General features: G+C 44.8%; 3 protein-coding genes across 9 annotated transcripts; all 3 read right to left on the bottom strand.

Moving 5' to 3' along the window:
• Window positions 1-6319: 6319 nt before the first annotated feature.
• Rax (retina and anterior neural fold homeobox) lies at window positions 6320-10144 on the bottom strand. The gene is made up of 3 exons (XM_050157811.1): window positions 9856-10144; window positions 9378-9631; window positions 6320-6805 (listed from the first exon to the last, which is right to left on the bottom strand). The coding sequence occupies exons 1-3, from the start codon at window positions 10142-10144 to the stop codon at window positions 6320-6322; spliced, it is 1029 nt and encodes a 342-aa protein (XP_050013768.1).
• Window positions 10145-26280: 16136 nt separating this feature from the next.
• On the bottom strand, window positions 26281-41312 carry Cplx4 (complexin 4). The gene is made up of 3 exons (XM_050158020.1): window positions 40994-41312; window positions 38219-38306; window positions 26281-27886 (listed from the first exon to the last, which is right to left on the bottom strand). The coding sequence occupies exons 1-3, from the start codon at window positions 41158-41160 to the stop codon at window positions 27659-27661; spliced, it is 483 nt and encodes a 160-aa protein (XP_050013977.1). The 5' UTR covers window positions 41161-41312; the 3' UTR covers window positions 26281-27658.
• Window positions 41313-46302: 4990 nt separating this feature from the next.
• Lman1 (lectin, mannose binding 1) lies at window positions 46303-64469 on the bottom strand. 7 transcript variants are annotated; one of them, XM_050157885.1, is made up of 14 exons: window positions 64202-64469; window positions 60366-60520; window positions 60178-60285; window positions 59455-59516; window positions 58536-58635; window positions 56744-56867; window positions 55547-55605; window positions 55042-55174; window positions 53691-53884; window positions 53524-53594; window positions 51802-51952; window positions 49655-49776; window positions 49328-49390; window positions 46303-48228 (listed from the first exon to the last, which is right to left on the bottom strand). In XM_050157885.1, exons 1-13 carry the CDS (start codon window positions 64437-64439, stop codon window positions 49354-49356), a joined length of 1554 nt encoding a protein of 517 aa, XP_050013842.1. In that variant the 5' UTR covers window positions 64440-64469; the 3' UTR covers window positions 46303-48228; window positions 49328-49353. The 7 variants fall into 7 exon arrangements, with proteins under 7 accessions (XP_050013842.1, XP_050013844.1, XP_050013846.1 ...); XM_050157887.1 differs by having other exon boundaries at window positions 46303-47203; XM_050157889.1 differs by having other exon boundaries at window positions 46303-46877.
• Between the last annotated feature and the right edge of the window lie 6349 nt (window positions 64470-70818).

The following is a 70818-nucleotide window of genomic DNA, read 5'->3' as shown; positions in this document are numbered from 1 at the left end:
GAAGTCTGGGCAGCCAGAACAAACAAGAGTTTTCCTTAGTTATGATAAAAGATAAATTAGATATAAAACTTTCCAGATACAAATAGACTAAATATTTTAAGTGTAATTCTTGTTTAATACCTGTTTTGTTACATGTAATTTTACTGTGTTAAAGTTAAAACCTTACTTTTTATTTACATAGAAAAGGGGAGATGATATGGGAGGTCCTTCTGTATATGTGTTGTTCTTATTGGTGAATGAATAAAGCTGCTTTGGCCTATGGCAGGGCAGAACGTAACTAGGCTGGAAGAGAGATATAGAGAGAGTAGGCAGAGTCTAAGAGACACTATGTAGCTGCCAAAGGAGAAAGATGCTAGAACACTAGAACCTTACTGGCAGGCCACAGCCTTGTTATGATACATAGAAATGGGTTGATTTAAGATGTAAGAGTTAGTTAAGAAGAAGCCTGAACCATTGGTCAAGCAGTGTTGTAATTAATATAGTTTCTGTGTGATTATTCAGGTTTGGGCAGCCAGGAATGAAAGATCACTCTCTGCTTATACCACAAAATCAAATATGCAGGGCTCATAGGGGCTCACAAGACTGAAGAGGCAAGCACAGAGCTTGCATGGGTCTGTGATAGGTACTCTGCATACATGCTGTGCTTGTTTAGCTTGGTGTATTTGTGAGACTCCTAAAAGTGTGAGTTGGGATTGTCTCTGACTCTTTTGCCTGGTCCTAGGACCCTTTTCCTCCTACTGAGTTGCCTTGTCCAGCATTGATATGAGGATTTAAACCTAGTCTTATTGCATCTTGTTATGCCTTGTGCAGTTGATATCACTGGGGGGCCTGCTCTTTTCTGAAGGAAAACAGAGGAGCAGTAGATCTTGGGGAGAGGGGACTGGGAGAAGGAGATGGAGGAAATGCTGTGGGTAGAATGTATTATATGAGAGAAGAATAAAGAAAAAGAGAAAAAGCTGCCCAACTCAAGGTAGCAGAAACTAGCAGTTTCCATAGCCAAGTATCTACGTGATTTAATCCAGTTTTAGGAAACGGTCTTCACAATGAGCAATTAAAGCTTGGTTAAGGAATTAACCACTAATGAGCCATTAATTCTAAACCATTATTGTACAGTTAACAAGCTGAGCCCAGATTTTTAAGAACCGGTCCCCAGTGAAGGGGACAACGTTAGCTGCAAAGCATACCATGGCTCTGCCTTTCCCAGGCCGGCTAGAACAGTAGCTAAGCACACAGACACTGTGAGCTGTTAATTAATAGCATCCCCAATGGAACTCTTTCTCTGCACACCTCTGGAGAGGTGGGGGTTCCATGCATAGCCTAGGAATCTGCTGTGGCTGGAGAGTGCTCAGAACAGAGACAGAGAAGTGGGTGGGGGTGGGGCTAGAAGAGAGGTTAGGCTCTGGGGTGGGGAAGATGGGTTCATCACCACCAAATGCAGGGGCCCCAGAGCTCCAGGGTCTGCAGTCTAGAGGTTGTCCTTGTGCACCGCGCACAATGAGGGGTGTGCTCATTGGCAGCTGAGCTCTGGCAGTTTCTGTACTGCAATGTCAGATCTAGGAACGGAGACTGGGATTGCCTCCCTCCCTAGCCAGATCCTAGATGGAGGGCGGGACTTACGTACAGTATGACGTTTTCCATTCCTGCAACTATTAAATATATACTTAAAAGAAATAGAAGATGCTCCCAGTTTGGTTGCCAATCTCTAGCTGTTGCCCTGTCCCTTCAGTTCATCCCACTTACCCCAAATGTGGCCCCTCCCCATCCCAGATTCAGATCTACCTGAATAAGTTTCAATGCCAAGAGCCAGAAACTGAGGAGAGTATGGGCTGGGGACACAGGTCAGAAATGCAGGGCTCCAAGCAAGGGGGACCCTGCTCTGCCACTGCTCTCTGGACCCTGGGATCTGAAGACCTTTGATTGGAAGAGACTTCCCCTGGGAGAGAAATTGGGCAGAGGGCACCACCATCATATCCCTAAAGCCTTGATATGGTGATAAACCAAATCCCTGCTTGTAGAAACTGTACCTCCTACACTGCTGCAGGGCTGTAGGGGAGAGATGGGAAAGGGTGTGGCCATCTTGACTCCACCCTCTTCTTTGCTGTCTATTCTGATGCTCCCTTCTCTACTCTCTTGGGCTCTGCACAGCGGCCAAACACATTCTCAAAAGTAGAAAAGAAACTGCAGACCTGCTGCCCTGCAACTTCTGGCCAGGGCAGACCTGGAGTTCATCTTCGGGGTGTGTGGGGGGCTCTCCAAAGTCTTCCTCTTACAAGGACCAGCCCCAGCCCCAGTTAAAGCCTCCTTCCATCTGGGTTTTATCTCAGTACTCAGAACAGCTTCTCCCCTTGAAGTCTGTAAAACTATTCCCAACTGGTTCTTGCTTTCATTTTTATACTAACTGCTTCGCTTGAACCAAACCTTCACTAGGTGGCATCTTTTCTTTTTTCTTTTTTTTTCTTTTTTTTTTTTTTGAGGCAGGGATGGAGGACGACTGGGGAAACCTTTTATTCTGGGTCATCGAGACCTTCCTGTATCCCAAACCAGAGCCCTGAATCTGATTTAGAGAGCCTGCACTCCGCCCTGGCCAGAGCCTCTTTAACCTGCTGAGTTCTGTAAACCCTGAACTTGAGCACTGGTCCAGCTGTCCGAGGTCACTGGGGTTCTGGTCATTTTTGTGGCAAACTGCCCTGTCTCAAGACCCTGCTGTGCACTGGATCCCTCCCTCCACACACCAGCATGGGTGGTGGCCAGTGAATCTTCCACTGTTAGAGCTGAGGACCAAAGAGAGATGGGGACCTCTAAATCTGCTAGGGGGACCACAGAGCACTCAGCCAGCATCCACCCGTCAGTATCTCAGTTTCTAATATGGCCAAAGAGCTCTCCTTAGGAACGGAAACAAGGAGAGCCCAGGGCATCCAGTTGTTTGTTTCCATTCTTCTCCTCATGTTTGTTTTTGTACAGCCCCCCCCCCCAGCCTGCTAGAATGGTGTCCTCCTAACTCATCTTCTGGGACTAACAGAGTCGACCATACCCATATTTCTGAGAGAAACCATACCAGTAGCTGGGCTTCAGACACTGCTCAATAGCAGAACTCTTGTTTGCACGTTTAATCCCCATAACACACACACATGCACACACACTTACATGCACACACGCATATGCACACATATACGCACACACACACACATGCACGCACACACACACAGACGACCTCTGTGCACAAGCATTCTTCTAAGATATTTGCCTGTCCTCACGCATCACAATAACCCTGTCAGAAACACACAGTTGACCCCATTTCATAAACGGGGAGACACAAAGACATTGTCCCAGTTTACACCGTGCTGTGTGTGAGCTGTCGGCTAGGTATGACATGCATGTCAGATGCCCTCTTGAAGCAGCTGTGATCACCTGCAGGACACCTGCACAAAGTGACTGTTTGCCCTGGAGGGACAGGGGCTCAACAGGCAGGTCCCTTTCCAAGGATTTATACAACTGAGAGTTGCTGAGTGGGAGAGGCCACATGAGGGGGAACATTCACTGGCAGTTAGCAAGTTGTTGGGAGAAAGAGGAGAGAGAGAGGGAGGGAGAGAGAGAGAGAGAGAGAGAGAGAGGGAGAATGTGGGTCTATATAATAACTTTCAGGACAACAGGGATTAAACAGAGAAACTCTGTCTTAGGAAAAAGAATTATTTTGTGTGAGTGTCTTGGCCTCTGTGTGTGTCTGTGCACCAGGCATGCCTGGTGCCAGAAGAGGACATGGGATCCCCCTGGAACTGTAATTACAATGGTCGTGAGCTGCCATGTAGGTGCTGGGAGCTGGACCCAGGTCCTCCAGAAGAGCAGTCAGTTCTGCTAACCTCTAAGCCATCTCGCCAACCCCTGCATTTTTTAAAAAGGGCACAGCTTTGTGAATGTTGGCCCAGTCCTCTAAGTAACCCCAGGTAAATTCGTCGTTTAGCAAGTCACACAATGTCTGCCAGTGTTGGAGCTGGAGTCAGCAGACGGGCCAGGCCCCCCACGGTCACAGTGCACTGTCAAGAGACCCTACAAGCCGGGCGGTGGTGGCGCATGCCTTTAATCCCAGCACTCGGGAGGCAGAGGCAGGCGGATCTCTGTAAGTTTGAGACCAGCCTGGTCTACAAGAGCTAGTTCCAGGACAGGCTCCAAAACCACAGAGAAACCCTGTCTCGAAAAACCAAAAAGAGAGAGAGAGAGAGAGAGAGAGAGAGAGAGAGAGAGAGAGAGAGAGAGAGAGACCCTACAGAAAAAGTCCTCCTTGTTTCACTGAGTCTGGGCTGGAAGGCTGTGGAAACAACAGACCGGGGACAGCAGGTGCTCATGGAGACGTCTCAGGAAAGTGAAGATGCTGGTGTTTGTGGGGCAAGGTCCCAGTTCCGGGAGTGGGGTAAGCAGGGAGAGGGTTAAGCAAGTGCACTCAGCTTGCACAAGTGAAGCTGAATGTCCTGGGGATAAGTTGTTCCTATTAAAATTAGGCCTGTGAGATGTGCCAGTGGGTAGAGGTGCCAGCGGGAAGATCTAATGATCTGAGTTCTGTGCCTGGATTCACAAGGGTTTCCTTTGTCCTCCACACACATTGTAGCAGGAGTGTGCCTGAGCTCACACACACAGTAGCGTGAGTGTACCTGAGCTCACATACACATGCACCCCCACAAAAACAATAAAATTTAAAGCCTGTCTATTAAAGGATGGAATAGAAGATGGGTTAAGCTGACAGAGCCCGACACTCAATCCATTTATAAGTTTATTTTTTTCTGGTTTAGAGATGATCACGTGTCAGGCTCCATTTCCCCAGACATCCTAGTAAGGAAAAAAGTGCCGTGTCACTCCCTGCATCGTGAAAAGGTAACTCAGTTTCTTGCCAGCACACTCTGGAGGTTGGGGGTTGGGTCCTGGCTGTGTTTGTCAGAGCTCTCATATCCTGCAGGGCGACGACTGGATCGCGGGTTACACCTGTGCCAGCCTCCAGGTAGTTAACGTGGAGCAGGTTTCTGTAATCAAGAGCATTCCGGGAGCAGAGCTAAGACAGAGGAGAGGCCATTGCCACAGGTGCGGCCTTCTGCCTTGCTCTTGGTAAGGCAGAATCTTAATCACAGCAGAACCCAGTTGCCTTGCAAGTGTGCGATGAGGTAGGGTCCATTTCAGGGAGGAAAAAAACTGGAGAGCTGCAAGATACGCTAAGGACCCAGGGGCGGCAGCTGCTGGGTGCTAAGGGTCTCAGCCACAGGGGTGATATAGTGGCTGTCCAGAAGGGATTCCCAGACTCTATTTGCTGCTGGACATAGACTCGGAGCAGCTGCATTTGGCTGAGATAGCAGCATGCCTTCCCTGCTCCACAGTCCAAATGTTTTGGCTCCACCAAACCAAATGTTGAAAACATTCCAGTCAAGGAGGGCCTACCAGCCCAGCACCCATGGGGAGCTCCCTGACTCCTGCTACCCTGCACCCTGTTCTCTTAGCAGATCTCCGACTTGGGGGATGCAGAGCTAACTGGGGAGAAGAGAGGGTCCACGGTCAGGAGAAAAAGTCTTTGCTCCAATCTTTGAACTAATATCACTTTGGGTGAGGGCTTGCACCAGGCCGGTGACTAGCAGTGATAGTATTAGCTCCCCAAAAAGGGAGTAGGGTGGTGGTGCTCTGATTCCACCTTAGAAGGTGGTGGACCTGCTTCCGCTTCCCACTGGGTCTGAGTAGCAAGGGCCGCTGGATATTAGCAAATAAGTGGGAACACTGGAGCAGTTAAACTGTAGGCTGCTGACCTCACACAGCCTGGGAGGGGGATTCGTTCTTGGAGCAGTGTTCTCAGAATTTGCACACACTCCCTTGTGTTGCACTCCTACCGTCCAGGCCCACCAGATCCAAGACAGCATTGACCCCTAGATTCCTACCTAAACCCTCAAGCTGTAATCGGTGAGCACGCTTAGCCGGGCAACAAACAAATTTTTAATTTTTTCTCCAAAATACTTTCAACTAAGTTTACAAACAGTTTCTTCAACTCTATTCTTCTGACTCCCCTTTCTTTCCAGCGGGAACCTTCAAAGTCAAGATCCTTGGTCCCTCCCGCAGGTGGGCACTGATGCTTACGGGAGTAGCTAGGAGCAGCGGCGTGGCCAGCGGGACCTGCAGCTCGTCACTCGTCCCTCCGGCCTCCCGGCTGGGGTTCCATTGGTCTTTCTTGGAGCGTCAGAAGGTAGGCGCGAGTGTCTGTCCCAAGGCTGGCCGGGGCTTGCCCCAGGACTAGCAAAGAGAGCGTGGCCACAAGGCGGGGAGCAGAGGGCTCGCAACACGCTCTGCAGCGCCTCTAGAGGGCTTGCCAGGGCTTCCCGATGGCCTGGATATGCTCCTTGGCCTTCAGGCGCAGAGCGGCTATGCTGCTGTTGCGCGGATAGGCCTCTTCCAGCGAGAATTTGTCCCCGAATCCCGGTGCGCACGCGTAGGCGGGCGGTGGCCCGAGCTGCTGCAGACCCGGGCCCAGGGGCGCGGAGTTCAGGAAGGGCGGCGGTGGCGTGTAGCTGGCGGGGAGACCCTGCGCCGGTGGCCCGAAGCCAGGCAGGCTCTGCAGTGCTGTGGCACCTCCACCCGGCAGCGGCGGCCCGAGCCACGGCTCCAGGGGCAGGGCGCTCCCGGGTGGTCCGCTACCGCTGCCCGGGCCGGTCCCCAACGGGGCCAGAGCAGAGGAAGGCGGGGAGCGGCTGAAGGAGAGGAGGGGCGAGTCCTGCAGCTTCATGGACGACACTTCCAGTTTCTCCTGCCGCCTCCACTTAGCTCGTCGGTTCTGGAACCAAACCTGCCAGCAAAAGTGCAGAGCCATTCAGGCTAGGGCGAAGGGCAGCAGAGTGAAGCGCCCACCCTGGGCAGGCCTGCCAGCCTGATCCTACCCCTATCCCCCCCAAATAATCCTGGCACTGGAGTAGACCTCTGCTCGAAGGGCGCACACTTTCTTCTCTTTACCTCCTTGATCTCTTCTCGCTTGTACACCAGGGCTTTCTTTTACATGTGCTCTTCTTTTTGACGCTATCCTCTCCGACCCCACCCCATTCCTCCAAGCACCCCCTATCTTCCGCATCTCTCAAGGTTGTTATTGTTTTTTGGTATCTGTTAGAGAACAGTGAATTTAACTAGGCAGCCAGACCTTAGGACTTTAAAACCAGTTTCTGGGACCCTTTGGCTCTTGATGCTTCAGTTTGGGATCTTGCTTCTGCTCTGTATGCGGTAGCTCTTGCTTGCTGCTTCAGTCTCTGTTTTATCTGCCCACTTTTTCTGTTACAAACACAGGCACCGGCAACTCCCATGTTAAAAATGCAACTGTTGGTCTGGAGGGATGGCTCAGCCATTAAAGGCTAGGCTCACAACCAAAAATATAAAAATGCAACTGTTTCCCCTAGGTTTCTTTGACCTCGTGTGTATTCCAATCCCTGTTCTCTCGGCTTTATTTAATTGGTGCCTGTTTAGTATTTCTGAGGCTTCTATAAATTACTCCCCAAGATTACAATTGTTCAAGTGTATTATATCTACATTCATAGTACGGCATTTTGCCATTTCTCTTCATATGTGGGTTTATTGTTGTGTAAAAGGGATGCGGCTTTCTTTTTTTCCACATACGGAAAAGTCCCTGCCAAGGACGCTATGGTTTCTTGCACTGGGTCCTCCACTACTGATTTGATTTGATACCCGCATGAGGAAGGATGCCACGGTAGTGTTTTAACACCACATTCCACTCACCGACGAAACAGAATCGGCTTCTTTTAGAGAAGGTTAGGAAAGAACTTTGGACAAGGTGTGCTTAGGGCTGAGTTTATGTAGAGAACGTAGCGCCCTGGACCAATGGTGAAAGTGGTATAAACAGGAGAGCAGAGAAGATGGAAAACCCAGCCTGGAGTGGAGGAGGAACATGCATGCGTGACTATGGAATTAGGGAGAAAAGGAGAACTAAATGTAAGTTTCTCCACATAAGGCACCAGCCACCAGGAAATACAGAAGAGAGAGAGAGAGAGAGAGAGAGAGAGAGAGAGAGAGAGAGAGAGAGGTTCTGGGGGAGGAGGAGGTGGTTCCGTGACTCTTGAACTTCTCTGCGCCATCCCTACAAAATTAGTTGCAGTACTGGATCTAAGGCTGTGTGTCTGAAGCTTGGGATAGCTGGGTACCTACTGCTCTCCTGCCGCCCTTCATCCTGGAGGAGACCCTCCTAGTCCTGTCACACCCTCTGATGATCTACTTATATGGGGAGAAGTTACGTGCTGGTCCCAGGAAAGCTACAGACCCTTCTCTCCAGAATCCCATACGTTGGTGGAGAAGGTAAAACCACTGAACAAGAGGGGTATAGGTAAACTTGGAGCAGAGGGAGCCCCAGACAAGAGCTGCAGTCTGTGGGACACTGGGATGAAGTGTTTCCTCTCTGTCTTCATTCTCTCTCTCTCTCTCTCTCTCTCTCTCTCTCTCTCTCTCTCTCTCTCTCTCTCTCTCTCCCTTCCCTGGACAGCAAGTGCTGAAATGTTCAACTTTTAATGAAAACTATAGACTCGCAGTGCAGAACTAGGAGAAACTGAACTGTCTTTGGTAGTTAATCCTAAATCACAGTTAGGGAGCTCTCTCTGCCTTAGACACTCCTGGGCCTTGGGCTGCCTAACCACAGAAGTCCATGGAATCCCCATTGCTGGGAAATCGTACGGACAAAAAGCCCATCTTGGTTCCACTCTCAGACACATTGAATCTGTTCTCACTGTCTCCCTTTCAGGTCCCTTGTAAACTCTCTCAATTTGGAAGCCCTCCCAGATTTTTCACAGATGACTAGCAAATATTTAAAGCGTCCAAAATACTTTAATGATGGGGATTAAAAAAAAAGTTCATCTTTAATTAAAGCGAAAACTCTCGTACGATAAAAATGGAAGAGGCAGTGTAAAATGAAGGAAAAGTCAGTTTCTTAAATCCGTCTAAAGTTTTAACTGGTGGCTGAAAAGGGAAGGGAGTTTTCGTTTTGAACAAACGTGCGCAGTTGGTGACGGGGTGGGGGCAGTTGGGGGCCCTCAGTCTAGTGACCCCCTGGCCGGCGCTTTCATGCTTCCATTCCCTTCGCCTTTCGCACATCCGCAACTCCTTTTCGACTGCTTCTAATGAGCTGTCAAGCTCTTCATCCCCCAAGCGACTGCCAAGTCCTTTTAGTTTAAAGCCGGGAGCTCCCTCCCCCCAAAGGGGACATCTCACAGAACCAGACAGCTCAAAGTGTGGTGCATGGGGGAAATGTCGACGATCTTAGATACTCCTTGGGCTCGGGGGCTGCCTAACCACGGAAGGAACACACTAAGTAATTGCAGTTTAGCCTTGACCCTCCCAGGTTCCGGTCCGTCAGTCCTAGAACTTACCTGGACCCGAACCTCGGGTAGGTTAACCTTGCCGGCCAGCTCTTCGCGACTGTACACGTCCGGATAGTGGGATTTCTCAAAGGCGCGCTCCAGTTCGTGCAGTTGGTACGTGGTGAACGTTGTGCGGTTACGTCGGTGCTTCTTCTTGGGAGGTTCCTCCTCTGGTAGCTTCGGGTCGCCTGCTGCTGGCCCAACGGGCAGTCCTGGGCTCGGCCGTGTCTCTCCCTGCTCCTTAGGGTAGCAGGGGCGAGAAGCTAGGGCAACAAGGCCCCAGGGGGGTCAGTGACACAGGAGGCGCAGTCGTCTCCCCGCGGCCCTAGGGCTCCCAGTGGTGCCGGAGCTGTTCTCGAAGGAAGCTATGTGGGGTCCCTAAGACTTCTCTAATCTCGGGTCGGGCAGACCTGCTGACCTAAGATCAAAGAGACACTCTCATCTTGCAGAGCGCTTCAGGGGATTCGCAGCGGGGCCGTGCACTCACCTTCGTACTCCGGGACCAGCCCGGGGGCTGGCGGTGGGGAAGACTCAGTGCCTCCCGCTGGCGCCTTGGGGCAGGTGGGCCGAACGCCCAGCCTGGGATCTCGTTCCTTTGCGCCCCTGGAATCCCTCTCTGCAGGAAAGGGGTCTAGGATCCCGTCGTCCTTGGTAAAGCCCAGGATGGCCTCGATGCTGTGCAAGCGCGAAGTGCTCCCGCCCGGGCTGCGGAGCAGGTGGCCAGCGAGCGAGAAGCTCCCGTCGGCCATGGCTGGCGAGCAGCCGGGCAGGTGCATGGGGAGGCGGGCGTGCACTTTGCAGACTGATGAAGCTCGATGCCTGTGTTTTCCAAGTGCGCACTTCTAGAACATGCAAAACTGGACCAAAGCCAAGCTCGGCGGCACCCGGCTTGGGCTCTGGAGATGGGCAAGCGCTGGGTCAGCAGTCAATCGGAGTGCTCTAGCAGCTGGAAGTTTGGCCTGGCCTGGGGCAACTGGAGCTCTAGAGCAAGAGACCAGCGTTGCTGGTCAGGGACTCCTCCTCCTCTTCAGACCCAGCCCTTTCCCTCAGCCCCTCCCTCTACAGAGGGCGGGTCTTTCCCCTGGTGAGCCTAGGGTCCTAGGCGTGCCACCCAGGCCTGCACCCGGAATGTCCCTCCATCTGATATTTTGATCTAGTTCAATTCCACAAACATTTTCCAGGTACCAGGACTACGAAGTTTGACAGGAGGGGCATCTCTCTACCCCAGTAATAGCATCACTGGGGCAGACTTCCCGGAGTTCCCTCTCCGCTTTCTGGGTTCATCTGTCCCTCCTGCCTACCTCCTCCCAGAGCTTTCCACTCTGGACCTCCGCCTCTGTGTGGTCCTTGGGAGCTCCAGGCTCTACTGAAGGTTTTCCGGCTATACCTGGGCCATGGAAGACAGTTCATAGGTCTCCCGATTTGAATCTTGCCCCTTCTTCCCCTCGTTTTTACGTCTATGCTCCTGGGCTTTGAAGACCCAGACTGCAGGCTTCTTTTGTCTGTGTCTGTTTTAACTTCTTTCTGTCCCCTCGGAGCAGTTTCTTCATTCCAGCGCGAACCGCAAACGGTGTTGGGACACTCTGGGCCACAGAAGCAATGACTTCAACGATGAGAAGTCCCAGGACCCTCAGAAGACACACTAACGTTCCTCTCATAAGCTATCCTGAAAGGGCAGGGTCCTTTACTGAGTTCCAGTGATGTGCAACCCTGGCCTTCTCCTGCTTCCGCAGGTTAAGCGGTTGACGCAAAGCTGGTGGGTGGGGACCTTTGCTGGGGAGGAGAAGGTCCTAGCGCTTCCCTGAGGGTTAGCGCCCTAATCCGCTTGAGTTCCTTCCCCTTGGGGGCCCCTTGAGGCTTGTGTGACCCAGAACGACTCAAAGGCTCAGCACAAAGTTGATTCCTAGGGTCCTCATTGCTGAGGGGCAACTGTGAACATTGCATCCCTCAAAGTCGAGGGTTAGACCCCGGCTGGTGCCTGACTTTGCTTAAGTGTTAGTCTGAACGTGGTGAAAGCCTTCTGCAGAAGATCCCCACCCCCAAGAGCAGGGGACCGGCATCTCCCAATTCTACCTTGCTAGGCTCTTCGGTCTCCATCAAGGCAGACTTCTTTATCCCTACTTTTCTGGTTCCTTCTGCAGGGACAACACTATCCTGAATGAGGTCACACACGTCCCACACAGTCGCACAGCCAGCTTCGAGGAGTTTAATTTCCAGGCTATGAGGCAAGACAAACGAATAAGCAAGGGGGAAATCCCAGCCCCTCTGAGGCTTTGCATATGAGTTACTAATTTCCCTAACAGTACTCTTTCTAGTAAAGTTTTTAAAAAGGAAAGAAAAGTAAAGTTTTTAAAAAGAAAGAAATACAGCTCACAAATTAGTTGTGAGTGGATTGAAACTGAAGTTCTGGCTCGGCTCAGAAAGTCTGAATTTTAAGAAAAACCTCTTAGGGCTGAAGATGTCACTCAGGGTAGAGCACTTGCCCAATAATGTTCAAACCCTCGCACCTGTTAAATTACAATGCACACCTCGGCTAAATTAATGAAAATAAATAGCACTTTGGCGTTTTTCAAACCCTGTGCGTTTTTCCTGCGATGGGATCCTAGACATCGGTGAGTGAAAGGGGCAGGTCTTCCTGAAGAGGAAATGATGCTCAAAATGAGACATCCAATTGAGGGGCAGGACCAGAATGCCAAGCAGCTGATTCCTCAACCTGAAGTTTCTGGCTGTATCTAGCTTGTGTGAAGTTTTTAATTAAATCAAAGTGCCTCCTGACTCGCAGCCCATCTTTGGTCCCTTGCCAACATTGGCTCCAGAATCCTGTATCTCTGAGACTGAGGTGGAGGTGGGGTCATTCAGCTTAGAAAGAAACGAGATCCGAGTCCTAAAGGGTGGCCCTTGAGTCGCCAGTTCTGTGAGACTGGAGCCTTGGGGAAGCCTCTGAAGCGGGGCACTGATCCTAGCGGTACCCTAGAGGGATTTCCTAGCTGGTTAGGCAAAGTGGCTGAGGTACTGAGGCAGAGGGCAGCGAGCTGCCAGAATAATTCATTGGTATATGTTCTTTCCCTTTGGACAGAATGCATTTTTCTGTACCCCTCCCCCCGAATAGTAAACCTATCTCTGTAATAACAGCTGAGTGAAGTTAAAGCGTTCCTTAACCTGCCCCTCTCCCCCCCAAGCTGCCCAGTGGTTTCTTTACTCTCTTTCTAAAGTTAATTCCTGCTGGAACTAGCCAGCTCTACGGGTAGCTCCAGGTGAGGTGAGCTTTTATTTACTGTTTACGCTGTTTACAGAGTTTCTGGAGAAAGGCAGGAGGGTCTTTACAAGTCCTGTTGAGGCTTGAGGGCTGGGATCCGCCTTTGTGTGGGACATAAAGAGCCAGTCAGGACCATTGTGGGCACAGTGGAGGGTACTCCAAGCAATCAGCTGGGGGTCATTGTTAGGAGCTAATCTACATGTGTATTTCCCAAGAACTCGATTAGAGAAAAAGAATAGACAGACATGTCCCTAATTCTCCTAGCTGGAGCGGTGTTTCCCAGCAGTTAAGCTAGTTCTGCTTCAGCAAAAGTGGGGAGTCTGGCTTCTGAACTACCCCTTTGTTTAATTCATTGATTCATTAGAAGGATCAGTGAAAGCTCCCTCTTCCCTGCCCCCATCTGTGGCTGACTTAGCCACAGTGTTCTGTTCATCTTGATGGTTTTCAGAAATAGCATTGGTAGATGTGTGTGTGTGTGTGTGTGTGTGTGTTGGGGGTGGCATGTGTGGTCTGGTGCCAAGTCGATGCTACTATCCTGGGCATATGTATAGGGTCCATTTTCTGGAAGTATCCAACATGCACTGTGAAGAGACACCACGACCACAGCAACTCGTATAAAGGAAAATATATAATTGGGGTGGCTCACAGTTCAGAGGTGTAGTCCCTTATCATCATGGCAGGAGCACACGACAGACATGGTGCTGGAAAGGGATCTGAGAATTCTACATCTTGAAACAAAAGCAACAGGAAATGAACTGGACACTGGGAGGACAGTGGGCATGGCTTGAGCCTGGGAGAGCTCAAAGTCCACCCCCACAGTGACGCACTTCCTCCAACAAGTCCAAGTATGTTAAAGTGACACACACTGTCTCCACTCTGTACTCTGGAGAGATGGGTGTGGTAGGGGGGGGCCTTCTCTAGCCTGGAGCAGGGAATCAAGGCCCTTCTGCCCCACCTCCAGAACTTTTTCTCTCAGCACTGTTAAGTGTTTGGGTTAAAAAAAAAAGTCACAGAAGGTGTAAAGTCAACTCAATCACCTACATGTAGATCAGCTCTTCAGTAGATACATTTAATTCTAGAACATTCCAACCTCTGTCATACGACACCCAGTAAACACCTTTCCCCACTACGTAATATATGTCTAGGGAAAGTAACTTCACTTTAACATTAGCCAAAGCAAAGGCACAACTTAGGATGTCATTACACACACACACACACACACACACTGAAGTTTAACAAATTCAATTAACAAGCTAAACTATATATGATAAGAGCTATTAGTTACTGAATACTGTTCAGTCCAGTAGTTATATGTCATATTTTTTGAGTGCTTTACATGGATTAGTTTAGTCCTGACAATAACCCTATGGTTTAGTCACTTTTTTTTGTATTTGCTTTTATAGAGAAGGAAGCAAAAAGTTACAGTCACCTGTTCAATGCCACAGAATTTATTCCAGGTGGAGCAAAAACCTGACCTCAGGTGTCTTATCCAGTTGTGAGTCTAGCCACCCATGTGCACAGACTTCCAGTGGGTGTGTGCACACTTGGGGTGGCTAAGAGGACTAGTCCTGGGGTAGTTTGAGTGGGAATGGCTTCCTATAGGCTTATATAAATATGTGAATACTCGGTCTCCAGTTGGTGGAATTGTTTTTAAAGGGTTAGGAGGTGTGGCTTTGTTGGAGGAGGTGTGTCACTAGAACTGGGTTTTGAGGCGTCAAAAGACCCAGACCATTCTGTGTGTGTGTGTGTGTGTGTGTGTGTGTGTGCGTGCCTCCTGCTTATAGATCAAGATGTGAGCTCTCAGCTGTTCTTTTTTTTTTTTTTTTGCTCCTCTTTCATGGACTCTAAAGCCCTGATACAGTAAGTAAAGCTAAATACTTTCTTTTAAAAGTTGCTTTGAAGGACTATGTTTTATCACATTAATAGAAAACGAGCTAAGACAGAAGTTGGTGTCAGGAGTGGGCTATTGCTGTGGCAGACATGACCATGTGATATTTTGGAGGAATATGGAAGACTTTGGGACTTCGGACTAGCAAATCAATAGAATGCTCTAAACACGTCCATCTTGGTAGGATCTTAGAAGACAGTAGTGCTGAGAGTTATGTGGATCATGGAGGCCCAGACTGGGAGAATTCAGATTCAGTATCAGCAACTGGGCTAGAGACCATTCTTGTGGTATTTTGGCAAAGAATGCAATTGTGTTTCTGCCTTTGTTCTAAGAATTTGCCTAAATTGAAAAGGAGTGTAATAGTTTATCCAGTGAAGATTTCAAAAAAATTTAAAAAAGCTCGATATTGATCCTGTTGTGTGGTTACTAGTGATCAATCAAAAACCAAATACAAAATACATAGTTAAAAGAGAAAAAGAGTGCCTGACATTTAATCTTGGAGTGAAGACTCATGCTAAAAGAGACAAGAAAATTGATGAAAGGCCTGTTCCAAACTGGAATAAAAGGAGGAATTCCCATTGGCAAGGAATTCCACTTAGATAAGCTTCTAACTTGTAGAAGGGGGAACCTGAGGCGTTTTCTGCTCCTAGAAAACAATGACAAAGAAAGGCCTCTGCAAATGTGATGGAAGGGGCAAAACTTCAACCCTATTGGGCAGCCAAACTTGGCAACATCACCCACAACAATCTTGCCTTTGGAGTCATGAAGGATGCATGGGAACAGGGGTTGTGAAATCTTCATCTGTGGTTAATCAGGGACACTGAGGCCAGGAAATACATGGCAGGGCCAGCTTTGAATGAAGGGGGGATCTGAGAGGACATGAGGCCCTGAGAAGCATTGTGTGGAGCTATTGAAAGTGGGGTTGTGCTGGAGAAACCCCAAAATGTCTGACATGAGATGCATACAGAGAGTGGAACCAGTCTGAGAGAGATGTATCTCACAAGCAGCAGAACCGAAGGGCAGAGCCATCTAAGACCTTTGACATGAGATGTGGAGCTACAGGCTTTACAATCTGTTCTGCTGGGTTTCAGTCTTGGTTTGATCCAGTATTTCCTCACTCTGCCCCTATTCCTCTCTTTTAGAATAGTAATCCATATTCTGTGCTATTCTGTGTTGGAAGTTATGTACTTTGTTTGCTTTTTGCATTTACAATTATGGGACTGTCTTCACTCTCAGAAAAGACTTTGGACAATCTCAAGTCTGCAAAAGACTCTGGGTACATTTGAAGTGGAAGTAACTGTATTTTGCATTGCGATATGGACATAAACGTATGGGACCAAGCTATGAAACTAGTGGTTTGGATGAGAATGTCCCACACAGGCTCCTATATTTGAAGACTTGGTCTCCACTTGGCGGAACTGTTTCGGATGGATTAGGCTGTGTGGCCTTGTTGGAGGAGGTGTGCCACTGGTTGTGAGCTTTGAGGATTCAAAGGGCTCATTTGATTCTCAGGGCTCTTCTTTTGTCTCCCACTCTTGGATCAAGATGTAATGTACCAGCTGTTCCTTTGTTCCACCATCATGGACTCTGACGCCCTCAAAACATAAGCTAAATAAATGCCTTTTTGATAAATTGCTGTGGACATGGGGGTTTTATCATAATAATAGAAAAGTAATAAAGATGAGGTGTTACAGTAAGAAAATTAGGAGTCAGGGAAAATAGGAATAATATACCTTAGAGAAATATGGGCGTGAGGAAGATATGGTGGGTAATTTATAATTTATAGGCATTTTAAATGATGGCAGATCCGATTTGAAATAACAAAATATTTTATTCAACTATCCAAGACTCTGTCTCAAGAAGTTTAGTGAATTCTCCCTATGCCAAGGGCTCAATATCACTCTCAGTGGGTTATGACAACATATTTTTAAACATCAAAATATTTCTAAATAATTGCCTTCAATGGCATGATTGACAGGGACTGAACAACCCCAACAAAATGCTTAAAGCAAGAATATTTTAAATTTTGGATTCTTTTTTTTTCCAATTTAAGAACGTAGCATATACATTATGAGATACCTTGGGACAAGACCCAAGTCTAATCAGGAAATTCATGTATATTTTATATAATGTTAGACACACAATCCTGAAGGAAATATAATAGTTTTAGTGTGATGTGTCTTGACTGCAATTTGCCATTGTGACCTCATATTGGCAGTCAGAAAGTTTCAGGTTTTGCAGCATTTTCATAGTTCAGATTAAGTTAGGGATATGCAACCTGAACTCTAGTATGTAGTTTTGACAATATGCTACATGTAATAGCATATTTATGATATTTAATGGTGATGAGCTGCAATAGCTGTGTGCTTCTCATTTCAGATTACTGAGTTAAGTATATAGTAAGCAGAAAAATAAATATTGAGTAGTAGATAGAAAGAAGCAGCAGCCAGCAAAACATCATCAAATCAAAAGGCTCCCTGTAATGGTCTGTCTGGTCCCTTCAAGAGACAAGACCTGCCCACTCCACTCCCATTTCTCCTAAGCAAGTGGATCTTCCTTCTGCTTCTAGCCTGTGAACTTTCTCCCCAAAGAGGTAGCTTTTCTCCCCTCCTCCATCCTCTCTCTCTCTGTCCCTCTCTCTCTCTCTCTGTCTCTCTCTCTCTGTCTCTCTCTCTCTGTCTCTCTCTCTCTGTCTCTCTCTCTGCCTCTCTCTCCTTGTCCCCCTTCTTCTTCCTCCTTCTCCCCTTTCCCCTTCCTTTCCTATTTTTTTTATTTTTTTTTTATTTTCGAGACAGGGTTTCTCTGGAGTTTTTGGTGCATGTTCTGGAACTAGCTCTTGTAGACCAGGCTGGCCTTGAACTCATGGAGATCTGCCTGCCTCTGCCTCCCAAGTGCTGGGATTAAAGTCTTGTGCCACCACTGCCTGGTTCCCCTTCCTTTCCATAACCCACTAAATAAATATCCAACCTCACTCTGCATGGTATACCTATCCATCTCTGTCTCTCAGAAGCTGCTGCTCCTTGTGGGACCGGCTGACTTGCTGAGGTCTCTCACCTGCCATGTGGCTCCCTGCCTGGGACCCACTGCCCCTTGTGGCCTTCTGCCCACTGCTGCCCCTTGGGAACCTGCAGCATTTTATTTTTACCGTTACACTCCCAACATTCAATAGTATCTTAGGGTTTCTATTGCTGTGAAGAGACACCATGACCACAGCAACTCTTATAAAAGAAAACATTTAATTGATGCTGCTTACGGTTCGGAGGTGGTGCATGGTGGGGAAGCATGGCCGCACACAGGCAAACTTGGTGCTGGAGAGGTAGCTGAGAGTTCTACATCTGGATCCATAGAGAGCAGGAAGAGCAAGAGATACTGGGCCTGGCTTGAGCTTCTGAAACCTCAAAGCTCACCCCCCCAGTGGCACATTTCCTCCAACAAGTCAACACCTACTAACAGTGCCACTCCCTATGGACTCTCTATGGAAATGGGATCCATTTCCACTGAAACCACCACACAACAGATGCTGAAGTAGCCCAAGTGATTCCTCAGACAAGGTGAAGTAATCAAATCAGGGCTTACAGTCAGTCAGTGGAAATCAACTAATAGTGACTCTTCTTGGCCGTTTTCAGGAATGAATTACCTTAGTATGAGGGATAAACATGCTTCTTATATCTCTATTAACATTTTTAAACTACATTGAACTGAATGTTGGCATAAGGACATTGAAATAAATAATAATCCCTTCACATAATTGTGCCCAAATCATTCTGAATCAACCAGAGAAGCACTCCATGGAGGTGTTTCTGGCTCACACAGAGCAGAACGTAAGGGAGCAGCATCAGCGGAGCAAAAGGCGATTGGTAGCTGCAGTGCTGCCCAGGGGAGGTAACACCCTGCCTCAAACATTTTCCTTAAGCAAAAACAAAGACCATAGGTTTTTGCAGAGCACTTGGCAAGAGGCAAGAAACTTGTCCTGCTCAGCCGCTTCCCATGGCTTCCCAGATGCAATCATTTCAGAGCCAGGATCAAATAGAGCTAATTTCTCATCTAAACACCTGTATTTTAGACCACACTATGTGGATGCCATGCTAGGTAGAAGGGACACCCTGGTGATTCTCTTGCTCTGTTCTCTCCCATCTGGCACCTTCCTGTTTAGATGTGAAAATGAAACGATTTACCAAGGTGATTTCGAACTTGGTAGTCAGGGTTAGAGTAGGAGGCTTGAGACCCAAGATCTCCAGGAATTCCTATGGACTTGGCTCTCCCTGAGATAGCTGATGCTTACGTCAAGGGCACATCTGTATTGAGTCCTCCAGGTATAGATCTGTTGTGCAAACACAATTACATAGTCATTCACACTACACCTTAATTATTTACAAACTCAATTGTTTTAGTTCTGAGCTGGCTTTTGTAACTCATGCAAGACCAAGGAGCTTCTGTGGAATAAAAATTCTCCTGGCAATAGTTTTACATGGCATTAGTGTGTTGGAACCAGTGCCCCCTGTCCTGTGAGAGGTGGAGGCAAGTTTTTCTGAGTTCTGATGTCACATTAGTAGTTCAAGATAAGCATTTTTTTTTACCTCAGAAATGGGCAAACATCCAAAATCAGGGTGCCCCACCACCTGCTAGCACATCACAGTTCCTGTCCCTCTAAATAATGAAGAAATCAGAGATGCCTATTAATATGTTTTAAAAGTAGAAGAAAAGCATGATCTGATACATAAGAATGGTCTTTGAAAATGTAAATTTATATTCTCTCAGAACATGTGAATAAAAGGGAGGAATTCAAATATCTACCAAAGAAATGGACCTTTCGGGGCTGCGGGAGCAAGGCCACATTAAGATAATGCCTCTTTGCTTGTTTTCTAATTAAACTAATTGAATTCAGAGTGTCTGGGGGAAGCACTAGAGACATTTATCTTGAGGGGATGATGATCCCGGAGCTCAGCAATCCTCTTAGAGCACTAAGAAGGCAAATCTGAGGACATCGGGCTGGTTTGCAGCAGCCCTGACCACACCTACGGCTGGGTTTTTGTCCTCCCTTCTTGGTTTGGGAAGCCTGTTCCACTCACTGCCAGCCTCTGATCGGACACTCGGGAATGTACTCAGACTTTATTCCTCCAAGGTCCCTTTTCAGACAAGAGGCGAACACGTTCAATTTTATTTGTTTAACTTGAAGCGTGAAGACAGACTCAGGACACAGCTAGTGTATGGGCCCATCACAAATGCAAACAAAACATTCAAACATCAAGGCTGTCTTGTTTTTTTTTTTTGAAGCACAAGTGAAAGCAATTTTATTTCCACATGCAGTTTGTGACTTTGAAATTTTGTGAGAACTGCAAGTATTTTTGGCTTCTTTTAATGGAAGCAGTAGAGTTCAAAATGCTTTAACACTAGACATTGTTCATTAAGCATGTAACATATTACTACAGTATGTTATGATACGTTCTTATGGACTCATATATTTATTTATTTATTTATTTATTTAAGATTTCTGTCTCTTCCCTGCCACCGCCTCCCATTTCCCTCTTCCTCACCCAATCAAGTCCCCCTCCCTCATCAGCCCAAAGAGCAATCAGGGTTCCCTGCCCTGTGGGAAGTCCAAGGACCACCCACCTCCATCCAGGTCTAGTAAGGTGAGCATCCAAACTGCCTAGGCTCCCACAAATCTCAAGGTCCAAATCAGGAGCAGAAGGAGAGAGAACACGACGAGCAAGGAACTCAGGACCGCGAGGGGTGCACCCACACACTGAGACAATGGAGATGCTCTATCGGGAGCTCACCAAGGCCAGCTGGCCTGGGTCTGAAAAAGCCTGGGATAAAACCGGACTCGCTGAACATAGCGGACAATGAGGACTACTGAGAACTCAAGAACAATGGCAGTGGGTTTTTGATCCTACTGCACATACTGGCTTTGTGGGAGCCTAGGCAGTTTAGATGCTCACCTTACTAGATCAAGGCTGTCTTTTACCTCTTTCTTTGTAAACATGTAATGACATCAACTGCACCATCTCAACCATTTTAAGTCTGTAGTTCGTTGGTGTTAAGTACACCCACACACTTTTGGGCGACCATCTCCACTTTCCAGCTCCTCAGCCTTTTCATTTTCCCCAATTCTGGGCCCACTAAATAATAACACCCCACTGTCCTCTCAGCCCAGTGCCTAGCAACCACCATCCTACCTTCTGCTTCTATAATTTGACTCTAAATAAATCATGGGAGAGGAATTATATTGTATTTGTCTTTCCATGATTGATTTATGTCAGGTAGCATAATGTCTTCGAGGTTTCGCTATATTGTAGCACATATCAGAATTTACCTATTTTGGAAAGGCAAAGTAGTATCATCTCCCATTGTTTATTATTACCCCCTCTTGTCTCTCTGTTCATGCACTGAAGGACTCTTGTGTTGCTTCCATCTTTTACCTATTGTGAATAATGCTGCTGCGAGCATTAATTGCTATGAGTGTTTAAATCTCTACTTTGAAGCAGAGTGTGGTGGCACACACCTTTAATCCCAGCACTCAGGAGGCAGAGGAAGGCAGATCTCTATGAGTTCAAGGCCAGCCTGGGCTACAGAGTGAGTTCCAGGACAGAAAAACCCTGTCTGGGAAAAACAAAAGACAAAAAACAACAACAACAAAACAAAACAAAAAAAACTTCTACTTTGAATTCTTCTGAGGCTCTACCCCAAAGCAGAATTACTAGACCACATAATGACTGTCTAAGTTTTTGAGGAGCAACCAAATTGTTTCCTTCAGCACAGTCTTACATTCTCATGAAAAAGAGTGCCAACTTCTCCACATTCCTTTCTTCAAAAAGAGACATCCTAATAAGTGTGAAGTGGTGTCTTATTGTGACTGATATGTATTCCCCTAATGACGAGTGATTCTAGACACTTTTAACATCCCCATTGGGCATTTTAATGTCCTCTTTGGAAAAAAATATTTCTTTAGATCCTTTGCTTACTATACAAATCTGTTTATACTTTAAAAAATGATCTAGTTGTATGTTTCTTTATATTTGTTATATAGTAATCCTTTATCTGAAAAACATGTTTTGCAAATGTTTTCCTGTTACTGTAAAAATTACCACTAGGCTTTTGGTTTGGACTGAATTGAAATACAATGTATCCTAAGAGACTACTACAAATAATTATAGACCAACAATTGGGAAGCCTAGAAAACATAGACACATTCATAGAAATATATAATCTATCAAGCCAACACTGAATTATAAAAACTAAACTATCTGAACAGACCAATATTACTAAAGGAGATGTAACCAGTGATTGAAAACATTCTCCCAACAATGGAAAGCCCAAGACCAGATGGCTTCTTGGGTGAATTCTGTCAATTGATTAAAGCAGAATAAAAGCCAATGCATCCGAAACTCTGTCAAAGAAATGGAGCCAAACGAAAGGGAAGGCACCTTATAGAGCCAACATTTACTCTTAGATCAATCCAGAGAAACAAAGTGAAAGATGTTCATCAAAGATATTATCCGCTGATATTCTTGAGAAATATGGGTGAAAAAAATTGTAACATCCTGGCAAACCCTATATAGCATAACACTACAAGTATCATCACCATGATCTAGAGGAGTTTATCTCTTGGATGCAAGGATGGTTGACCCTAGTCAAGCATAAGATGTGATATAGCACATCTATACACTGAAAGATAAAAATGCAAGATCCTCTCAATATACATAGAAAAGACAGCTAACAAAATCCAACACCCCATTATTCTTTCTCTAATTTAGTGTGGAAATGCCCTGTTTTCTAGATTAGGTCAATTTTCACCACCTTATGGTCAGGTCAAAAAATCCTGACCACTCTGTCTTTGGTCTTAAAGAATGGACCAGCCACAGCCCCTTCCTCCTGCTCGTGGCTTTAGTCCTTGTCAACGTCATGGACACCTTGACAACACCGTTGACCCAGTGCATGTGTCACCTCCCATGTCCTGTCTTATTCCGTTCCCACAGCACCCCCATCAAGTCAGCATTATTGCAGTCTCTTCTTCCCCACGGCCCTAGCTCCAGTGTCTCTGTGAGCCCATCTGCCTCTTCTTCTCTAACACAGTGCAGAGCACTGTCCTTCTGAGGCCTCCTTCCTCTTGCTGTTCTTTCCTCCTTTCCACTCAGCCAACTATTCAGAAACATAGCTGTGTGTGGTGGCATACACTTGTAATCCCAGCACTCGGGAGTCTGGGGCAGAAAGATCACGGTTTCAAGGTCGACCTCAGACACAAGTTCCAGATCAGTCAGAGCCACATAGTAAGACCATATCTCAAGACAAAAACAAATTTAAAAAAATAAGACAGGTGAATACATTCCTTGACTAAAACGCAAATCAACTGTTATACTTAGCATCAAAGCAAAACCCCTTGCACTGCTCTGTGAGACCAGCCCTTTCCCAGATCCGGAATCCTCTCCTTTGGTACTTAGGGCCTCTCACATCCTCCCTGCCGCAGGATTTTTGCATTAACCATTCTCTTTCCCAGAGGAGTCCTCTCTCTAATTTTCTTATGTTCTTTATTGTCATTCTATTTTTTCTATAGCGTCAACCACCCTTCAAACCTGTGCTCCATGTCGTGTATATACCAGTTTGATGCCCGACTCTCATTGGAATCTACGCTATATGAAAATGTTGCCTATGTGACAGATGATTTAATGCGGTTATGAGGAACTCTATATGTGAGGAAATTATTAAGCAATGTGTCTATTTCACACAGCTGCTAATGACGCAGGCATACATTTTTTTACATTCTTATACTCAGTTATCTGGAGTTTTCTAAAATATTGTTTCCTGTGTGTTTGAAAATGTCAGACTTCTTTGCTTTCTCTCTCAAAGAGCCCACAGGATCCATCTGATCACTTTCAAAGGGCACCAATTCAGTCTACTCCTGTCTTGTTAGCACTAGTGCTGACTGAGTTTCCCTCACAGCATTTGATGTGAACCTTTGCTAACAGAGGAGACAGGGCTTCCCTTGCAGGGCCACTGCCACCTTGCTGTAAGACCATGCCATCTCAGGGGATGCCATTCTTTGTCCTCGGTGACTCTGACAACTCTACGGGGCTCTACTTGGGTTGTTAACTTATTTGGTTTACTGCAATTTTGTGGATGATTTTTTTTTGTCCATTTTCTTGTGCTTTTTCCTTTGACCCCTTAAGCCCTAAAAGTGCTAATCCTATATGTCCTGATGAAGCTAATTAGGCCCAGATGCTTTCAATAGCGTCTCAGAGAGTGCCCAGGAGTTTCTTCATTCATGTGCAGGAGTTCAGGCACTCACCGAAGGCCTTGTAAGTTAAATGAAGGATCTTCAGTGAAATGCAGCTTGGGAGTCTCACAGGCTTCTGAAATGACTTACAAAAGCAAGCAAACATCAGTTGGCATACATACTCCATCTTTCCATAGCTTGGAAATCACACAGCCTAAGAATGATCCTCTTTAGATTTAAATGGAGCTGTGTAAATACAGTTTTCCAAAGCCAACAGCACTTTAGAGCTAAGTAAAGATGCAAGAGTTCAGAATCTGTGGCTTTGTTACACTGTACTATTTTGGATTAGGTTTGAATTTTTCATAACCAAGTTTCTTTTAAAGATAATTTTAGAAAGTTTCTGAATCTGAATTTAATCTGTGATTCCACATTTTTATAGCACTTCTCTTTCTAATGTTAAAAACCTGTCAATTATTCTGTTTGTGCAGATGTACTCAAAACAGAAATGAGTGGTTTGGAAAATAGCCAGTTGGTAAAATATTTGTCATGCAAGTATAAGGATCAGGATTTAGTCCCCAAAATCCATATAAAAAAGCAGGAATTTTGGTAGACATTTGTCATTCCAGCACTGGGGACGGACTCTGAGGCCTTGCTGGCAAGGCACTCAAGTCAATCAGAGAGTTTCAAGTGATGAATGACATCACCTCAAAGCAAATCAAAATAAAACAAAACATTGAACCAGATGGAGTTCTGAGGGATGATACCCAAGTTTTATCTGTGGCTACATATGCAAGCACACACATGCAACATACACAAACACACAGGGAGGCACTGACAGCAGGCATTCAAGAAGACACATGGACACCCACATTCTTAGGACACTATTTTCAAAAGTCACAATTTAGAGGGGCATGAAGTGTTCCCCAGCACAAAACGCCACACAGGAACATAGTAGAATATTACTCAGTCTTTAAGAGTGAGGTAAATCTCAGCTCAACTCTTCCAATCCATGTCATAAAAGGGAGAACAGACTCCTGCAGGTTGTCCACACACACAAAGCTATTGAGTGAGGATGAGACAGCAAAATCTAGGTAGACACCCCTCCAGCTAGAGGGAAGGCTTGTCTGTTTCTCATTGGCTGGAGGTACCCCCCATACCATACAATGTCACTTAACCTATATAAGCTGACACAGCAATGAACTGAGTTCCTGCTTTGACTTGACTCCCTATCGTGTCTGATTGCCCCACGTTGTGGGTCTGCAAAATGGGCGTACTTTTCCCAGGGGAATAAGGCTAAGGAGGCCTGGCAAGTGTGATCTGGCATGGTATGCTGGGGTGTGGTCAAAGTTGGTGCTTGGCATCTGTCCTGCTGATACTCAGCATGGATACTCTTGTGTGGGGTGGTATGATGTGATGATTCTATTACCGGTTGTGTGATGCCGTGCTGTGATGTGCGATGTTGTGGTGTTGTGGCATGGCACAGTGCAGTGGTGCCGTGCTGTGGTGTGATGCGGTATTACGCTGATGTGGTGTGGCATGTCATGGCAGCATGGTGTGGCGCTGTGCAGGGCTGTGCTGTGGCACACTGTCACTCATGTGGAATCGTGGTCCGTCCTCTGCAGAGTATGCAGCTGATGGAGGAAGGACATTGGTTAATTATAGTAAAGAAACTGCCTTGGCCCATTTTATTGGTTAGAACATAGGTGGGTGGAGTAAACAGAGAGAATGCTGGGAGAAAGAAGCTGAGTCGAGGAGTCGCCATGATTCTCCCACGCCAGACAGATGCAGGTTAAGATCCTCCCTGGTAAGCCACTTCATGGGCTACACAGAATATTAGAAATGGGTTAGATTAATATGTAAGAGCTAGCCAATAAGAAACTGGAACTAGCCGGGCCAGGCAGTGTTTAAAAAAATACAGTTTCCGTGTAATTATTTCGGGGCATAACTTAGCCGTGCGGGTGGCCAGGTGCCAGGGACGCAGCCCTGCCGCTCCTAATGCAACATACAGCTCCACTGGGACAATGACCAAATGGTACTGAGGTAGCTTGGGCTGTCAAGATGAAGTGGCAATTTAGTGATGTTCTTGGGCATGTTGGCTTCATATTTTGTAAGAAAGCAAATCTTTGTGCCAGCCTGCAGCTGTTCTATTGAGTAATTAGACATATGCTTTATGACCCAACAAAATGTACAAATCTCAGGCTGACACGAAACCTCTCACCCAGCCCAGCCCACCCACCACGCTATTGATTATAGGACAGAGACGGACATCATACGAGCATGCCATTTAGAACTATATTTTAAAGTTTCTTATATAAAATGAATCACAACTTATACTAATTCTGATAGGAGATGGGCGTGGTTTTAGAGCACGTGGGTGGGTGTGGCTGGCTACAAGGTGAATCAGCCTCAAACACCAATATTCCCCAGGAATGTCTGAGCAGAGCTAAACACTGCAATCAGTTCTGAACTTTACTACTTGGTTTAATTTGCATGCTTTTATAATATGACGCTGCATCTTACACACTGTATCCATGAATCCAGGTATGTACCCATGTTTTCATCTTATTACCCTCTAATAGAGAATTTCTCCTTGATAAAATTGTTCTCTGCCTACCCTTACTCATGTCCTATGAAGAGATTCACTAAAAAGCTCCAAGTGTATTGGAGGCAAATCTTTGATTCATTGTCTTTGGAAGAGTGGATATTAGAAAAAAGACACTGATGTCAACCCAGAAAATTAGCTCAGAATGTCAGTGTAATTAATGACCTAGAAGGCAGGATGAAGGGTAGAATTTAGAACAACAGGAAAAGAGACAGGGAGGGGGAAGCTAAACGATAGTTTGACTGAAGTTCTTAGTTCTTCAGTACTGTTTGTCTACCCAGGGCTCCCACTGCTATCAGAGTTCAGACAGAAGGAGCCATGCTCCACTCACAGGTAGTGATAGTTGTCCTAGCATCCCTCAACCTTGAACTTTGCCTCTTTCAAGGTCATTCTGCACCTGCTGGTGACTTTTTGTTCTTAACCACAGCCCTAGCCACCGCTGCCACTTGCTGAAATCATGTCTGTTATAGCTTAGACGGGCAATGTTCCCTAAAAGGATCATATGTTGGGGGCTTCTCCTCCAGCCAGTAGCCTTCACTGGGACAACGACAAATGGTTATTGGGAAATTTTGGGTTGTCTATATGAAGTGTCCCTTTAGTGATTTTTTTTTTTGAGGTTCTGGAAACCTTAGATGGTTCTCCACTCCATCCTCCTCTACGCTCAATCCCCTGGAACCAAGCAATCATGGACTGGACCTTCTAAACTGTGAGCGCAAATAAGTCTTTCTTCTCTTTACTGTGTTTATTTATGTCAAGTGTCTGATCACAGAGGCGGAGTGCACAGTGTTTAAGAGGCAAATTTAAGAAAAAACATAGATATCAAGGATGCTGGGAGTAAGAGGTGGTGTGATGTTTGATTTCTCCGTTGCCTGTAGTCTTGGTACTAGGTGACCACCCTTTATCCTGAGCCTTTCTCTGTAGGTAACTGGCATCACTCTTATGGTTGGACCTTGTGAGACCCTGCTCACTAAGGAAGAAAGTTGGAGAGGAAAAGCCACTTGCTTTGGTTTGGCTCCTTCTGGCTGTCCTACAGATATTGAACCAGATGGCTCTGCACCATAATTTATAGCTGGTATTTCTTAGTAACTTGTGGCTATAACAGAAAGGAAAGTGTGTTCCTCGCAGCAAGGGCTAGTTAGTGCTCAAGTTCGTGCTAGTTAGACATCAAGATTGACTGAATTGTTGTCCACGTGTTTGTAGATACCTTTCTCATCACGGCTTCCCTACATATATTTGCTATGTTACGATGCATTATTGTCATCCCCCACTCCCAGGAGAGCTGTCTTGCTGCAGGTGGCCTCCCTCTCTCCTTCCACACCCCCACCACCCGTCACATGACAGAACACTTCTGTTCTGCCGACTGCTTGATTTCTGTGAAGGTGGCTTGTGCCTTTTCTTTAATGGCATCCAGGTCCATGTTCTGGAGGTTCTGCAGCTGCCCCAGGATAGAATCCTTCTCCTCTTCCTCATCTTGGTCTTCATCTACCATCTTTCGGAGATCTTCTGGCAAGTCCACATCATCCCCAGCCAATTGGATTTGTGTCTCATCCATTTCACTCTATGTGAAAAAAATAAGAAAAAAATAATACAGAGAAATAACCCTGAAACTGGCCAACTGGATAACTAGCTGAACAAACTGTAAACGCAGCATAAAAATAAAGGCCTGTCAGGAATGAGGCTTGGCTGTTGTGTTGTGGCCCTGAACCTGGAGGCAGCGACAGAGACTGCAGCTCCATGGTGGAAGGTCCTTCCCTCTGACCAGATCCTTCTATCCCCAAAGATTTCCTGTTGGAATATTATGTTAAGGTCGTTGTTTTTGTTTATGTTGCATTGTTTAACTCTGTGAGCTCTTCTGCTTTGACTGTCTAGAACACCTGATGGTCTGAAAGGCCAACAGAGAGGCAGGAGAAAGGAGAGGCGAGGCTGGCAGGCAGAGGGAATATACAGAAGGAGAGATCTGGGAGGAAGGCTAAGGAGAAGGCCAGAGAAGGAGGAGGGCATCAGGGGCCAGACATCCAGCTACACAGCAATCCATGGAGTAAGAGTAAGATTCACAGAAGTAAGAGAACCGGAAAAGCTCAAGGGAGAGGTAGATGGGATAATATAAGATAATCTAAGACAAGCTGGCAAGAAACAAGCCAAGCTAAGGCCGGGCATTCATAACTAAGAATAAGCCCTGTGCGTGTGATTTATTTGGGAGCTGGGTGGCGGCAGTTCCCTCAAAAGAGCCAAAAAGAATAAAAACCATCACACTACCACTGATTTCCATCTGTGCTCCCAGAGCAAACAGCACTGGCATAATCTAGGAGACTGTTAGAAATTCTGTGATCGTACTTATCCCAGACCTACTGGATCAGAAACCCTGGCAATGGAACCCATACATGGAAGTCCAGAGACACTCTAGCATTCCCCCATACACACACCCTCTCTCTTTCTCTCTGACTCTATTTTTATTTTACATGTGTGGGTTTTTGTCTCATGTATTTGGATCGTGCACATGCGGTGCCTGGGACTGCAGTTACAGATGTTTCTGAGCCACCACGTGGCCTCCACAGACACATTCATGCCATGGTGCCCCTGGAAGCCCGAACAGGACATTGGATCCCCAGGAACCAAAGCTACAGACTGTTCTGAGTCACCATGCCAGGTGGGTGCTGGGAACTGAGCACAGGTGTTCTGGAAGAGCAACCGATGCTCTTAACCGGGAGCCACATCTCCAGCCCCAGAAGCCCTCTCTGTCAGCACACAGAAGCTGGCGGTCCATCCCAGCTCTTTCTCAGAGCAGCCCTACAAATTCTGCACAGCCTGTCAGCCTCACGCCATGACCCGCGAGTCTGGCTGACCCTCACTCTAGGGGTTGAGTTGGCAGTGACCGCCCACGACCTTTTATATTTTAGCAGCAACTCCTGCTTAACCATTGCTCCTTCCTCTCCTGCGGCTGTCCTGGGCCCCCCTCAGGGACACAGAATCAGGTGTGTTATAGGTGTGGTTCCGTGTTGGCACTCTGCGTGACTGGCTCTATTGCCAAGTAACCTGGATGCAGCAGGATTTTCTAGTGTGCTGTCCCCAGGCTCCTGCCCTTTATGCTGCGGAGCTCTTAGTAATGAGAAAAAGCTAAGGAAAATCAAAGTTCCCTTGGGAAAGGTTCAGAGTAGCTTGCATCCCAGATGACAGCTCTCAGCCAGTTCTCTATCGCGTTGTAACGTCTGGTGAACTTTATTTCAGGACGACAGGAGGGAAGTAAAGGCTAGTAAAACGGGGATGATAGAAAAGGCCAATGTTAGCGCCCACCCTGTAGGTTTTGCTTAGCCTTATATTTATTATTAACGCTCATCAAGTCACTCATGGGGACATATGACTTTAATCAGGTCACACTGATTTGAATCAAGACAGATTAGTATCTGCTGAGCTCCTTGATAAAGTCACTACCTAAGGAGATGAAAGTGCCCCTCACCTGGGTGCCCAGCAGAGATGATCAGAAACCAATTGTCGCAAGATCTGGGAGGTACATTAGGATAACCCATGTACTATCCTCTATTTCTAAATGGGCTTGGAGTCATCCCGCACCTCTGAACTTCTTCTCTAGGCGAGCCTTGGGGATATAGATAGAGCCCAGCAACCTTTCCCTAGGGTCCCAGTTATCTGGATCCAAGATAGAGTGATGGCGAGTCTGGCTCCAGAATGAGCTTGAAAGGCATGTGCTGGATGCTTTGGGGGAGATGATCCTCATGTAGACCCTCTCTATAAACTTCCAACTCAGCCCCTGGAGATGACGTCCTGCACTTGGCAGGTGATTTAGCCCCTCCCAGTGCTTAAGAGATTAATTAGTTCCTACTCAAAGCGTTGTGAGAGTAATTAGTAAATCCCCAGGGGCTCCCAGCCAACTCTGCATTTCTATTTGTTTTTATTTACCTATTCGCTTTCCTTGTAGATTATCCTCTGGGCATTTCTGCTGGAGTAGTGAGAAAAAGACTTCATTCAATTCCCCTTGAGTTCCTGCAAAACAGGAACATTGCACCCCTAATCAAATGTAAATGATTTAAAAGACAGTCCTGGGGGTCCTGGCCCTTCCCCTGTGATCAGGAGTAAAATCTCTGTACACGGAGGCAGCAGCAGCTTGGACTCTGGGCAGAGTGACCACTGTGGGCCTAGAGTTCAGGCACTAGAAGGCAGGGGGAAGCGTGTGTGTGCCAGCCAGCCCGTGAAACACGGAACCCACACTCCTACAAAGGACAGGAATCTCGAAGCTCCATCTCCCTGGATAACCTAGCACAAAGCATTCCTCTTAAGCATCCAAGAAAGTGTCTTCATGGCTTCTTCTTCATCCACTTGTCCAGGGAAGATGGACTGCTGGGATCCACCCTGCCTGACAAGGTGGAGGAGGGATCTCCATCACCCGACTTCCACAAAAGTCACTCTCACAATGGGACTGACTCCCTCTGGCAGCAACAGCATCACTGAGCCCTTCCTAAAAGTGAATTCTGGGGTCCTACCCAGAGCTGCTGATCCAGACACTTAGGGCAGACTAAATTTGATTTAGCCCCGGTATTTCTGGTGCTACTGCTCAAGTCCGAGGCCCCGCCACTTTACAGTTTTTAAAGGTGGATGCAGCTTGTTCGCTTTTCTCTGAGTTCAGCAGAATCTGATATGGAGATACAGATCATACCTGTTATTTGCTCAGAGATCCTACAGCATCCTCATCACTATGACGGGTTCTATCCTCAGGGCTATCCGCCAGGATGAGTTCTGTCCTCAAAGCTACCCACTAATCCTTATACTCACATTGGGGGTCAAGTCATTGGCTGAAGAGTCCAATTGCCTGATGAGACAGCAAGCTACCCACTTACAGGGTGTGTGAGCTGCTCCACCATACCCAGCCTTTCAGAACTTTATTTCCTTCTATACAAACTGAAGTTCATATGGAATGGGATTGTTGGATGATCACTGAGCTGGTCCTAGAGCTAGGGCTGGCTTAGTGGGTGTCATTTGTGAAATCTGTAGCCTCCTGCAAGGTGGCCTGCAGTATTCAGGAGGCTGAAGGGAAGCCAGAAGACCTGGGGTCAAGTCCCAAATCTGTCAATCACTCTGTTACCAGGGGAACCTTATTTTCCGTGTCCAAAGCTGAGTGGGAGGATCACTCAGAGTATACCAATTAAGACTTGCCTTGAAAACTCCCTGCCCCAAATTCCCAGCTCTGGAGAAAGGGTAGCTGTCGTTAGGAATACTTCAGAGGAAGGCGAGAAGCTGTGTTTTAGCTCCTGCTGAAAGGGTCCTTGGGAAAGAGAAGGCCTGAGGCAGACTAAAGCAAAGGGTGAGAGAGCTCAGACAGGAGCCAAGGCCAGGCAAACAGAAGAGTGGGCAGGGTGGATAGAGCAGACAACGAAGCTTTGTTTCCACCTCCCCTAGGGAATGGCCTGCTGCTGGGATCTTGTCTACTCCTAGATCATGACTGTTTTATCCAGACTTCCTACTGCCCAGTGACAAAATGTAGGCTGGGAGACCATAAACATCCTGGCACTGTTCACACTCCAGGAAAGGCAGTCATGCCCGTTACACCCCCCTTTACACAAGCACAAATATAGATAAGAGCCAGGATTACTGTGAGGCCTGGAAACAGCTCTGGGAGAAGACAGGACCGAGTCTAAAGGGGTTGACAAGAAAGTCAGTATACAACCAGAGGATACAGCAGCCATGCTTCATTCTTAGGGACTGACCCCTGACCTTTTGCCCAAGAGTGAGCCTGACCCTCGATCTCCAATTTCCTTTTCTCTGGGTTTTGCCCCTTTATTTCTGATCACACTTGAGATGAGGTAACGTCGCTGTAGATGGTTCTGCCTTCATGAAGCCGAGTGTGACTAAGCTAATACCTGTTTGACGTGAGGGGGATCTGGTTCCACTTGAGACTCGTCTGCTTATTTTGGGTGTGTGATATATCAAACAGCTGGATGGGTAGGTGTTTCCTGGTATATGCCATCATCACCTTCACTAATCATTTCTTGCCACAGGTCCTATAAGGCAGATGCTTGCAAAAACATCATTTCCTGTGGGTGTGATGGTTTATGCCTGTAATTCCAGCACTTGGAGGGCTGAGTACAGAAGGATTGCCAACAATTCAAGACCAACCTGAGATACCCAACAAGACCAGCAACACAGGCCATCATTTTCCTTGTTAGGGATGTCTTTTCGGGACTGTTAATCCAGCAGAGTGGCCCGGCAGGGCAGTGTGGTCTGTAGGGTTAAGTCAGTTTAGGTTCTCACCATCCGTGTTCAGACTGTAATCCTGAGGAGTTGCTTTGCCTCTCTGAGTTGGTATTTTTTTTTTTTTTTTTTTTGGTTTTTCGAGACGGGGTTTCTCTGTGGTTTTGGAGCCTGTCATGGAACTAGCTCTTGTAGACCAGGCTGGTCTCGAACTCACAGAGATCCGCCTGCCTCTGCCTCCCGAGTGCTGGGATTAAAGGCGTGCGCCACCACCGCCCAGCTTCTGAGTTGGTATTTTATCTGACACCAATAGGCGTTTGAAGGCTTCAGTGAGAAAGCTGCTGTGAATAAGAAAATCCTGCCTCTTTGTGTCTCAGGATGTCATGTCCCTCTGGACTGCTGCTCAGGGGGCTGGGGAGGGGGAGCAAAGGGAACCAGGGCAGGCAGAGGGGAGGGGAGGAGGGAAAGGAGGGAGGCAAGAGGAGGGGACTTCACAAGGCCTTCCTGAGAAAAGACTGCTGTAGAAGCCTTGAGCCATCTTTATTATTATAATTTGTTAAAACGAAGCAGACTTTAAATTAAATTCTAGTGGAGATTTCAACCGGACACATTTAAAGACCGCCCTGTTGAGAGACTTGCCTAATGAACCATGCCCTTCATGGGGCAGACAAACACCAGGTGTAACTAAGTCTCCCAGCTCAGCAGGGGGACAGCATGCTCTCCAGTGACTGACCCAGATTGACAATTCTGTTAATAGGATTGGGGCACACTGTGGAACTCTTTTCTCTTATTAATTTGCCCTGACTTACATATACAATCTGAGTCGACTGGGGACAGGGTTCACTTACTTTCAGAAAGACTCTTGTAGCTTTATGTAAAACATGTGACTTACTGAATTAGAAAAATACGACATTTTAATTATAATATAAAGTAGCCCTTTGTTGTGTACAGCACTGTGGTGCCCAATCCAGTCCTATTCTTTGCATGAAAATGTATTTATATACTTCTTATGGCAGGTTCTTTCTGATGTTTCTAATATATTGTTCTTTGGGGATGGGGTATTATTTTCTTTTCTTTTTCTGTTAGCCCAATCACAATCATTCAATCAGTAGTAGTATATTCTCTCGCTCTCTCTTTCTCTATCTCTCTGCATATTAAAGGGTCACAGCATTAGGAAATTTGAGAACCACCGAGTTAAAGGAAGATGGAGCCTGCAGGCAGGAACCAAGCCAGGGAAGGCATGTTCAGGTGAAAAGTGCTGCCTGCCTGTTTTAGATGGGATGGAGGCATTTCCCCCAGGGAGTCCATAGAGAAAGAGACACTAAAGGTGCCGAGCAAGGGATAACTAAGTGGTACAGGGGATCTCACCTAACACGAGCATGGATGACAATACGCCATCGTAAATGCTCCAGTGGTCTCTAGCCAAAAACCAGAGGAACCCAACAGGCGGTGTGTGCAACGATGAGCCTCATGACAACTGGTATAGATGTACATACACATCAAGAACTGCAGCATGCATCCCTTCGAGAGCTGCAACGTGGTTATCGCATTTATTATTTATGTAACCACTGCAATTAACAATGGCCATCCAAAAGCCTATGCCGCTCCAGTTTTAAGAGTCACTATTGTTTTTCCCAGCCAGTAACAGAGTGAAACCCTCTTTCCTAAGAAACACCAGGCAAGTAACCTCTTTAGAAAGCACAGTTCTAATTCCTAAACGCTACACAGCCGCCCTCATTAAACCTGACAGCTCCCAGGAAGGCATTTTTCTCAGATTTGTTCCTTGTTTGGTTTTGGTCAAGGGAACAAGTCTAAACTGACTCCTGCAGTTATGTAACTGCGGTGTTGGTGACCCTAAGGTATTGAGAGCAGAGAGCCTGGGACCTGTCGAATTCATCCAGTTCCCTATGGGCTGCTAACACTCGGCTCTGCCTGGTGACCTTGCGTAGATGTCATCAGATGACACAGGGCTGCACGCGCTACAAATGACTGTGGAGGAGACAGTTTAGAGAGCGCATGAGGAGATGGGGGCATGGAGGAGCACCGAATGAAGAATGGTTGTCCCAGTAGGCTTTGCAATCTCTCATAAACATCTCCATTTACGTGTCCTTCAGGATTGTGTATTGAGTGTGCACGCATGGCATGGCAGTGCTTCCCTGGAAGTCAAAAATAAATATGTAAAAAAGTAAAAAGCTCTCAGGTGCGGGTGCCAAGGAGCTGAAGCCAGTTGGCCATCCTGGAACCCAGATCTATTCTAGGAAGAGAATAGTGATTGTTGGGGGCTGTCCATGATGGCTTGTTCCTCAGATGGTCTTGCATAGGAAGCATGCAGTGACTAGGTTCCTAGGGGCCTTGGGAGCTCCCTATCAGACAGCCAGTGACTGGAGGGCAAGTGACAAGGGAGTGACACTTGTTGGCAGCTGGGGGTCTCTGGCTTTTTGGTGCAGTGTCTACACATCTCCAGCTCAGATGCTGACATTGGTATTCTGAGAATGCACCAAAGATGCCAGTGAAAAGGGCCTTGAGACACAGTCCAAGGAAAACTACAAGGATTTGCCTGTAGTGTGTCAAGCCCAGCAGGGTGGCCACTGGGACAACTTGACTGGAGACGATGTTGGAACAAAAGGGTGGGCTTTGTAGCGCCCCTACCTCATTCCCCCATTTTTTCTTGCAGTTGAATATTCCAGTCTGTCAGTTCACCCCCATTTAAAGGCACTGCAGAATCTTACCACCCTAGCTGTTAAAATGGAGTTGTTGCTAGGACTCTCCCCCAGTAGGCCACAGGAGGATTTAAAACGCACACTCTCATCCTCGACAGTTGTTTTGCAGAGTCCTAAGGCTGCTACCACCCAGGTCAGGGCTCTGCTTATAAAACAGGGAGAGCCCTTCAGATGACTACCACTAGGGGGCACCTGGCATAGGGATCGTCTATGCAACCACACTCTGGGGTGAGCTCCGTGGTCAAGCCTGTAGGTGGCGCTATCCAGAGCTGCCATACTTGGAGAGAGCAATCCATTGTTCCAGTGCTGATCTCAGCCTCTCTCTCTCCAGAGCTGCATTTGACCCTCTCGGGCTCTTGTAACTTTTGCTCCCTGAACCTCATCAGTGAGTGGGAAAGGGAACATGTAACTCAGGAGGCAGAGGAGGCCCCCAAGAGTGTGGCTAAACGGCTTACCCAATGTGCCACGCTTTGAGGTTGGGGAAATCGGTTACATCTGGTGCTACATAGACTAAGTAGAATATGACCTGATTGATTTTTTTTTTTTAAATTGCAGTTTTAAGTCCTGTTTTCACAGAGAGCCATGCTGGATCCCAATTCTACATACTTTACAAAAAGTAGGCAATCCTATCTATCACAAGCAGCGATTTCAGTGTTTCTCACACCATTGGGAATTTCTTAAAACACGGTATAGAATCAATTCTACAAAACAGAACCATAATCTAAAAACACCACAGGGAGCAGAAGGCAGCTTGCCAATGAGCAGTGGGTGTACTTGAGTGAAATTCTCATCTGTGTATTTGGAGCTGAGGCAGCCAGGGAGGCGTTTGCAAACCATCAGAACTTATGAAGGCAGAGGAACCTCTGGTGCTCATGGGAGTGGGACTCAGTGACTTGTCCCCAAAGAGTCAGGTAGTAGGGCCGTGCAGGTTACCTGAATGTTTTAGTGCTGTTTTAAGACAGAGTTCAAAAATTGCCCTCAGTTGTTTAGGGACTGGAAGAACAGGCGCCGATACCATAGGTACAGGGACCTGAGTTCAAATCCTTTCGTGTTTCATTCTTGCTTGTGGTCAGGAAGCCTGGGACACAACCTGTTTTGTAACTCACTAGGCATACTCAGAATTGGTTTTCCTGAGCTCCCTTAACTCTTCCAAACTATGAAAGTATTTTTTCCTTGGGTGTTTAGGGAGGTGACAGCCTGCAGTTAGATGACCTTCCAGGCCTCCTTTGCAGGACTCATGAAAACAATCAGGAGCTCACTGGGAGAAATGGCTCAATGGCTAAAGCACTTGCCACACCAGTGTGAGGATGTGAGTTCAGATCCCCAGAGCCCATGGAAAGCTGGATGCAGGTGTATATGCCATGCAGCCAGTACTCCTGTGGTGAGCTGGGAGGTGGACACAGGACACTTTCTACATGCCCACAAGCTAGCTAGCCTGGCATCTGTGGAGATAAGTGAGACACTGTTTCAAACAGGTGGAGGTGACGAGCAGCAAGAGAGGTTATCTTCAGATCTCCACACAGACCCGCGGCACATATGCATACACAAAGACCTGCGGCGCATATGCATACACACAGACCCACGGCACATATGCATACACAAAGACCCACGGCACATATGCACACATACATGTGCACAGACTGGAAACTGAAATAGTCAAGCAAAGAGGATATATCCAAGCAATGTGCACTGGAGGTACAGTGTAGGAAAGTAGAGCTGAATGAAGCAGGGACATTCGTTCTGACTCACTAGATATCTGGGAAAACGAATTTCAATTTCATTGGCATTTTCTTCTCTTGCTGGGAGCACAGCTTTGTTCTGTGGGCATCTTGGGGATCTGCCATGGGATGGACTCTAATCTGCTGGCCTGAGCAGTTTTGACCTTGCCTCGTCAGTGGGCTTTGCTTTGACTAGTGCTCATGCTTTCTCTGGAACTAGCTTTTCCGGGGACCTCCAGGGGACCCATTGAAGGAAAGATTCTTTTTGTACTTTTTGACTCATGCAGACGTGGTCGTGGCTCATCTTTGGATGAACTTAGGAGGACTTTTATGTTGGTTGTTCTGCACCTATGGCAGTCTGTAATAGACAATGCACTTTCGGAATGTCATCTTGAATACCCCCTGCATGGGGTGAAGGCAGGGCAGTTAACTGAACTGGGTAGTGCCTCAGGAAGTACTAAGGCTGGGTGGGAACACAAGAGATGGGTGGGAATAGCCAAGCGCTGGGCCCTCTGCCACTTGAAAACAAATCCTGGATTGATATATCTGAGCCAAGTGCCATAGCATGTCAATACATCCTCTCTCCACTAGCCAGGGACACACTGGACCACAGCGACTGCTCAAAAGGTTTGAGATGGAGCAGATGATGCCAAGTGAGAATCCCCACTACTCTATCATCTTCCAAAGTGAGAGACTGTTGTCCTTTTTCAAGAGAGGCAGGAGGCTAAGGGAGTAAGACCCTGACTAAGGGTATGAAGACTTTTCTTTGCCTTGTGCCTGTATCTTCTGCTATAAGATAGGGGTAATGAATTGATACGTGTGAAATACACTGCCCAACACCTAGAAGAACTTAACAAATGTCAGCTATGACATTGTCCTCATTGCGTACGGATGTATAAGAGTTCTATAACAACAAGGAGACCCTGCCTCAAATAAGGACCAGTTCCAATGCTGTCTTCTGGCCACATTTGAGCCATCTCATGTGCATGCCCATATTCATACACACAAATGCACACACATGAGTCTCCCCCACACACATACACACATACACGATCCTCACTTATCAGTAGTCATGCTTTTTGAGCCAAACAGGAAATTTATAGAAATTAGGTTATTTACGTGAACTCCTAGTTCAATGCTCTTTTTACAATAGCACGTATGTAAATTAGGACATACGCTTATTCATCAACGAGATCTTGCTGATAATCAAACATTCTCTACTTTTTATTAAAGCACAATGACACCCTTTCTTACCTTTGGGAGCCTGTATTTGTCCCTGAGGTGGACTCGGAGGCATGCCCTCTCTGCCTTTTTCTGAGTAAATGCAGCATCTCTCTCCATCCTAAAAGACAGGTAAAGAATAGGAGACAGGGTCATAGGAGATAGAGAGCCCCATACCTTCCAGCTGCTACTCAGGGAGCAGGACCTTGGGTCATGTTTGATTGCCACTGACCACTGACATTTGGAAAAATGTAGACTTCCCCCTCCAAGTCCCCAGTATCTGATTCTCTCTTGCTATCATCACGGCACTCCAGCACTCCAGACCTCTAGGTCCTCAGGTACCCAGGGCCTGGGACTGTCTTCATGAAGCAGACAAAGAGCATCAGAAGGATGGCTGTAGATAGGCCGCATGGTCCTGGACCCTAAGCCTCAGCATCCCTCCCCCAGGGACGGCAGATTCTTCACGTGCTCCTCCTCTGCTGCCTCAGAATGGGGAGGCTGCGTTTCTAATAAACCTCTCCCTGGGCACTTAGAGAAGCAAAACAAACAAACAAACAAACAAAAATCATCAACCAATCAACCAAACAACAACAAAGCAAGGTGTCCTATTGTGGGACTGAGACATTCTTTGGAGGTGCCTGTGCTGTTTGGAGACGTGACGCCGGGTTGTTTCCCGTCATTGTCACGGATGCCAGGCCCCGGTGACAGTGTTCAGGCAGTGTTAGCTTCCCTAGTAGGAAGCGCTATCTACAAATGAAGCAGCCTTGATTCGCATCACGCCAGTCTGGGCGCCTGCTCAATGGACCGACCTAATTCAGAGGTTCTCATCCTGTGGGTCCCGACAGTGCGGTACTACTCCTGTACTGCGGCGCCTGCACTACAGGACCATTCCCGAGCTGGGCAAGGGCCTGGAGATTTAAACACACAAAGACACACAGACAGAGGCACGAGTCATCCTTGAAACAGGAATGTCCCAAGGATATGCTCCTTTTATTGTATCCAGGGGCAGCTTATATAGGGATCCTTAACTGATAGCCACGCCCCAGCCAAACCCACCAGAAACCACTCCCCTGCCGTCAGGAACTCCTGAGGGTCTCGTGCTCAGAGCAGCTGCAAGCATAACACGTTGTTTACAAGAAATTCAGGATCTGGGGGTTCACAGCTCCCAACAGTGTTACATATCAGACATCCTGCATATCAGACATTTACATTTTGATTCATAACAGTAGCAGTATTACAGTTATGAAGCAGCAATGAAAATACTTTTATGGGTGGGGATCGCCATGAGGAACTGTATTAAAGGATCACAGCATTAGGAAGGTTGAGAACCACTGACCTAATTGGACCCATGATTAGGCCAATTCGAAATGGATTTCCTGGGTCATGATGACCTATACAAAAGCATAAAGCTTTGGGGAACGCCTGCAAAGCTCACACTAATTGCTTCCTTCCCTGGTTACCCCGAGAAGTGCATGATTAATGCTGAATTTGCCCAAAGGCATGGTCAACTGGCTGTATTGAAATGGACCAAGTTGGATAAAAGAAGTTTCTTTGGGAAGCTGGGATTGAGACTGAGAAGGACCGAGACTTGGATCATGGTTTGGAGAATAACAAGGGAACTTGAAAGCAATTGGCTGGCCCTTTCCACTGCCCTGTGCTCTTAGTCTTCAAGTAAGGAGACAGAAAAGCAGCACCATGGGAACAGGACAATGGCAGGGGATGGGAAGAGTGCTTGTGGCCCCAGTCAGCAGCCATTTGGGTCTCGCTGTGTGCCAAAGGCAGGCCTGGTAAGTGTTCTGCTTATAGACTCTGTGGGGCATCTTTGCACAAAGCACTATTTGCAGGAAAATAAACCCTGTTTTCATTCTTGTAGGTGAAAATTGCCTTTTTTTTTTTTAACTTGAAGATGTGAAGTAATTCCAAGCATTACGCAAAAGGCTGACTTTAAAGACAAGCTACATCTGAAGCAAACACTCAGACTAAATGTGCCTGGGACTCAAGTGGTCTTGCCTCAGTTCTACCTCTAGAACGTTCTGTAATAGTCTTGCGACAACATTCTGTTCAACCTTCTAAGTTTTAGAGAATTAGGAAACAGTGATTTATCCCAGGGGTTAATGCCCCGCCGTGTGGGTAAGAAGCAGATCCTTCCCACTCAACGTTTTATTAGGAGAACTTTCAAACAGACAGGAAACCTGAAAGAACCTTAGATTGGAAGCCACGTTTCGATGACCTCACTTCTCCATTTCGAATCCCATGTTTCGAAACACTTACCTACCGTTCTATCCATTTCTTCTTCTTACTTTTTGATATATTTACAGATGCAAACATCAGAACACCTCCCCAGAACACTTCAGCGTGCATATTATTATCCTGAGTTACGTGCTTATTTATACTCTTTTGAAGAAAATACTGCATGCAACTCAGTTTCCCAAACTTTCAAGTGTACCATTTAGTGATGCCCACACCTGTGCAACCCAGAGCCTTTAATCTGAAAGATTAAAAAGCCACACTCACTGCTTTTTTTTTTTTTTACTTGACCAATTAAATCAAGGCCAATTACAAACGTGCCTAAACCAGGAAGTGCTAAGCTGCGTTAAGCATGGTGAACGGACTCACTTAGCATTGCTCACGTCCCTCTCTATCAGTAGCACGCAGCAGCAGCGATGCTGCAGGGGTCTCCTTAAGCAGAACCAATTGTTCTGCGGGCTAGGGGTAAAGATCAAAGGGAAAGCATCCTTGGAAGCCAAGATCCACCAGCCTGGGCCCCGGTGGAGCTGTTCTACAGGGGATCGAAGTCCCGGTACTCACTTCTCTTCAATCATCTGCTTCTGGTACTCCTCATACTCCTCTCTAGACATCCCTTGAGCTGCTGCAGGGTCCGAGGTCCCTCCTTCTTCTTTCTTTTCTTCAGACCCACCTCCAAATCCTAAATTCTTTACCTGGTTACTTATCATGCTTTTCACAAAGAAAGCCATGGTGTCTCTGCCCGAGAGAACTGAAACCCAGTCAAAGCCTGACAGTAAACAAAGCAGACCAAAGCAAACCCTCCAAATGTTCTCAACCACAGCCTCACATTTGGGAGCGCAGGATTTGTGCAGCCTCCTCTGTCCAAGGGCACAGTGGTAGAGAGAGGGCTTTTGCTAGCCGTAAGCTGGATTAGAGGGTGAACTCTTAGCGTAGAGGCAGATGGTTCCGATTACTAAAACCCGCAGTTAGATTCAACCTTCTGCCTTATGATTAATACACTCAGCTAATTTTATGGGGCAGAAACCCCACCCATTCCCTGCTCTGCTTTCCTTAGGCATCTAAATTTTATTTTATTTTATTTTTTTGGCCAGACATGGAGATTGAGCACAGGACCTTGCACGTGTCAGGCCAGAATACTGACTTTGAGCAACACTCCCATTCCCTAAAGTTCAAATTATATAGACAACAGGGCTTCATCAAGAGGCCCATTTCAATTATATTAATTGGAGCCAAGTGATTGGATGACTGCCGTGGAATTTCCACATCCCAGCCCTGGAGTACAGCATCCTGTTGGAGACAGTCCAGGGAGATTCAAACCCCAGAATGCTTTATTAAGCAAAAATAACGCTTTTGATCCACATCTGATCTCACGGGACTCTAAATCTCAGGCAAGCGTTGCTTTGGGATTCCATTCAGTTTGGTCCCGCTTCACTGGGAATGGTGTCTCCCACAGAATACACAAACCAGGCAAGAGGGTTCAAGGGCATGGTCTTTAGTCCACCCAGGGAGAGTTGCTTAGCTTCTTCTGCTGTATGCAAGTGCCATTCATCTTCCCGAGAAGCTGGCTTTGACACTCTAAGAGACAGGACCCCCGGTGAGTCAAGCCCTCAGCATGCATTGCTGTTCTTTATCCTTTGCACATAGTGCTCTTCCTGGGTGATGTGCTTTAGCTCGGCTACAGCCTCCACACTGTTGTAACAGTGCATTCTCTCTGGCTATGGCTTTCTTCAGCTAAGCCATGACTCTAGCAGTTCTCAACCTGGGGGTCGCGACCCCTACGGGGTGGGGAGCGGGGTTGGACGTCCCTTTCACAGGGGTCACATATCAGATGTCCTGCATATCAGGTATTTACATTACGATTCATAACAGTAGCAAAATGACAGTTATGAAGTAGCAACAAAAATAATTTTATGGTTGGGAGTTATCACATGAAGAACTGTATTACAGGGTCGCAGCATTGGGAAGGTTGAGAAACATTCCTTTAATCTATGCTCAAATGTTTCTGGTTAAAGAGCTGGGGGAGGGGGATAGGCAGGAACCTTATTTATAATTAATGCTCATTATTTTTCAGCAAAAACAATCCTCTAGACATAGGCCACTACTCCTAAAAGACACAGAAATAGATAACCTGGGTTTTGGTGTTTTTTTTTTTTTTTTAAACATGTTTACTGTATATATTTCACGGCCTATTTTCCCTTCTACTAATCTGTTTTAAATGCTGCTGAAATAGCTTCGGCATTAAAAACCAAAAGAGATAACGTGGAGTGAATTAGAAATTCATTGAAGACAAGTATTAACCCTTGCCCCCACTTTTGTTTTCAGAGAGGTTGCTGGGAACTTAGCACACTCAAACACTATCTCTAAACTCCTGCTAAAGGTGAGCTAAGTATTTCATCTCCCTGAGGGCTCTTACAGAGCCTTTAAGACATAAATTCTAAGTCTTAACCTTTAGACCTTGTGGGGTTTTCCCCTCTTACAGTTTAGTGCAGAGAAATCCTCTCTTAGAAAGAATTGCACATCCAAACACATGAGTCTTCTATAGCAAAGGACAGCCTGCTGAAGTTCTGTCCCCTGTGAGAGGTACAGTCAGAGTGAAGCCCCAGAGCTACGCCAACAGCCAATCTGGATCTGATGGGTCTGAATCAGAGAGTAGGTACTATACCTTAGCAAAACACAAGTCCACGATAATGAAAATTAAAACCCATTGTGTTAATACTGTTAATGAGGAAGGCATCCATTCTAAACTCCAAACTAGCCTCTTAAACATTTTCTCCTTCTCTCTCCGTCTCTCTCTCTCTCAGTCTTTGTGTGTGTGTGTGTGCTCACACCCAGCCTTGCAAACTCTTAGGTGTCATCTCACCAGTGTGGAAATGGGATTCCCTTTCCAGCGCTTTGCTTTGGGATATGGAATTCTGACTTGCTCCCCAGCCAACACTCCCACTGGCTGTATTGCAGCAGTGATTTTATTTGACACCCAGTGACTATGTTCTGCTGTGTGCAGGATCTTTGTAGAGATGGTTGGAAAATCTTCTGTTCCTCCAGGAAAGAGAAATAAATTCTACAGGATGCACAAAGTGAGACAGATAGGTATTGCTGGTCCCATGGCTCCTTCTGCCCCTGGGTCCCTAAACCTCACTGTGGCCTGTGAGGCCTTACATTCTAGAAAGCTTCTGCTGTATTAAGTTTTCATACTACCCCTCAAGTGACTTTAATTTTCATTGTCTGCTCCTATATTTCCTCCCTTGTTCCCCTCTTACCTACCCCTCCACACTTGATTCTCCGTCCTAGTACCCCGTCCGTCCGTCCGTCCATCCATCCATCCATCCATCCATCCATCCATCCATCCATCCATCCATAGCTTTCTATTCTTTTTTCCTTTCCTAGGGAGAGCTATCTGTCCACTATAATCCCTTACTCCATACCTAATCTCTGTGGTTCTATGGATTGTAGCTTGTTTATCATGGACTCAACAGCTAATATATAAGTGAATGCATACATATTTATCTTTCTGAGTCTTGAGTTACTTCACTCAGAGTGATTTTTTTCTAGTTCCACCCATTTACCTGTGAATTTTTATGATTTCTTTTTAACAGCTGAATAATATTCCATTGTGTAAATATACCATATTTATCTGTTCATCTGTTGAGAGATAGCTAGGTTGTTTCCAATTTCTGGCTATTATGAATAGAGGAGCAATGAGCATGATTGAGTAAATGCCCTCTGGTAGGATAAAGCATCCCTTGGGTATATGCCCAACAGTGGTATAGCTGGGCCTTGAGGTTAATTGATTTCCAGCTTCCCGAGGAACCGCTACAGTGATTTCTATAGTGGCTGTACAAGTTTGCACTCCCACCAGCAATGAATGAATGTTCCCTTACTCCATATCCTCGTTAATATGAGCTGTCATTTGTTTTACTGATTTTGACCATTCTGACTAAGATGAAATCTCAAAGTAGTTTTGATTTGCATTTCCCTAATGAAAAGGATGCTGAACATTTTTTGATGTGTTCTTGGATTCAGTTTGCACTTTTTAAATATTTTTTTAAGATTTATTTTATGTATGAGTGCTTTATCTGTATGTAGCCTTTTTATGCCAGAAGAAGACACCAGATCTCACTGCAGATGTTTGTGAGCCACCATGTGGTTGCAGGGAATTGAACTCAGGACCTCTGGAAGAACTGCCAGTGCTCTTAATCACTGAGTCATCCCTCCAGCCCCAGTTTGCAAGTATTTTATTGAGAATTTCTGCATCTATGCTCTTAAGGAAACATGATCTGCAATTGTCTTCCTTTGTTGGGTCTTTATGTGGTCTTTATCAGTCTAACTGTGGCCCTATAAAATGAACTGGGCAAGGTTCTTACTGTTTCGATTTTGTGTAATAATTTGAGGAATACTGGCATTAAGTCTTCTTTGAAAGTCTGTTAGAATTCTGAGCTAAAACTATCTGGTCCTGGGTTTTTTCTGGCTGGGAGACTTTTAAGGACTGCTTCTATTTTGGTAGCAGTTTTAGGTCTGTTTATATTGTTTATTTCATTTTGATTTAATTTTGGTAAGTGTATGTCAAAAAATTATCCATTTCTTTTAGGTTTTCCAATGTGGGTGAAGTAGAAGTTTTTGAAGTATGTCCTTATGATTCTCTGGATTTCCTTGGTGTGTGTTGTATGACTCCTTTTTCATCTCTAATTTTTTAAATTTGGGTCATCTCTCTCTCTGCCTTCCAATTTATTTGGTTGTTTTAATCATATTGCTTTTTCTCATAAAATCAATTTTTTGTTTCATTCTTTATGAACAAATATATATATGCATTTTATGTATATGTATTTTATTGGTTTCAGCCTCAGTTTGATTATTTCTTGCTACCAACTCTTTTGGGGGTGTGATTTCCTTTTGTTCTAGAGCTTTCATTTCAGGTATGATGTTAAGTTGCTAGTATGAGGTCTCTCTATTTTAATTAAATAATTAAAAAATAATAATTTATGTAGGCACTTAGTGCTATGAACCTGCTTCACAGAACAGCCTTCATTATGTCCCATAAGTTTGAGTATGTTGTGTTTTCATTTTCATTCTAGAAAGACTTTCTTAATTTCTGTCTTGGTCCATTATTCATTGATTTGTGAGTTTTTCAATTTCCATGCGTTTGTAAGCTTGCTCTTATTTTTGTTGATATCCAGCTTTAATCTGTGGTGTTCAGATAAGGTATTTCAATTTTCTTGTACTTTGTTTTTGAGTATGTAGTAAATTTTAGGGAAATTCTGAAGAGGTGCTGAGAAGAAAGTATATTCTTTTGTGTTTGGGTGTAATATTCTATAAATATCTGCTAGGTCCATTTGGTTTATAATGTCAGTTAGCACCAACATTTCTGTTTCGTTTTTGTCTGGATGGCCCATCTATTGTCAAGAGTGGGGTATTGGTGCCACCTCCTTTATCACTGTTTGAGGGGCAATATGTGATATAAACTATAGTAATATTTCAAGAACGGGGTGTCTTTATGTTCGGTGCATAGAAGGAAAGAACTGCAGTGTTCCCTTGGTGGGTTTTTCCATTATTATGTAGTATCCTTCTCCATCTTTTTCAAGTAGTTTTGGTTTTAAGCCTATTTTGTTAGATTATTAAAATGGGTACACCATCTTGCTCCTGACTAAATGTGACTAGCTGCTTCAAGTGCCTGCCATGATGTCCCCAAAATGATGTGTTCTAGCTGGCTATTACAAGCCAAATGAATAACCCATCTTCTCTTAAAGCTGCTTGTGGGCAACTGGAAACAGAACAGCAGGGTGCAGATCACAGATGAATAAAATACAGCTGCAAAGCAGGGCCTATTTGGACAATAGCTACTTAGGCCCCATCATATCAATGAAGGAAAAAGTCAGTTTACTAAAATATTTCTTTTATTTGAATTGACATTTCCTGAATTCCAGCTAGCATCAAGTAACAATCAGAAAAGCAAAACAGAAACAAACAACAACAACAAAAAAACCTTGACAAAATGTTATATAATTGAAACTGAGAGTGGATAGAAGACCTTTTTAAACTTTAACATCATAAAGGAAATATCTTAAAACGGGCAACATACAGATTTAAAAAAGTTGCAAGAGCTGATCTCACCGTAAATCTTACAAATACAAAATTCCCAATGACCAATTTGTTCATCACCTTTCAGCCAGCACGTGGGCACTGCCAGGGCCTCAGACCCCGGCGACCAATCAGTTCTTTAGAGACCGATTCTCAGCAGAGCAGCAGGTGAGCGAGCCCTGATTCAAGTCTTTTCCACTGTCCTCAAGTTATCACATGTGCAGCTGTTTGAGATAAAACCTGGAGACACTCAGAAGGCCACAGCTCCAGCAGGCTTCCTGATGAGTACGCTTATGCTTCGCCATGAGCCAAAGATGATTCTACAAGGTTCAAAGTCATCACTGAAGCGCCAAGAGGTCAGCTAACAACCAACCTGCGGTTAGTTTGTAGTTTCTGATGAGCAAAGAGCTTTAACAAACAGGAGCAAACACAGAAGAACCAACAGAGTTGCTGATCTCAATGACAGCGAAAACGTGGGTAGCTCAGCTTCGAGCCAACAAAGACCCAGCACACATACGCCTTTCCCTACTCTTCATTTTAGTGGTTCTTAGCTGTCAGTGTGCTGTGTCTGTGGTGTCTGTGGAGTGGACACTCTGAAGCCCACATGATTAGTGATGTGGCTAGATTGGAATGGAGCCTTGGAATCTGTATTCCTCGTAAGCATTCCAGGAACTGAATGGCTGGTCCACAGGCCATGTCCTGAAAAACACTGATGTGCCTTCAATACGTGACAAAACACTGTTATTGTCTATGACTTCATGGGGAGTTTTACGCTAAAGAAAGCATTCAAATAATTGTAACAGAAACAGCGTATTACACAAATCTATCAGCAATTACATAATTGAGATTTCTTCTAAAAGTGGCATCATAAAATTACATTAACGTTTTAAAATAAATTTTGTTTTAATCCAAGGCACCTGTAAAATACTTGCTGGTGTGAGAAGTGAACTATTCCAGTTACACAGAACACTACAGAACAGAGGAACTCTGGCAGTGATAATTTCTCCCAGAGCAGGGTTTTTGCTCAGAAGATTCAGATTTAATGATCTTGAGGAAAACAAAGACAGACATACTGTGTGACAATCTTGCTGAGTGATTTTTAAGCAATTGACAAGTAAAATGATTCCTGCTCCTGCTCCAAGGGCTAGCTGCAATCACGTCAGGAATGATCAGCGTGCTTCCCCTGGACTTGAGCCTGAAAAGTGTACCCTGCCCTGATCTGGGGTTCCTTTAACGTTCAGGCACACACAACTGTGGACTTTGTAATGTTGGCTTTGGCAGCCTTTTATCTCAAGAAGATACCCCAATGCCTACAATTCGGATTTTTTTTTTCCTGAAAGTTTTTTAAAAATATAAGTCTGGAAGATGACACTTGTGAAGCATGACTTTCAGAACGTCAGCTGCAGAGGGGAAAGAGAAGTGTGCATGCTGCAGTTTCTGCAGCCACTGAGAGGGCACGGTCTGAGATCTAGGAGGAACGCCAGCAGAAAAGGCAAGGCGAGACTGCACACACAGTGCCACAGCAGAGTGCTCGTCGTAAAGTCTTCACACAGATTTTAGGCTGTTAGCCCAATCTGCACATAGCATTTGAGGGAAAACTTACGAAGGCTTAGAGCAATTTAGTTGCATATCTTAAACAGTGTTGTTCTGGATCCCATAGCAAAAGAGATCATTACTTTAATAAGAGGTAAATTGTCTTGAAGCCAGCAGAAGTCCTAGCTCAGCTGTGAAAAGAAAAGTGAAATCTGCACTTGAAAATGTCACAGGTGGTTCCTCAAATACCTCCAACTAACTGTGCGCTGCTATCAGCTCTTGAAGCCTAATGTTTCCTGGTTAATTCACCAATGGACGCTTCACAGCATCCTTATAGCCAGCATTTAAAGGAGAAACAGGGAAGTATTTACTTTACAAATTTGTTTTCAAATAGCTCAGAGCTGCTTCTGCTATAGTCCCCTCAATTTACATCTGAAAGTCACAAACCAGAGTAATATAAACCAGAATGTATTGTAACTCCTGTGAATTTAAAATAGCTGTAGAACATGTAATTAGAGCTAACTACATGTTTGACAGATTGGGAGAAATGAATTCCACAGATTAAAAGTATTAAAAATTATTTCTGTAATATCAAATTGACATTATTGGAACAAAGATATTCAAGACAATGGACATCATGAATGATTATACCAACAGGCAAAATATCCATTAAAAATCATCATCATAAGACTGTTCTCACCTAAACGATGTAGGCAAAAAGTAGTTATTCACTTCCCACAAAATTTTCTTTAAAAATGAAATACACATCCAAGATTGAGGAGGGAATCATTTCACTAAATGCTTCAACGGCTGGCATCTAGCCTCAAGCTCTCAGACAAATCATTGATCCCAGAGAGAGATGTGTTGGGACCAAAGGCCTCTAGAACTCACTCTTGTATTGGGAATTCTCACTTCTAAAAATGACTTTGGTTACAAGAGTCACATGAACAGCATGCTCTTGTTTAGACCTCATATTCTGGGAAAAAAGGCAAGTGTTTATATATAGAACCCTCCGATAGCGGAGCTGGAGAGGGAATGCCCACAGCCAGTGGCTGCCCCTGTTTTATGTCTTGACCTGTCGTTATTCTCTTCAGTGGTTACACTCTGCCTACCAGAAGCTCGTTGACATGTAAGGACATGTAGTACTATGAACAAAAATGTGGTTGTCTTGAAGATTTATTCTTACTGAAAAAAGAATGTTATTTTATACAAAATTTAATAACTTAGACTATGGATCAATTTAAATACTAAATCCCCTCGAAAAGACAACATTTGCACATTCATACATACATGATGTACATACAGGAAAATGAAGGTCAAAAGAATTTTTTGGCAGCTGCTTCTTGCTGAGTCCTAAAAAAAGAAAAGGAAAATCAACAGATGCTCTATATACTTAACTTGGGAAAGAAACAGGATTGTTTCAATTAAGCTATCAATGCCCCCTGAAGTAGAAAATACTGAGATAAACACACTCTAAACATGCACACCCAAGAGACTAGTGAACAAGTTTGCTTTGCCCTGAATTGTCTGTTAGTGAAAGATGCATTAAGGTCCTAGTTAATTCCACAAGTATTTTATCCCTAAACATGTGGGGTCAAATGTCATCAAGAGACTTACCTGTACATGATATAGCCAATGAACAACACTGTCTGCACGACTACAAATATCACAAAGTGGACTGTGGATAAACATGACGGAAATGGTGGCAGTTCTGGGCATTTGGGTTTGTCATTAGACGGCTGCAAAGCAAACAGTCTGTATTACAGTTAGTCAGACATGAATGTGTAATTGTATACAACGCACAGTCTGTTAAATAAGCAAGTATTTCATTTACTCATTCCCCTAAACATTTTCTACCTATTTAACTTTTACTATCTTTTAAAAATTCTTTTTCTTTCAAAGAGCAACTGACATAAGAAGGACCCTGTGCCAACTTGGTACCACCTGCCCCGCCCCAGCTTCACTACAGACCATGACTTCAGTGCCCTTCAAGGCTCTAGAGAACAGGGCTCCCACAAACTCCTACAGCTCTGGATGCTTCCAGTTCACAGGCTCTGTACTGGCACAGTAATCAACAGTGCAGACCTCACGCTCAGTAACGTTCCGGTCCATATGATAAATTACATGCACCCTACCAACAAACTACTCAAACAGAATTTTGTTTCCTGCCTTTGCAATCTCACATCAAACCTGACTGACTTCTGAAAACTGTCCATCTTCTGTCTCCAAAAGACGAGGTATCTTAAGGGGCTAATTAAACATCAGGGACAAAGATGTCACCCAGATAGTGGCTTCTAGGATTGGCAAAGGACCCCATCATTTAGACAAAGCAGCAGCCTACAGAATGGGAAAAGATTTGTTACCAACTACACATCCAATAGAGGGCTATCTCAAATATACTATCTAAATATGTATAAATATAATATCTAAAATATATATAGAACTTAAAAAACTGGACATCAAGAAAAGAAATAAACCAAGTAAAAACCAAAGTACAGATCTAAACAGTGAGTTCTCAAAAGAGGAAACTTAAATGGCTGAGAAACACTTAAAGAAACATCCTTTATCAAGGAAATGCAAGTTAATACTTTGAGATTTCTTCTTTTACCAATCAGAAAGGCCAAGATCAGTAAGACAAATGACAGCTTATGCTGGTGAGCATAGAGTAAGGGGATACTTATCCACTGCTGGTGGGAGTGCAAACTTCTACAGCCACTATGGAAACCAGTGTGATGGTTCCTCAGGAAGCTGGAAATAGACCTACTTCAAGATCCAGCTGTCCCACTCGTGGGCATATACCCAAAGGATCTACATCCTGTGACAGGGACACTTTCTCAAGCATGTTCACTGACAAACTAGATGTCTGTCAATGTATGCATGAATAAAGAAAATGGGGTATATTTACATAGTTGAATATTATTCAGTTGTTTAAAAAAATGAAATTCATAGGTAAATGGATGGATCTTAGAAAAAAAAAATCTTGAGATAACCTAGATCCCAAAGGGCAAAAAAGCTAGGCATCTCCTTATATATAGATGCTAGCTGTGAAGTCCTTGGTAAGCAGGCTACAAGTCATACAATCATCAAGGTTACAGAGTAAGGAAGTAAGCAGGAGGACTGGATCACGCTAGGAAGAAGAAACAGAATAGACACTTATGGAGGGGGGGGGAGGGGCACTGGAACTGTAGGATCAAAAGGGGAGAGCAAAGGAAAAGGAGTTGAGAGAGGAAAATTGAGGAGGGACGGCTAAAACAAGGCCCCCTGAAGGGTTGTATAGAAACCTAATACAGTAACAGCTTCCTAAGATATATATACATACAAAGGTGATCTAAATGTGCTTGCCAAATAACTGGGAAGACAGAGCCCCAGCTGAACATTTTTTGTTACCAAATGAAGAATCTTGGAGGAGTTCAGAGAGGGGAAACTATTATCAGACTATATTATACTAAAAAAATAAAAAAATAAAAAAAATAAAAAAGAAAAAGTCTACCTCATATACATATATAAATTCTCAAGCAAGTTCAAAAAACATGGATTACAGAGGATATTAAGATGGAAGTACAAATATTTTCATCGCCTGGTAATATAAATCCCATACCCCAAACCCTCATTGCTTGCTCTTGCCTAGTAAGCAATGACAAGTGCAGACACCGAATTCTGCTTTCTACCTAGGAAACCCAAATCCAGCGGCTTTCAGAACCTATGGGACAGTTAGGCCAGAACATGAGCACAGCTCAAAACCATGGCACAGGGAGCCACCTTACCATGCTGCGCTGTGCCAGGCTGTCGATGTCTCTCTTCACGACATGCAGGTGCTCTTTGATGTCCATGAAGTGCTGAGTGGTTTCATAGACGCCTGCTGAACCAGGGTGCTGTATGCCACTGACCAGCCGCACCGTTTCACTCATGGAGTTCCTGGAACACAAAATCCCTTTGAAATCACAAGGGTTTTGTTTTTTGTTTCCAGTTATACATTTTAAATGGTTACCCCCATTTAAGCTCAACACATCAGATTGTTAAAAAAAATAAAACTCCAAAGAAACAAATACAAAACCGGAAGCCAGACATAGTAGCACATACACATAAGCTCCACACTTGGAGACTGAGGCAGAGGACTAGGACATGACGCTTGCTTCCTATCTGTGGGTTTAAGGTCCTAGTGATAAGCAGATGAGGTGGGAGCAGGAGGTAGCAGGTCTGAAAGGGGTAATACGTACAGTGTGTGTGTGTGTGTGTGTGTGTATGTGTGCACACGCGTGTGCTGCAGCTCACTACTGATGGAGGGCCCACTAGGTCATTTGTTCAGTTGATCATATAGTATGAATGTTAATTTCCTGGTTCTTACATTTTGGTTATATAAAATATCAACATTAAAAGATGGGTGAAAGATACGTGGAAGCTTAATGTATCAGTTTTACAGCGTCTAACGTTCAAACTCAAGAAAATAAGGGGCTTGAGAGATGGCTCTGGTTAAGAGCACCAGCTGCTCTTCCAGAGGGCCTGAATTTCATCCTAGCTCCCATAATGGCTCATAACCATCTCTAACCTCAGTTCCATAAAATCTAACACCATTTTCTGGTCTCTGAAGGTACTGTATGCACAGTATGGACATACATATAGTAAAACCACCCAATTACATCAATAAATAAATCTTTTGAAAAATAGTATCAAAATAAAAAACACTACATTATAGAACCCAGTAGACTTCTAAAATAAATCTATTCATTTAGCTAAACTGTTTGAACAAGGTAAGTATCCACTTTGGAATTGTGAACCAACAACAAAAATGTTTCTTAAATGCAATGCTAAGGAGCAAACTACAAATTTCCAGTCATCAGTCGAGTCCTTGTAGCTTCTGATCTTCTGTTTAACCTGGTCCTGTATGGTTGTTCAGCCCTTAAGACTCACTTTGACACCTCCTGTCAAGGGTTGTACCCGGTGGGAACACTGACACATTAGTTTACAAAAACACATATGGCTGTGTCCTCCATCACAGACACTGAGAAGGCTGTGTTCTCCATCACAGACACTGAGAAGGTTGGCTCTCTGTGTGAGTCAGCCATTGTCACTAGAGATAGGTCATTCAACTGTCCACACTGTCTATTCCAGCTCTGCCCAGCCTGTCATAGGGCAGAAGGTGGCATCAGAAGTTGTTCTGGGCAAGCATGCCTGCTTTCCAGGCCTGCCACAGTAAATCCTTCCACCCCCAGCATTTCTCAGTGCTCTGACAACTCACTCCAGTCCCTAATTTCCAAAGACAGGCATTCACCTGGTCTCCACTCACTACAGCAAACCTCTTTGTTTTTAAAGACACTAATACTGGCACATCCCCCGCCCCCCCGCCCCCCCGCTTTTCAGCTTATAATGGATTTTAAAATTTAGACATTTGCAGCTTACCCCCCTGAAGGACAGACACGGGAGAGCAGGCACACAAGCTTCTTTAGGACAAGGGACAAGATGCTCACACATGACTGCTGTGTACTTACTTCATCTCATTCACTTGTCTCAAAATCTCCTGCTGGGTCTTCACAACGGTATCCAGTTCCTGCTGAGAGACCTGGAGGGAAGCAAGACGAAGCAGCTTAGCACCCATGGGTCATGTGAGCACAGCACTGTTCTGTCTCTGGCTGGGTTGCTGTGTTGGAAAGTTTACCTGTCCCAGCTGACCTGGGGTCCCTGTTCCTCTCCTGGAGATCTCCTCTGTCAGGGAAGAGACGTATCTCCTCTGTTCATCAAGGATCATATCCAGCTGCCTGTTAAGTTGTTTGATTTCCAGATGGATACGATTCTGTCCCTCAAAGACCTGTCTGAGCTCGCGATCTCCTACACTCTCGAATATGTCATCCGCTGTAAAGCAGTTGCGAATTAGTCAGTACAATCCTCCACACCTGTAGCTTTGAAAGCTGATACATTCCAAAACCAGAACATTACCAACACGGGGTACAAACTTCCGACAGTTCAGTCATAACTAAGTTACTATTTTAGTAATTACTAAATGAATATTACAAATTACTATTTGAACCTTTTCACTTAAAATAATTTTTTGTTTTATATATATTGTGTAATTTTACTAGGGAAAACTAACCAGGAGTAACAGAAATCAAAATAATGACAGGCTATGTGGAGAGTGGGTTTACGGAATCAGAGAACTTTCTGGGGTGAAAAAAAAAAAACATTCCAAGCACGGACGCTGTGATGTTTAGGTGGAAAACAACCAACTGTACAGCAACTTCAAGCAGTTTCAGGTTACGGTCACAAATGACATGCTAGTTACCATACCACTGATAACTGTGAGAACTGTACATCACACAGCGTTCAAGTGCTAGACACAGGCTTTACCAAGTAGTCTCCAGCATTCATGCTGGTGGGGAACAGACCAGATAGAAAAGTAGCGGTCAGTCTGTTTGGCCTTGACACTGTTACATTTTTGAGAATGTAACAACATATAAGGCCTCAATTTTTTTGGCTTACACTAGCACTTAAACTTTCCACCATTAAAGTCCAGGATTCTCAGTAGTAAGGGGGAAGGTACTGGGAAAGAAGGTGTCATTTTCTTCAATGGTATGGTCACTACTGGACTAGCTGGAAAGGAAGTGTTTAGAGGGAAAGGAAATGGAGCAATATTTCTAATACATTGTATACATGCATAAAACTGTCCAAACTTCAATAAAGCCATTGTGTAACACTGAAAGGAGAAAGAGAGCTCTCCCCCCCCCCCCCTTTTAAAATAGTTTTACTTAGCAGTCACCCACGAAACCAGCACTGTCTCTTGATTTTCATTTGTTTGGTTCACAGAACACAATGGTGAACATGTCAGTGCCATGCTCACTCACAGAGCTATGGCGCTCTTCATGCACACCTTACAAGCCACACTCCAGGCCCTGAGGGACTCAGGACTTGCTTTCCCACTGTTCCCAGAAATTCTGAGTGTGCTGAGACAGCAGAGATGAGGCAGACAGTACACACCCAGGTGTCCCCACAGAGCCGGCCCAGCCACAACTCACCTGGCTGCCCCTGGAGGTCAGGGTGGTCCTTCTGGAATTCCTCCTTCTTCTTGTCCAATTCTTGCTGGAAGTGCTCGAACTCCTCTTGGTACTTTTCCTTTTCTTTTTCTGAGATGTCTTTCTCTGGCGTAGGCTTTTTCAGAGGAAGAAGAGGTCATAGGAAAGGGAACTGGTGAGACATTTGGCATCTGTCCTTCTCAAGCTCACTATGGCATCACTGGCTTGAAGGCTGTCCCTTACCTAAACTACAGCTAATTTGTTTTTGGTTTTAACAATACCAAAAATCACAGTAACGACTGCCGTTCAGTGAGCATTTACTATACGCACACTGGTCTCACTTAATCCTGACAAAATCCAGAAGTTGCCACTGAACAAGCATCAAGCATGCTACAGAGGTTCAGGAACTCATACAGGACCAAGACTGACATCAGTCTACTCAAAACCCACAGTTTGGGCAACACCACTGAAAAGTTGAAATTAACTGCTTGGAAAAAAGTGTACTTACTGGCTCTTTCCCAGGCTCAGTTAGTTGGAAAGTCAAGAAAGAAAGAACATCATGGTCATCTACAAATTAAAAAAATAGTTTCAAGAAATGCTGTAAGTAATTGTTCATAGTTGTGAGTTTACTTGACAGGTATATATGAAAGCCTGACTTCAGAACTACTCTAAACCAACCCCAGGTCAGCAGTGCAGCAGGGTCTAACTGGAGCAAATGGGGAGTGCCTGACAGTGAAGGATGCTCCTGCATGGAAAAAGCCCTGCTCCATGTGCACAAACCCCGTCCACCTGTGTGCAGTGCCCTTCCTGTGGCGCACACCAGCGCTGCTCTTTCATACTTGCTTTGCTCAGCTGGCTGATAATACTACTTCTATTTTATCTAAACCATGCAAAGTCAAATTAATACCAGGTTGTTTAAGCTAAAGGCAGGTCCAAGGAGACTGGACCCCACAGCAGTGAACTGCTATGCCAGTCCTGGCAGCTGCGTCCATACTGTGGTGTGGAGAGATTTATTCCAAGTGCTCAGCACCCTTCTCCTTCTGCCTTTCCTGGGGAGCTCTGAGGGGAGCTCTGAGGGGGAGCTGGGTAAACAGAGTCTGAGGCACTGCAGACTGGGTAACCTGAGGAGAGATCATGTGCTCAACAGCCAGGAATCACAAGTCCAGACCATGACTTTCTGGCGGTGACTATGTGACCCCTGAGAAACTTGGCAACACCTGAAAAAAATGGGGATCCAGACCTCCTCCCTCTTTGCTTGGGTTGTACAGAACAAACTACAGTTTGGGAAGTATTTCAAATGGTGACGTCTCATTGAGTACAAAGCAGTACTGGTGTGGAGGAGCTTCATTTATCAATATACATGGAAAATAACAGCAATTGTTTTCATTTAAGGTTTGCCCTAAATAATATTTCCTTGGGTTTCCAAAGCCACTTGTATATGATACAGCAACTTTTAAGGTTCCTAAAACACTTAGGAATTAACTTTTTATATCCTCAACTTGAAATATGTCCCCTTCACTACAAAAATGTGCCTAAATGAATGGTGTAATTTACATACATCCATGCAGCCAACACAGCCAAAGACTGGTAGAATGGGCCATGGGAAGGCTCCAAAGAGATGGAGGAGTGAAATGGAACCTCACACAAACCATCAAAAGTAAGAATCATTCACAGGCTTTCAATATGAAAAGATGGTGAGATTTACCTGCAAGACCTCCTGTTGCCGCAGATATCCCAAAATGCCCTTGTGGGGGGATAATCATATTTTCCACTTTGGCACAAAATTCATAATCATTTTTATCTGGTGTAAAGCCATTATTGATCATGACCTGGGAAGACATACTACAGTTGTAGATTATTTCAAAATAAATTTTAGCATTTTGTGATTAATAGTATTCACTCTTGCTTCCTTCTATTGCTATAATTCTTTTTGTATGTGGATATTGTGCGTGTTTGTGTTTGCATGTGGGTGCGCATGTGGAGGCTGAAGTTGACACTGGGTATCTTCCTCAACCACTTTCCCCTTTATTTACTGAATCAGGGTCCCTACATTGATCCCAGAGCTCAGTGATTGTCTAGACCAGCAAGCCATCTTGCCCTGGCTCTTGAGTGCTGGGATTCCAGGTGGCCACACCCCTTCTCAGTTTTTACATAGTTTCCAGGGATCTGAGCTCTGCCTCTCAGACTTACACTGAGCCATCTTTATTCACTCCCCAGCCCTACAAAGGATAATTTGCGATAAACTTACTTACTAACCACCATTACACAAGTTAAGAGCATTCACTTAAGTTTTTTTTAACCCATCATTTGTCAAAGGCTCAAAAAGAGAAAATGTTGATAGTTTAACAATCTTTCTACAGTGAAGTAAGTTCCTCTCTTGCAGAGCCTTAGGGGGTCATGGTCATTCTGAAGAGGTCACAGCAGGAATTCAAAGCTCCGGTTATCCTAGGTTAGCAAATGACAGCGCTGCTCCTCTCTCCGCTGTCTTCCTTTAGGCACCTATCACCTCAGGTCTGGTAGTGAGTGGAGCCCTGTGGATAGGGCAGAGCTGTTCAAACTCTAGTCTCTCTGAGGTACTTAAAACCTCCCAAGTTCAGTTTCTCCAGAGAGCCTAGCCCTGTGCAAAGTTGCATTTAAAGCACAAAGCGCCAGGCTAAGTCACTGGTTAAAACTGCCTACACCGCAATTCCACTTCCTGCTGAGAACACCAGCTCTTTTAAAGCTTCCTCACAGGAGGGTCACTGCCTTCCACCCCACTTCCGTGATGTCTCTGTCTTCACACTTCAGCATACTAGCTCTCTCAAATGTTCAGCTTCTTAGAGACCCTATCTGCGTTCTGTGCCGGGAGCATACACACATTCCCGGTCCTGCTCTGAGGTGCATCTCAACCGAACCACTTCTGGACTTTTCCCAGGGTCCAGGTTCCAAGGTCACAATTCCTTAACACTATCTCAATTCCTCAGCCCTTGTCTCTCAGCACAGTGACGCTAGTGTTTCCTCGAGGGCCTGCAAGCTCTTCAAGGAGAAAGGTCTTTGTCTTACTCATATTGGTATCCTGAAGACTTGGCTATGTGCTTACGGTATCTTCGAGCTGGTGCTTAAATCTCCTCTGACCAAACAGAAACTTACTGACAAAGCTCACTACAGGAAATAACATACACCAGATGACAAACTTAACTCTGTTCTCAGGGCAACACATACAGATGTGCGGATACCCATGTTTAAGTACATTAACTTCTGTCAAGAATTCAAAAGAGGGGCTGGAGAGATAGCTCAGTGGTTAAGAGCATTGCCTGCTCTTCCAAAGGTCATGAGTTCAATTCCCAGCAACCACATGGTGGCTCACAACCATCTGTAATGAGGTTTGGTGCCTTCTTCTGGCCTGCAGACACACATGCAGACAGAATATTGTATACATAATAAATAAATATTTAAAAAAAAAAGAATTCAAAAGAAAAGTCACGCTAGAGTGTTGCTTATCGGTTACTGTCACTCACCGTCAGCGTTTTCTGGTAATAGGTAATTTTTGCCCGGACAGGATAGGGTTTATTACGAAAGTCCCTCTGACAACTCGCTAAAGCTTGAGAGGCACCATCACTGCAGGGGGAGGGAGAAGAAAAGAAGGCTTTTAGTATTTAAGATTCAGGAAGACTCAAAAATATCAGTTACAATGAAGCTTATGACGGCCCCTGTCAGTCAACAGACAGAAAGGCCTTTCCTGTCAGAACTCTGGAGACACTGGAAGGGAGTCCCAAGGCCACTGGGTGCTGAAGGGAGGAGGATGTGTTACTAGGAGAGGACAGTGTTCAAATCACTTGGGGATTTCATAGTTTATTTTTGTGGTATTAGGAACTGGACCTAGAGTCTCACACATACTAGGCAAGGGATCTACAACTAAGCTACATCCCCAGTCACTCCTGGAGTCTGTCACCTCCACCCGAGCCAGCTGAAGATGAATCTAAAGGAACTGGCCAGGCACTTCTAGTTTAAACCAGTCCACCAGGGACGGCAAAGAACCACCACCATAGCAGCCACCGAGATAGGAGAGGGCAAAGCCAGGCATGGGCAAGAAATTTTCTTCCACTCAACACCTGGAACACTATAACGCATGGACAGTCGTAAAGTGACATTTGTGTTGAAAATGGTGATACATTTAATGACTGGGGACTCATTAGTTGGGTGAAAGCTAAATTTATTTTTTGAAAGATCTCTTTCAATAAACATGGAAAGGTTGGCTCACAGAAAAAAAAACTTCAAGACAGGAAAGGAAACGTAGAACTTTTCAGTGAGTTACAATATAACAGTTCAAGAAAAACCATCTTATTTTGTTTGGAGAGTGCTGAGATTTGAAGCAATATATTTCATGAGGTTGCCAAAGAAAAGTTGAAATGAGAAACAAGGCAAAATCCCACTTACTTTTGATGGTCATAATTAATTTGTCCATTGTTGCCTATAACTACTATAGCAGGATTATTTTTCTAAAAAATAAAGAGAAAATATTTTAGTATGTTTCATAGAAAATTTCATCATTCTTCACGTGCTATGAAGCTAAACCTCATCTGCTAAGATTCCAGGACTCTTAAACTTCTGAAATAGTGTGGCCTAAGCTTTCAATGCATCATCAAATTTTCTTTAAATTGCTTGACAGCAACATCTGGAAATCAGTAACAACGGGCCAAAGGGAAGACCACCAGCCTTAAAGCATCCAAGCCACAGGTTAATGCTTCAGCATCTACGTATGTTCTGCTTTTCAGATGTCATCAGAACGGCTGACCAAAAAGTCATTAACACAGGAGAGCTGAGGGTGAGGGTCATCGTGCCCAGCACCTGAGTACCGCCATGGCTTCGCTGCCCACGTCTAAAGATTCATGCTGGTTTTTTCAGTTACTAAGCACACACGGGGTGTGAATCACTGACAGGTCCTCTGAGCTACGTCTGTAAATTAGTGTGGGAAAAACAGTGTCTGCACAGCTTTCAGTGTGAGATTCTCTGCTACCAAGACTAATGACCATGCTCAGACTATCAGCCACGTTCTTCATTATTAAATTTAAGGTGTCAGGCAAGCTACCTTCCCACAGCCTAACTCTGCTAAAATACATTAAACGGAAAATGGCTAACAGTTTTAACAAAAAAATATACCTTTCCATCATTGTCAAAAGAATCAAAAAACACTCCAACACCATTCCACGTATCAGCTGATCCAAACACAGGGCCGTCCAAACCTTGATTTTCTGTATACCAAATTGCCTGAAAATACGTAAGAGGAAACCGTCAGGAACCAGTGATTTGTGCAGCTAGACTGGCTCAAGCAACAGAAACGGGCATACTAGGCCATCAGCTCCAATTCGACCTCTTCCGGTCACTCGAAATGTCACTTCCACCTCCCAGTTCTCGAAGGCTGCTTTCGTTTTTGTCCACACCGAACCTCGCTGGCTTTTTAATGATGGTGCTATTCGAATCTGATCTGAACTTGGAATAGCATCTAGGGCAAACATCAGAAAAGGAGAGCTTTCAGTTATAATTACGCAGAATTCAACACTCACCGCTGAGTTGCTATCTATAGCTACAAAGAAGAAATTTTACCTTCTTATTGTACACAAGAATCTTTGTTAGACATGGTTTCAGGCTGACAGTTATGACTTTGAAACGTTAAGGGAGCAATATCTCTTCTGTCTTTGAACAGAGAAATGCACCTGCAAGCCTACATCCCCATATTACACAGTAAAAGTCCCAGAGACCAAGACTTCAAACTTTTGCTTTTATATTATGGTTTCCAATTTTGTGTTTTTATGGGTTTTGTTTCTGTGTATATGTTTCTTGTGTTTTTTTTTATTCTTTTTGTGCTTTTCTTTTTTTTTAAATTCTGGTTTATGTTTTCTCATTAGTTTTCTAAAGAGAGAAAAGGCACAGAGATGGATGGGTGAGGAGGTGAGGAGGATCTAGGGAGGGTAAACAGTGGTCAGAATATATTGCATGAATTTTTAATAAATAGGAAAGCTGTTTACTTGATTTTCCTAATCTATTTTTAATAAAAATTTCCCCAATATTAAAAGTCCACGTGTTTCACCAGTTATATACTACAAACTGTATAAATACAGTTATAACATTAGAAAAAAACCATAAGAACCAACACTAGGGATCAAGTTCAGCTGTGATTTTGAACGAATCATTCCATATTCTATTAGTTTCATCATTTATGTTCATCTGTAAAATGAAAGGGGCAGGCCTGACAACTGCTCTAAACATTGCAAAATCATATGCAAAATATCCTGCATATATACATTTTCCTAGGAAGAGGAAATAAACTAAATAAAGCAATTTTTTTAAACTATGGTGGACTCTCAGAGAAAACAAGGGATTCTCAAGAGTAGCCAGCTCAAGTCCCTGTCCGGGCACTTGTGGCTGCCGGATCTTCAGCGTGTCATTGGTACACAATGAATAAGAATGTACACGTAGGTACAGCACAGGGATATAGCTGGCTCGGTTTCAAACAATCACAGCAAAGCAAGGCAAGCAACTTTGGGGGTCTTCCAGATCATCTAAAAGTTAAATCTATACAATATACTGAGTGTGCATTTAAAACAACAATAAGCAGGCTTCAGTTTTAAAATACATGAAGGAGTTGGCACATGGATCGGTGAAAAAGCACGTCCTATCACTCATGGGCTCTGTGTTTGACTCCCGGGACCTCAGAGCCAGAAAACAAAACCAACAACGTCACTGACAGGAACCGCTAAGGCTCATCTGGTGACACCGGACAAGCAGCATGGATGGACAGGCTGCTGAGCACACCCAGTCTGTAAAAGATCAAACCCAGGCTCCGCAAAAGCCAATAAACTGAGCCACAAAAAACCAAACATGCCTATAAATCCTTCAATCCTCTTACTATTGGCTAATTAACAAGGTACATGAAAAGGCCCACATGTCGAACAATTCTAACATACTCTTTCAGACTGTAACCCTTCTGACTGTGGGGACTCCACTTTGTAGGGAGGAAAAGAGAGCTAGGATACTTTAGTGGACTCTCTGGCTCAAACACTCACAGGGTGGGGAGAACACTATGGAAAAGGCCTGCACAGAGAAACGGAAGAGTTGAGAAAATGTCCCAGAACCTTCGTCTCTCTGTAGTTCTTGCTCCATCTATACAGGAGGTGCCTGGCTGCCTACTACAGCTCAAACAGAAGAATGAAGGGGAGAGCTTTGAGAGTTATGAACAGTTCAAGATTATTAGCATTTCTTGCCCTTGTGAACCTAAGGATATGTACCGACAGTACAAAAGGACTAAGATTTGAAAAAGAGAAATAGGTAATCCTAATTAGGGCTGAATGTAATGGGCTGTGTTTAAACTAAATCCTAGGTTTCTTCATTTTTCTCGTTTCAAATGATAAATTGCAAGAAGAAATGAGAAGGGAGGAAAATGACCAACAGCATTAATAGAGTAAAATGAAAAATTACAGTAACCACGAAAGCAATGGATTTCCACATACCACCGAGTGTCAAAGTCAGTAAACAGATCAAGTCATGACTGAAACAGTAAAATACTTTGGCCACACACTTGCATTGGGATACAGCAAAGAGCACCCTCCCCTTGTACACCCTGTCTTTCAGCCACGGATGACCTTGAACTTCTGATCTCCTTGCTTCCACCCCCAACGTCGTTAGCACTGGGATCAAGTGTGAACCACTACACCCGGCTTATGGGGTGCTGCGGATTGAACCCAGGGTTTGGTCCACGCCGGCCTAGCATCCTACCGATGAGGCTACAGCTCCAGCCCTTTAGCCTGACCTCTTTCACAGGAGGCGAGATCTGTTGCTTGTGGCTCTGTGAAAGAGTGACGATAACTAATTTCAGTAGCTGATTACCACTCTGCATTTGCTGATGCGTGACTGCGGTGGAAAAGACGGAGAACAGCAGACAGGTGGCGGAGAGGCGCCCACAAATTCACCGCCATTTCCAAATGTCTTAAAAACACAAACAAAAGATCTGAAAACCTGTGCTTGGAATCATGCACCATCATCTTTGCGTACGCGGGGCGATGCTATCTTGATACCACGAGCCCAGAAGGCTTATAATAAACGAACTGAGTAACAGCATAATTGCATTGCACCCTGTTTCAACTACATAATGACTTGGTCATTAAGTTCAATGAAATTCACACCTGGTAATTGTACATTAATTTGAGGGAAATGGCCTTTCCTGGAAGGGTGCTTTCTATTTAGCAATTATTTTCTAGCAATGAAGCGTTTTGTTTCGGCCCCTGGACAATCTTGTGACATAAAAAAAAAAAAGCCTTCTATAAGTGATTCCTTAATTACACACAAAAGCAGACGGTATTTACTACTTGGATGTATCGGGCAGTCACCGAGGAGCTTACAGGACGACAAATGCTACTGATACTCTTCGGTCAGCTGTGACACATCAGCACTAAAAGTGTGTCCCCGTTTTCGTTTCCCTGAGCGGTGCTCAGTCACAGTTCTGTCGTCTGGGTCAGAGTGAAAAAAGTCTGAGGCAGAAACCACCTCATTCTGAGAGGCTATGACTATTCTTAGTCCCAAGTTCAGAAGTCATCAATACAAAACTCTGTCTCTTGCACTAACTAAACAAAAGTTTATAGTGTGAGGATCAAAGACCACACACACCGTCAACTGAGAGGCGATTCTATGGTGTAACCCCAACACTTTAAGAACGACATCCAAAGACCTAAAAGCCACTCTAAGACTCTCTGGTATCTTGGAGCATTCGAGAATTAAAGTACAAACCTGGTCATTGCTAACTCCCTAAAACAAGCAAGCAGAAGGTTGTTAGAACTGGTCTCAATTGCTATGGCCAGGCAAAGTGCACCCTTGAGACGTGGCATCAGGGTATATTGTAACGTGACACCCAGAAGCTGGTTTGAGTACAGAAAGTAAGAAAACACCTCCGAATCAAACAAAGTGCTGATGAGATTAAGAAAGGGAAGATTGGGAAGTGGGTGAGAAGACTCAGGACGCGCGGGGGACCTGCGAGCCGGGGACCTGGAGTAGGGGCTGCCTGGGGAATTCTGCCCCAGCGCATGGGTCGTGCAGAGCTGGAGCTGACCCTCGGCCCTGCAGGGCATTGGGGAGATGGACGGAAAGCAAGCAGGGAACCCAGCTCCCGACCCCCCGCCCGGCCCCAGCTTACTCCCCGCGTGGGCCCAGAAGGGCACAGTCCCATCGCTCTGCACCAGATGCGGCCCTTTAAAGCTGTATTTGTACTCGAAACGGCGGTGCGGCAACTCGGCTTGGGTGCCCGCGGCGCCGGGGGCCGCAGCGTCGCCTCCCGTGCCATCGCTCCCGACGAATCGGCTGAAAGACAGCAGCAGGGCGCAAAGGAACGGCCGCGCTCCAGCCTGGGAACCCCTCCGTCTGGACCCCGCCATCTTGGATTTGGGGACGCAGGGATCGGCGGGAGAGGGAGGGGCGCTGGAGCGGCGGATGGCCAACAGGGCGCTCTCTGATTGGTGCAGCCTGGGAGACCCGAGGGCAAGGGGTGAGCCCCGCCCCTGGCCTCCTCTATCCCGGGGCCCATTGAGGACAGAGCATCTGTGGGCGGGGCTACGGAAGGGGTGGGGCAAGACTGGGAGCTCACAACTCCAGCCGCGTGGGGCGGGGGAGGAGAGGGGGAGGAGAGGGGGAGGGGGTGCCGAGATCGGACCTTGAGGTGCAAGGGGTCCCAAGCTCTAGAGTGCCTGTTGGGAAGGTGATTCCCACTTTTTCCTACTACCAGTTTTTCCAGGCTCCAGAGTAGCGGTCTCCCTTCTGTGGTTTAGTAAAAACCTTGGAAGCCCTAAGACTTGTGGAGCCAGCCCATAATAAACTATATTTAGAATAAAGACACTCATTATTTAGTGGCTGGCTTTCCTTTTGTGAACGTTCCAGAAATAAGGCGGGATCGTGAATACTAACAGTCTCAGCCCACTGAGAGCATCTCACAAGAGCCTTAGGATCTTTTAGGTGGTGGAATCGGGGCTTTATATCAAATCAACTCTCATTTCTCAAAAAGTGATTTCAAAGACTTTTCAAAGTTTTGAAACCATGACAACAGTGCATTCATATAAACTTGGTAGTTTTGTTACAAGCTTATCTGCTATGAATAGACTTGACGAATAATTTGCATTTTATTTTAGTTTTTGGTTTTTCGAGACAGGGTTTCCCTGTGTAACAGCCCTAGCTGTCCTGGAATTAGCTCTGTAGATCAGGCTGGCCTCGAACTCACAGAGATCTGCCTGCCTCTGCCTCCTGAGTGCTGTGATTAAAGTCATGAGCCCCCCAACACCTGGCTTTATTTTATTTTTATTATTTTGTGTGTATGTAGTATGTGTGCGTGGGCATCACAGTACTACAGCACACATGGAGGTTAAATGACAACTTTACCAAGCATGTTCTCTCCTTCGGAGCAGGCTCTCTCCTTCTGTTTATGTGTATTCCGTTCTTGGGGTTAAACCAGATCCTAACATTTTTGGAGCATCTGTATTGTTAGCCTATTCATGGTCATCTAGAGTTTTATTTTACTATGATTTAAAAAAAAACAAATCTGAGAAACAGCAAAATAATTTTACATGCAATTCTAGTTTATCTGGGCTGTTAACAGCACACACCCTTCTTAGGGCTGTCTGATCAATTTTTGTTTGTTTGTTTGCTTTTTGCTTTTGTTTGTTTGGGTTTTGTTTTTTCTAGACAGGGTTTCTCTGTGTATCTCTGGCTGTCTTGAAACTCACTCTTTAGACCAGGCTGGTCTCAAACTCACAAAGATTCACCTGCCTCTGCCTCTCTGAGTGCTGGGATTAAAGGCGTCTGTCACTACCCCCCGGCTGGACTGTATTTTTTTTTTTTTTTTGACCTCTTGGTTTCTCCTCTTCAGACTCTCTAGCCATTACTAGTAAATCTCTTTCTAGAGCACCAATCAAACCTTCATTCTGAATGTAACCACATATAAGGTTTTGTACCCATCATTTATATGGAAACTCAGTTCTCATCTACCAGAGAAATAAGCTTCTTTAGTCCCCTCTTGGATACACCAGTAACAGACATTTATAACTGGGCATGCTTGGGCTGTGTGTCATTGCCCTGAGTGTTATGGGCTCTTAATTCCACATCTTCTCCCTCTTCAATCTTTAATCTCTGGAAACCATCAGTCAGATTTGCACAGTGTTCTTTAAGTATTTATGAAGCAATCGTGACATTAATAAAAACTGGCGAACTCTTACTGAGGCCTCACAGTGTGGCTGGAGCTGCACCAAGTCCTCTGTATTGAAAGTAGGTGCTGTTGTTAGCGTCACCATTTTACAATGAAGGAATGGAGGCATGAAGTGCTCAAAATTTTCCCAGTGTCACACAGTAAGAGCGGAGATGGGTTTTAATTCCAAGAATTCTGTTATTAAAGTACTCAGTATTAAAACTCATTCTATCTTAGGCAACAAATACAGAGAGTATTTTAAACTTACTGCTATAATGGTTTTAAACTTAATGAAGGGAGAGATCCAAATTCTAAGTACAAGAAATGCAAATTGAGCCAGAGAAATACTTAGTGGTTCAGAGTACTTGTTCCTCTTGAAGAGGACCAGGGCTAGTTCCCAAAACCCACATGGTGACTCACAACACTGGTAACTTCAGTTCCAGGGATCCTATGACTTCTTCTGGCCTCTATGGGAACCAGACCCATACATCATACACACATGCAGACAAAACGCTCCTACACACACACACACACACACACAAATCTAAAAACGAAAAAAGAAACACAAGCCATAATTTGTAATTTTCAGGAACCAAAACATAGGTTATATGCTGTAAGGCTGCAATTTTTTTTAATGTCCTAGGTCCTAAGAACACTGCCTAAGAGATTGCCCATAGTAAATGTATCTTAGGTAACCAGCATTCAGTTTAAAAAGGAAAAGCAAGGGGACACAGTTCTACCTTGTGTGTCTGTAGAAGCAGAGTTGCTGGGACACAGAAGCCACCCAGGTTTCGCAAAGCTTTTGAACTGACTGCCTACCAGGAGCCTATTAGAACGTAAGCTCCTGACTCTCTCTCACTCACTTTCAGAAGTTCTTTCTTTTGGATGTCATTCTTTGGATATATGTTGTATCAGATAATTTTCTTAAATATTGTCTTTTAATCAACAAAAGCTTATAATTTTAATATACACGAGTTTGTCGCCCAGACCCTCCTTTAATTAGTCAAGGTTTTCTATTTATTTATAAATTTCTTTATAAATTGATTTTCTGTAGGGATGTGCATATTCAGTTGACTGAGCAACATTTGTAAAACTATCTTCCCTTCCTCGCTGGTCTTTGGTGTGGTTTCTGTCAAATGCCAGGTGATGGACTCATATGAGTGTATTTTTGGACTCTAGTTCCACGGGTCAGGTTGCTTATCACTCTGCCAGTGATTGCAGCTTGCCAAGCATTCTTTTTTTTTTTTTTTTTTTTTAAACGTATGAGTGATCTGTCTGCACGTACGCCTGCATGCCAGAAGAGGGCATCAGATCCCCTTATAGATGATTGTGAGTCCACCACGTGGTTGCTGGGAATTGAACTCAAGACCTTTGGAAGAGCAGCTAGTGTTCTTAACCTCTGAGTCATCTCTCCAGTCCCCCAGTGATTATGTCTTAAGTGCAGAGTGTTAACACAGGCTGTGGTATGTGGCTAGTCATGTAAGTCCTCCAGTGTGTTCTTAAGCATAAGCTATTCCTGGCACTTGCTTTTCTTTTATTTAAGCTTTTCTTTTTTTAAATTTTAAATACATGAGAACTGTATTTACATCATTCCTCTTTCCTGTGTCCTCCCCTTAAATAACTGACTTCTTTTGTTCATGTTATTGCTTTTCCCTATATATACTTTTTTGTATGTGTATAACCTGATGAGTTCACTTAGTGTTGTTCATATGTATATGTGTTTATGACTGACTGGGATTATATAATTTATCAGTTGGCTCAGTGCTGGAGAAGAATGATTTTCCCTTTCTCAGAAGCCAAGGCTTTTCATCTAGGCTTAGTACTATGTTGGAGTATTACCTGGAGATGTCCTTATGCAGGTCCCATTTAGGTGATCACATTGTTGAGATTTTCATGTACAGAAGACACAATCTCACAGAAGGCATCCTACTCCTCTGTATCTTAAATATCTGCAGTATTACCTGAGTCTTGGGCATAATGGTTGCATTGTAGAAATAACACCTGGGTTTGGGTGCCCCACAGTATCTTTTTTGGGTTTTTGTTTGTTTGTTTTGCATTCTGACCAGTTATGGATTTCTGTAATAGTTTCCATTTTTGATGAGGGCTAAGAGTCATACTTATCTGTGTGTATAAGAATGAGCATTTAATTCACAATTCCAGACAACCTAGACAACAAAGAGGACCCTAAGAGGGACATACATGGATATAGTCTACATAGGAAGTAGAAAAAGACAAGTAAATTGAGAGCATGGGGACCATGGGAGAGGGCAAAAGGGGAGGGGAGAGGAAGGCAGAAGAGTGGAGAAAAAATATAGCTCAACAAAAACAATAAATAAGAAAAATCACTAAAAAAAGAATAAGTATTTAGGAAAGAATAAAGTTTCAGAATGTAGTTGGACTTATCCTTGGTTTAGGAGAGTGGCAATGGCCACTCCTCCACAGAACCTATAACCTCACAAGTCACAAATACATTACAAGGCATAAATCCCTCTTACCGGAGAAAAGCTGGTCACCAGGGAAGCAGGTAGGCAATCCTCAGACCTTCACTCCTTCTTCTCTCCTCCAAATCCAATCCCCCAGCTGCATCCCCAGTTCTGCAGCAGACCACCGGCTCTGGTCTTCCTTCCTCTCCGCTCCCATCTCCAGGGAATCACTCGGATTTTCTCCTGCATACTTCACCACCCCACCCCTTTGTCTCGGTCACCAACTCCAGGAACCCATTGACCAAGCGAAGCAGAGTAGGTGATCTTTAGGTCTTTGGTCTCCCTCCTACCCCCAAAGCCAGTCTCCCATTGTCATCTCAGACTGCCTGCTGTGGCCTCCTTCTCTGCCCCCACTCCCAAGGGACTAAGCAGATCCTGTACTCCCTAAACCTCCAGTCCTAGCTCATCCTCATTACTGTCAACACCCGGTACCTAGAAAAGCATTCTACCTGGAACCCAATACCCAGAAAAACATTCTTCTTGGAAACCAATACCTAGAGAAACAATCTACCTAGAACCCCAGTAGTCACACCTGGCAGAATCGCAGAAGCATTTCCTACCTGGCAACTCACAACTTCCTAAGAAACAGGGCAACAGAAACCAAGAAATGAAACACCCGTACAGCAAAACAAGATGAAATATGAGCACCTAGAATTACAGTCATCCTAAACCAGAATACCTAGATGTCTGCACACCAGTATAAAGACACGGTATCAATCAGAACAATATATACCCACGGTAGCCCAGCAACCCTACTACAGAAGGCTCCGAGAAACGCAGTATAGCTGGAGCACTCAAGGCAAGGACTGCAAAATAGCCTTATGACTATGCCAGAGTTCCTTAGAAAGGAAGTGAATAGATAAGTTAAAGAAATCTACAAAAACACAAACAAATAGTGGGATGGACTGAAAACAGTTCAATATATGAAAGTAGAAATGGAGTCCCAATAAAGAAAACCCAAACTTAAGGGAAAATGGAAATAAACAATTTTAGAAACTAGGACAGGATCCTCAAAGGCCAGCCTCACCAACTGGATACAAGAGACAGAAGAAGAGAATCTCAGGCACTGAAAATAAGATATAAGAAATGGATACCTTGGACAAAGAAATATTAAATCTAAAAAATCCAGACACAGACTATCTAAGAAATCTGGGATGCTATAAAAGGACATACAACTAATAGGAATAGAGGAGGAAGAAGAAACCCAGGTCAAAGGCAGAGAAAATATTTTCAACAAAATCATAAAAGAAAATACCCATAACCTAAAGAAGGCGTAACTCCTAAGGCACAATAAGGATGGAAAATACCAAGTAGGCTGGACCAGAAATGAAATTCCACTTGGCACATAATAATCAAAATACTAGACATACAGAAAAAAAAGAATATTAAAAGTGGAAAGCGGAAAAGACCAAGGAATTTACAAAGGCAGACTATCAGAATATTGATTGACTTTTCAGTGGAGACTCTAAAAGCTGGAGGGGCCTGGACAGATGCTCTACCAACTCTAAGAGACCACAGATGCCACCACAAACTACTTGACGTAGCAAAACTGTTAATCACAATAGATTGAAAAAGACGTTCCGTGACAAAATCGAATAGCATTATCTACAAATCCAGCCCCACAGAAAATGATAGAAAAAAAAAAAACCTTAAAACTGAAAAGGTTAACCACTCACCTCAAAATCCAAGGAATAAATAATCCCAGACCAGTAAATCAAAAGGCAGGGGTGAGGGGAAAACCTTACACCATAGCAACAAAGTGACTGGAAGCACCAAACACTGTTCGTGGATAACTCTTAATGGTTTCAGTTTCCCAACAAAAAGATGCAGAATGGATGTGAAAATGGGATCCATCCTTCTGCAACAGTCAAAAAGCGCGCCTCAATATTAAGGACACACGTTACCTCAGGGTAAAAGGATGAAAAAGATATTACAAAAAAATGGACCTAAGATGCAAGCCAGTGTGGCCATTATAATGTCTGACAAAATAGACTTAAAACAAAAACTAATCAGATGAGATGGGGAAGGACACTAAATACATATCAAAGGAAAAGCACACAGAAAGCAGGCTATTGCAATCCTAAACCTTTATGTACCACG

The sequence above is a fragment of the Alexandromys fortis genome, unplaced genomic scaffold (assembly GCF_014885135.2).
Source record: "Alexandromys fortis isolate MF-2015 unplaced genomic scaffold, M_Fortis_MF-2015_v1.1 scaffold_94, whole genome shotgun sequence".
Lineage (NCBI taxonomy): Eukaryota > Metazoa > Chordata > Mammalia > Rodentia > Cricetidae > Alexandromys > Alexandromys fortis.
This window is presented reverse-complemented; position numbering and strand designations above follow the sequence as displayed.

Coding starts and splice junctions, on each gene's coding strand:
- Rax (XM_050157811.1), bottom strand. CDS start 10,144: ATGCACCTGCCCGGCTGCTCGCCAGCCATGGCCGACGGGAGCTTCTCG. Junction 9,632..9,855: donor GCTGGTCCCGGAGTACGAAG/GTGAGTGCACGG, acceptor TTGTTGCCCTAG/CTTCTCGCCCCTGCTACCCT. Junction 6,806..9,377: donor TACCCGAGGTTCGGGTCCAG/GTAAGTTCTAGG, acceptor TTTTGCTGGCAG/GTTTGGTTCCAGAACCGACG.
- Lman1 (XM_050157885.1), bottom strand. CDS start 64,439: ATGGCGGGGTCCAGACGGAGGGGTTCCCAGGCTGGAGCGCGGCCGTTC. Junction 59,517..60,177: donor CTTTTGACAATGATGGAAAG/GTATATTTTTTT, acceptor TTTATTTTTTAG/AAAAATAATCCTGCTATAGT. Junction 53,885..55,041: donor TGACCTCCAGGGGCAGCCAG/GTGAGTTGTGGC, acceptor ACTGCTTTACAG/CGGATGACATATTCGAGAGT.
- Cplx4 (XM_050158020.1), bottom strand. CDS start 41,160: ATGGCTTTCTTTGTGAAAAGCATGATAAGTAACCAGGTAAAGAATTTA. Junction 38,307..40,993: donor AAGCAGATGATTGAAGAGAA/GTGAGTACCGGG, acceptor CCTGTCTTTTAG/GATGGAGAGAGATGCTGCAT. Junction 27,887..38,218: donor ACAAATACAGGCTCCCAAAG/GTAAGAAAGGGT, acceptor TTTTTCACATAG/AGTGAAATGGATGAGACACA.